This window comes from Alosa sapidissima, chromosome 12 (genome assembly GCF_018492685.1).
Source record: "Alosa sapidissima isolate fAloSap1 chromosome 12, fAloSap1.pri, whole genome shotgun sequence".
Lineage (NCBI taxonomy): Eukaryota > Metazoa > Chordata > Actinopteri > Clupeiformes > Clupeidae > Alosa > Alosa sapidissima.
In genome coordinates this window covers 18,412,788-18,473,735 of record NC_055968.1, presented here as the reverse complement: position 1 = coordinate 18,473,735, position 60,948 = coordinate 18,412,788, and the positions used below count along the sequence as shown (strand labels likewise).

Below are 60,948 nucleotides of genomic sequence, written 5' to 3'. Positions count from 1 at the left end.
TAACACTTGTGTTTTAATTGTATAAATGCTGTTTAAATTGAATAATACAATCACATAAGGAGTACTTTTGGCTTAGATAGACATTGGTCAATAGAATTATCACTAGGCTATTGTGTCATGTGTTTGTAAAGATAGGGAAATTAAATGTTTTTGCAGAGAATACTGCATAGAGCAGTGTTGTCATAGCAGAACTTAGTAACTTATTCCAATGTGAATGACTCATTGGTGTAATCAGCAGTAGCCTATTAGTGACCATTTGGTAATCCAAACAAATATGAACAATTATGTCCACTTCCTGTTTTGGTGTGTGGCGTCTCATGCCAATCAAATTCCTGCCATTTATGATCTTCTAAATATCCATGATTCCTTTCTAATTTATCATCACATATGTTTGAAGTTTATTCCATCCAAATGTCAAGGAAATCCAATGAACTCTCTAGGAGTTCAAAAGAATTTAAAAAAAAAGGCACAAATTCCAAAAGTGCTGACTTTTTATCATAATTTGTGAAAACATATTTGTCATACTCATGCCTAATTGAATTGATAAAGCAGCTGCATGCTGAAAATGATTAAACTGGTTTAATGTTGGGTCTCAGTGCAAACCAATTGGCCACCATTACGTCTTTTTTTCTTTTTATCAAAATGGACAATACAAATTGTCCATTAAAAATAAAAATGTGAAAACATTTTACATAAAATCGCAGCGAAATTCTTGGACATAGGGCTATAGAATGTATGGCTAATAATTATTACACTTGAAGAGCAGCCAAACCAGAAGCTCGTGTTGACCAACATATCCATGCTAGTTATTTTAACCTCATAACACTCAGTTTTATGAGGGTAAAATAACTAGCATGGGTATATGTTGGTCAACTTGAGCTTCTGGTTTGGCTCTTCAAATGGTCATATATTTTTCACACACTCAAAAGGACACACCTATAAAGAAACAGGAGTTTAGTGTAAATGTCACACTTACATTGCAACACTAGAATATGGTGTAAAAATTAAGTTTAAGTAATGTCTTTTTCTGATGTTAATGATATTGTGGTTCAGTGGTGATAAGTGAATTTAGTGTAATGATGTAAGTTGGTAATCTTAGTTTTTTGGTCCGGTTGGTTTTCAGTTTAATGCAGAAAGTCTGCCACTAGATGGAAGCATACTCTATGAAGTGGTCCTCAGTAGTCCAGGTTATCACTGTTAAAACTGATAGATGTGAAAGTCTAAAAACAAGCCATCTCAGGTTGCGTTAAATCTCCAAATCAGAAATACTGACTTCAGGTTTGCCATGGGAAAATAACATGTTGATCTTCTGAAAATTACAGCCATTTTCCAAATATCTAACAAGACCCATTATTTTCAGTGTGTGTTGAAATGTGAGGAATCTGAAGTTTTCATTGCCCCTGTGGGGGACAGATACAGAAAAGCAAGGTTGTCTTGTCTCTGGGGCATCGATCTGAATTCACAGTCTGCATTCCCCTTGCTGCTAAATAACGGCCCTTTCCTCAGAGCCGCACTAGTATAGAAATTCAAGGGGACTTGAGTCAGCACAAACAATTAATCTGGCCTACATGGCCAATGACACTTCAACTTTTAAACAGTGAAAACTGGGAACGCCGAGTGCCTTAGAAAGAGAGTTCTATTATCAGCTCTGAATAAGACTAATTTCAGATGCCCTGTTTGTTCCTCCCGTTTGTATCTCTCTGGTGTCCACTGTTTGGACCCTGTGGCCCCTTCTCTCTCCCTTTCTCTGTCTTCCTGCCACCGGATAGAGGGAGTTGCTGGTGCTCCCAGAAGGCTGGGCACAGCAGGGCGGAGTTTTCTCCTCACAAGCCTCCTTCCCAGTTTCCCTTTCCTCTTCCTGTGTGGGAAACGTGTCCCGTGTCCCCAGTTTCCCCAAGAGGGCCAGTCCGTCAGTGTTGCTATGGAGACTCCCTCTGAGACCTACCACCCCCCCCCCCCCAACCCTCCTTCCCCAATTGGGCCTGGTTGACCATTGCTGGCCCCTTAGGTACAGCCCACATATGAGGGTTATTTGACTTTGATTTGATTTGAGCAGTGGCTGCCAAGGCCTTACAAACACCTGGTGTTCAGTTTGGTGTGATTCCTAGTTGGCTGCACATGTTGCTGACTGGAATCGTGAGATGAAGTATGGTTGGAATAAACACCTAAGAGGAGGAGAGACCGTCTACGGGTGGCCTTTTAGCACACTATTTGAGCTCTGAGTAAATCAATGGACGAATAAATATTTAAGTCCCGACCAAATTTGCATGCTTAAGGCTTTAGCAGGGGTTACATTGCCGGGTGTGTACAGTGACTCATTTTTTTTCTATTAACAGTAAGAGAATGTAAGACGGCACATTTTCCAGGAGGGCATCCAACTGGTCTAAGGATGGTTCAATGTTTCTACAAATCATCCCATATCTGGTGTTAAGCAGTTCCCACCCACTTGCACTATGGTTTGGCCTCAACCATCCCACACTCACCTGTGCTACAAGACCAGTTCAGCAAGCTTTTGTCATTTTTATTGGGGCGGTTGTCTTTTGCTCAAGAGCAGTTAACAGGTGACCAAATCTTTTTGGAATGTGTCCAGACATTGCTATGAGCTGACTAGCAATTTGAGGGACCCTGTACGTGTGTAAGTGTATGAGGAAGGATGGAGGGGGGGTGTGCATTTCATGTGCATGCATGTTGTTCTCCCCTTTCTGTCCTTTTCAAACAGGGTACAGCAGAAGCGTGGGAGAAACCAACACTGACTCATTTGCCTTGCAAGTTCCCATCTGGTTTTTCAAGTTTGGCTGGTTGTACTTACCTTAACTGTCTCTGTATGTGTGTGTTCTCTGTTGTTAAAGCCAGCCATCGGAAAGGTGAGGTGAGTATCTCTCCCCCCCCGCCAATCTCTGCTCTCTGACCTTTAAGCTTAGACCTTTTACGTCTAATCCTGCCCTTCTAACATCTCCCTGATCCCACCTCTCGGTTCAGGCTTTCCCATTCAGGTGTGCTCATAAAAAAGTAAGTCCAATGAAAACAGGTTCTAAAACACAGGATCTCCATCCGTTTATTCAGCGCATACATTCCTCACAGAAGCTCCTTTGGAAGGGGTGGGGGGTGGTGTGTAGAGGAAAACGAGAGGTCGGGGTGGATGGGACGTAGACAAGACGACCAGGATCAAGCTGAAAGTTCTATTGAGTGTTTTTTTGGTGATCCACTGAGTGGAACCAGTTAGTGTGGTTCCCTTGGTTGTATGTGTGTGAGAGGGTGGGGGGCTACCTCAGACGTCCTCATAGTCCAGGCCCACCCAATGCACTGTGGGTCCACATGCCCTAGTCCAAGGAGGGGCAGGCAGCCAGCATCATTAAACAGTCTGCATCCCCAGGCCTCCATACTTCAATGCCCAAGTGCTACAATGTCACGGGACCAGGGAGGATAATGAGGTCAACATCCAAGTCTGCAAAAACGATGACCAGAGCCAGTCCCTCTTCACATGGCATCCCATAACGGACAGAGTTCAGGCGATATTTCAAAAGAGCCAGACTACAAAAGGTCCTTTAAAAAACACTATTTAAAATACAGCCTGTTTTGGCATACATGCATGCCAAACAAAAGAAAAAAAAATATACACTTTGTTTTCATTCTGATGAATATACATTTTTACATTCCGTTTTGAGAAGTTCAGAATCGCTCTCAAGTTCGAGCTGCCCTCTCCTTTTTTGATGTCCATACATCCATATATTAAAAACAAAAACAGATCATACCATACAGCAGATTCAAAATGCTATTACTCTAAAAATACAGTATAAAACTATAACTTACTTTTTTTGTAAGAGTACATGATTGTTAACAGGGATCTGGAAGAGTTTGGAAAAAAAAAAACATCAAATAGTTGAAAACCCAATGCATTTTTTTCCTTTATCACTGTGAAACAACTTCTTGAAGTTTTAAATGCACACATCCATTAACTTCACCATCTTGGCCAATGTCTTGTTGATTACCTAAAGACCTTGAGCGGGAGGAGTATTTGGCAGCTAGCTTTGGTAGTTTTCTTTTAGTACCTGACTATTATCGTTTTAGTAAGCCCTTCATCCATGAGAGAATTTAAGGCATTATGGGGTGAAGAAAAACAAGAGAATAAAAATAAAACATAAATATAAAAAAGGGGAAGATGTAGTGTTGTGAATGGGGAGACAGCCAATGATTGTCTTAGATGTGCACAGAGGTCTTTTTTCAGTCCATACTGTATGTGGAGAGAGGAAGCACTTAAACGGCCCCCCCCCCCACCAGGCTAGACTACAGTCCAATAACCGCTCAGATACACTCAGCCTCTTCCATTAACAGGCACATTTCTCTGACTTTGAGGCTGATGAAATATTAACATAGTGTTTTTTTTTACATGAACAAAAAAGGTGGAGGATTTGTTTTACATTAAGTGACAAAAAAAAAGTATTACTTTGACAAAGCTCAGCATACCAACAAGAGGGGGAAAATGACACAAAAGCATGAGTCATCCAGTTGAGATCTTATACAAAAGGAGTCCATTTTAAACAATCCCAGTGCTCCGACAAGACAAAATGGATACCATATAGGGCATACACCTATACATATACTCATATTTGTGGGTACAGATTTTTTTCGGTTGATTTTAGTTAAAAAATGTCCCTCCTTTAAAAAAACGAGTCCCTTCAATGGCACAGGGAAGAGGAGGAAAGGAAGAAAACGAGCAAATCCATAAAAATGTAGGATGGCGGTGGGTGGACGACCCTGACCGCTCGTTGCAATGGGCGAGTCTTGCTTGTTCAGTGAGTGGGGGTTCACAGTATTGAACATGACAACAGAGGGCGGGGCAGAGTTGACGTTTGGTTTGGTGTTTTTTTTTTTTCGTTTTGTAATTGAAGGGTGGATGGGAGTCGCTAACACCAGTCAGCGATGTAGTCGAAGTCACCAAACATCTCCTGCTCGTTGGAGGTGAGGATCCTGGGCTCACGGGGCGGCGTCAGGATGGGTGCCTCGGAGGTGAACTCGTCGTCGAAGTTGCTGACGTCCTCGGCTCCCTTGATGGTGGGGACGAAGGGCGGCCGGACCTTCTTAGTCAGGAGGCCATTCCAGTCTACGCTCTGTTGGAGACACCGCAAAGACAAGAGGCAGAAGCTCAGTCAATCACTTGCTAACATGTTGTTAGCAGTCTTGCTGACATGCTAACTCTAGCAGTAGTGCCATGGCCTTTGCTCAAAAGAGCAAAATAACTCAAATGCTGTACAGGTTAAGAGGTTGAACTAGACAACTACTGTATGTGGGATGCGGGAGCACGTACTCTAAAGAAAGGATGCCTCTTCACTTCCTCTGCATCTTTCTCCCCAGCTCCCAGACGCCTTTCCGGGTTTCGCCTCAACAACTGTGGACACAATATTCCACATTCAATTATAATGTATCAATGATGTTAACTTCTGTCAGAAAAGGAGCTTCAGGAATAACAGATCTGCATGGTTTAGTCAGCCTACATACCCTTCTCATGATAGAGATGGCTTCTGTGGAGAGGAATCGTGGGTAGCGAACTTCATCGTTGACAATGCTGTCAAACACCTCCTCTTCATCATCACCGGGGAATGGTGACTGAATGAAGACACACACACATACAAAATAGATAAGTCAACAGAACTGCTTGGCCTTATCAGACACCCTCTCTTAATGGGCCATCAGCACTGCTTAAAATACAGTTTGCTAACTCAACATTACTATGCTAACACTCTACATTCATTGCCACTCTGTTAATTAGCACCTCACCTCCCCGACGAGCATCTCGAAGATGAGTACACCCAGACCCCACCAGTCCACTGCCCGTGTGTACGACGTCTCTGTCAACACTTCCGGAGCCAGGAACTCGGGCGTGCCGCAGAACGTGCTGGTGCGGTCACGGAACCCCATGCCTGAGAACAAACCGGCCGAGCGAAACGGTCAAACCTCAAAAGGCACACCGATGACTCATAGTCCTGGGAGAACACCTCTCAGGGTGCTGAAGGGAGAAGGTACCTGACTAACTGAGTCATCAACATTTGCTTAGTGCTGCAGCTACACAGTTTGTGTGGGAGTTCAATGAATCACCTGCTCAGAGGCAGGTGATTTATTCTGTACCATTGTTTCTTTTTGTACAGCACTCAGAAATGTCATTTTGAAACATTAAGATTCTTTTGGAAACAATGAGTGTCCACATTCCTCTGGCCATTATATATGTCACATGCTCTTTTTGTTTCCCAAAACACAAAATACTTTTACAATAATAATAATAATAAAATAAATAAACAGCACATCTTGGCTTCACTTTTCATCTAGAATTGAGGGCCCCCCTTACCTTCTTTACACAAGCCAAAGTCAGCGATCTTCACATAGCCTTCTGTATCCAGCAAGAGATTATCCAACTTCAGGTCTCTAAAAGAGGACACACAAGCAGTATAAGCGCATGTCAAATATTTTTATGATAAAAAGCTTTGATGGAAGCTCGCTCTTAAAGGAGAATTCCGGTGTGATATTGACCTAAAGTGTGTTGAAACATGATACCGAGTGTGAACATGTCTCATAGCCCATCTCGGCTTGTCCCCTGCACTCCAAAATCTGGCGCTAGTTAGCCTATGCTACCAACAGCTTTTTCAATGGTGGCGCTTCGGCATCGGGCTAGCCATGCAAATAAATCACTGTTTTACACCATTTACGAGGCTCAATGTATCTCCACACTTCATTGGTAGACTTCCGAGGGCCCTGACATTTAAAACGAGACATTGAGAACTTTGAAAAAGCACTGGTAGTTTACTTACAAGACGATTTATGCAGACAGTATCTTCACAAAGTTTAGCGTTTGCAGCCATCTTGAATTTAGTCACGATAAGTTGAGCGACGAGTAAGAATGAACAGGTATGATAAGGGATCAGATTCTAAAAATAATTCAGTGGAAATGCATGGATTCCAGTTTCTTCCAGTAGCTATGAGACATACGTTCACACTCGGTATCATGTTTCAACACACTTTAGGTCAATATCACACTGGAATTCTCCTTTAAGTATTCAGCCAAGGAGATCAAATTAATCTCCATGATGATGACATTACCTGTAGACGATCTTATGATCATGAAGGAACTGCAATCCTAGGACCACACAAGCAGCATAGAAACTGGAGAAGAAAATGGTAAATGTTAAACCATTATTGCATTGTTAGTCAATAAGGCCCAAGAACCAGATTTTCACAAAAACAAAGAACACCAGCAGACAGGTCTCACAGATCTGACTTCAAGTGGAATCTACTTAAAAAAACTTGGAGCAACCCTGTTTATGAATGAAGAAATGAAAGTGTGTGTGCGTGTGTGTGTCCAGCAAAATGAATGCCAGAGAAATGGAATATGAGGAGGAGGGAGCTTTATTGGTGTGTGAAGTGGGGCACTTACACAGCGCGGGGTTCAGAGAAGACGTCAGCGTGGATGTGCATCATGAGGTCGCCTCCAGCAGCATACTCCATAACGAAGCACACATGCTCTCGGGTCTGGAAGCAGGCGAACAAGTTGACCAGGAACGGGTGCCGCACGCTGTTCACCGTCTCAAAGATGCGCTTCTCACACATAAGACTAAACAGGGAATGGTTGGGGGTGGGAGAAGGAGAAGAAGAAATGACCATCACATTTTACGGTGAACACAGATGCTTTTCAATCCTATTCATTTTGAATTTAAACAAATTACTAACAACAAATTACTAACAAAATGCACAAACACAAGTGTATCCAGCAATGACTCCAATTAGTAACAAATTACATATAGTATTGGTAATTTTTTAATACATTGTACATGACTTTAAATGACAGCTTTCAAATTATATCATAAGTCATAGACCATCATCTATCAATATTGTGTTGATGGTCAGTTAGTGACTGATGGTTAGTTAGTGTTACCTTTGCATGAACATATTTCATACCCAGAAAGTAAACTTCATGTGCAAAAGGCTACAGATTACAGGGCAGATTCTCAACCTGATACTTTCACTGTCCACTCTGATTACCTGTCCACCTCATCGCGAGCCACAATGTCACCTTTCTTCAGAGCCTTGATGGCAAACATTTCCCCCGTGCTCCTGTACTCAGCCAGTAAGACCTGGGTGAGAGGGAGGAGAAACCATGAGGTCTGAGCAGTGAGCAAAATTAAATTAAGCGTCACAAATGTGGTTTGCAGCTGATGGTGGTTACCTTCCCAAAGTGTCCACGGCCAAGGACTGCAACACATTTGAAGTCGTTGAGGCTGAACTGGAATTCCTCTTCTTCCCTAGAGACAGGACACACACACACACACACACACACACACACACAACATAAGAGCAAGAATATTTCACCATATTCCCATGCCCAGTGAATGGATCAAATTTCAAAAGACAGACAGGGACACACACTATGTACTGAGAACGTTGCTGTACATTTCCATAAAGATTCCCTTTCTCAACCCCCTCCTTTCTACCACTATTTCACACATTACCAGATGTACCAGAACTACATTCAATCTGTCTCATGTCATTTCAAGCATCCTTTATTCTTTAAAAACACAGACATGCATGTTGTGTGTTGCGGTGAGCTCCTGCTCAGTGGTGTGTTTGCGTACTTGATCTCTGCTTTGGGCTGGACGGCAGTGAGCTCGAGCTCCGGCTGCGGGGTCTGGTCCTCAACCAGACTGTCGTGGCCCGGGGGCCCCACCACCATGCTGCTCCGCCGGTCGTTCAGGAAGTCAAAGGTCGCCAGTGCATCCTGTGGGAAGGGGACAGCACGACTCTGTTAGGGTGATTGGGACACAGTGGAACGACAAGTTTACACAGGCCAGGAATGGACACATGGGCTTCTTTATTAGATTTACTGTAATGGAAGCTGACATTTACCTATGTAATTAAAGAAGCACAAACAAAAACAAAGAAAATGCAAAATACAGTTAATTTACTCTAATTAAGTTAAACTACCTGAAATGAATAATAATAATAATAATAATAATAACAAAAATAGTAACGTCCTTTAACTGCACATTTTTAAATACACTAAATCACTCTGCAATGCAAGGGTACACACAGACGTCAATTTCAGAATTATGCATAGACACATGAGACACTGTCTGTGTACCTGCACTGCTTTTCCATCCGGAAGCTTGCCCTCTGCCAGTGCCTCGGGCATGTCCACAGCAATCGAGTGACGCTTGTGTAGAGGGGTGTCCTCTTTGTCAAAGTCAAGTTTGGTCACTGTAGTGTTGCTGGAGATGAAACAGGTGGGTGATTACTTTTTAACTATTTGAACGCCAGCATACACTTTACAGCAGGACTGAATCCCTTCTATGCAAGTGCCTCTAATTACAAGTACTTGCAAATAGAACATTTAACAGAATTGAGAGTGTGAATCAGGGACCCTGTTGAGCTATACCTGTATGTGTGTGTGTGTGTGTGTGTGTGTGTGTGTGTACCTGGAGAGTGTGGGGGAGTCTGCGGGGCCGATAGGGGTGTTCTCGGGGCCCAGCTCTGACAGGTCGGGCACCTGGGGACTGTAGGAGTTGTTAACCGAGGGGATGGCCCTCCTGACCAGCCGACCCCATGTGGCAATGTTGATATTCATCTGTGGCGCGCGCAGGAACGTTTTCCCTGCAGCGTGGAAGGAGGGAAAAGTGAAAAGAAAGACAGAGGTTTGTGTGTGTTTTGACAATTTTCTTTTAATTTAGACTGATGTGGACATTCTGCAGGCCAGGAGCTTTTATTATCAGAACACAATACACCTGACAATATAACTCACCTTGCTGCTTGGAGAAGATTTTCTTTTGTCTTTGTAGTTTAGGTCTTCTCTCAATAACTGGGTTGAAAAAGGTAACCTAGCAAACAAGATCAAATGGAGGAGGCTTTATAGGCTAATCTCATAGACTCAAACAATGGTCTTCTCATGCTTGGAAATGAAAATGATGATTGGCACATGATGAACACGAGAGCTACTCCCGGGTACTGATCTAGGGTCAGCCTAGAGTGGATTGCTCACCTCAGCGAACAGTGTGCCCTGTGGCTCCAGGTACAGGCACATGCCATGGCGCTCGTTGTCCAGGAAGTCCTCCAGTCGCAAGAACTTGACAGCACACAGGGAGCGCCAGTCGCGCCAGTACACCGCAATCTCCAGCTCACGTGACTGTGGGCGCAATCGCAATCACAAACATGTAAGCACAAACAGCATCCAACAACAAGACATGCAACTATGCCTCTATTAATCATTTCACAAAAACAAAGAAGTCCACAACTGATGAAAACCACATGGTTCATGACCGACACACAAGAGGAAGTAGTTACACTACTACTGTTAGAAGGGATAATGACTTTTCAATATTACATTTGTATTGTACATTACTGACTTTCTGCATGACAATTGTTACCCCTGTCTGTTATGTGGTTTGTGTTCCAAAGGATCTTGTGCCTACCTGAATGTTATGATGCGATGTATGGAATGTGGACTGGTGATATGATGCATGTTATATGTTATATGTGGTGCTGTGCCCACTCTCTTTTGCTGTGAAACATGGAATGATGTGTGTATATGATTATCCCCAGGGGACATTATAGAATCTCTCTGTCTCTCAAAAAAAAAAAAAAAAAAAAAAAGTCTCATATACAGGTTCAGAGCCATTGTGAATTCAGCTGAAAAATCTCTTAGCTTTAAGTTTCACATGACCTCTTCTGACTTAATGAAATCAAATTACTATTCCCGCTCAGCTGTGGTCCACTCTCTTGATCACATGTGACACTAAATACAGAGAGCATAACCAATCCAAACTAGAAAAGCACTCCGTAGACAAAATACTGCCCCGAGGCCCAACAGTCCCCTTTAATGTTGCATCTAGTGGAGTTAGCGGAAGCTTAATCATATGCGTGTAGGCGCAACACGAGTCTTCCTTGGCCCACGCCACACCTTTCCACAAAGTTTCATGAAAGTAAGGCCAGTAAAGTGCAACACTGGTGACAAACCAACCCAACCAACAGACAGACAGACACAAGTCAAAATATCCTCCTTAACTAAAACGTTTAGAATGCTACAAGTTAATGGAAACTCCCATTATAATCACCTATAGCCATCAGGCAGTAATACACTTGTGCCAACATCCTTTGCAACTAGCCTTGATCATATTTCTGTCCTGTCCCCTATGCCAGCTGGTATTCTTCCTGGTCAACAGTTTTTGGACAACCATGTTCCCTCATGTCAGTAGAATAAGTTGCTGCTCAGGTTACCATAACACTGTTAACGTTGGCCAAGACGTCTTGCATCTGCAGCTAAAGGGATAGGTCAGTTTAGGTAACTTGTGAATGGATACAGCAAAAGCACCGTTGGCTCAGATTGACAGTTTGGCTCAGATTGCATGTTAGCCCTTGCCAAACAGATACAAAAGGAAAAGCAGCAGAAACGTCATCATGCAAAACACCACTCCTAAATCAGGTTTCCCTGCTCGCGTCACAACACTAGTCAACAGAACTCATGTTGGACTATTAGAATTATAAACTGCACTCCATTTGATACCACTTGCTGTAGTGTACAGCAAAGTACCAGGTTAGCAGATGTGTGGGGTTGTGGACCAAAATAACAACGTCTTAACACTTTGGCACTAGACCCATGACAGCTTGTGAGAGGACTAGGAGTCAGCCGTCCCAGACACCAGTCTCTCCTCATTACACAACTTCACTTAGCTTAAGGGCTAACACTAACAGAGCATATCCAGTATAAGTATATAGCTGATAAGAGCTAATCAGGGTAAATAAATTAGTAAGAACACACACACACTCTCGCTCACACGCGCACACAGGGGCTAGAAGAAGACCTGGATAGACACTCTGTGTGTGTTGGCAATTATCACACACACACACACACACACACACGGTGCAATGAGCTCATTCTATTGGAACAACTTCAAGGCAAACCCACTGAACTCATCCTTCACGTCTTTTCTCCCATCTAAAAGCCAGGACGTCATCTGACACCCCCACCCCCCGCCCATCCCCTCTCCAGGAGCAGACACCTTTATGGAAAATTACTATGCATTTTTCTCTCCATTATACCACCCAGTCCCCCATGCTTAAAACCCCTCACTCCTGCCTGTCTCCTGCCAGCTGATCAAAGCAGATACACCAGTGGGAGGTGGCCAATTGCATCTATTCTTCAACACGCGGTTTGCCTCAGGTCCAGGGAGTTTACTTTTACAGTCCTGCGCTCAGGTAACTCAAACTGTTGTCCAAGCCAGAGGATTTAAGAATGTCGGGAGGGTGCGAGGGTGCGGGGGCACGGGGGTGAGGATAGAGAACAAACAGATTAGGAGTGACGACGGCGGTACTCCTTTTTAAGTTGCCTTTAGAAGGTGGGATGTGAGAGGGGTGAGCCAAAGCCTGGATTAACACTGCCAAAGTTAATTGTGGAGAAGGGCCCGTGGTTGTTCCACTCACTGTGTGAGTTAAAGTGTTGGGAGTTTTGTGTAGTAGTGTGCTTTTCATGGGTCAGAGGAACAAAGGGAAAGAGTAGTGTGTGTATGTGTTTGTGAGAGTGAGTGAGTGAGTGAGAGAGTGAGAGAGTGAGAGAGTGAGAGAGTGAGAGAGAGAGAGAGAGAGAGAGAGAGAGAGAGAGAGAGAGAGAGAGAGAGAGAGAGAGAGAGAGAGAGAGATTGTATTGTAGTAAATCTTGTGCGTAATTATGTGTGTGCAGAAGAGTCAAGAGTGCTCAAGAGGGAGTGGGAGGGAGAGATAAAGTACAATGGAGTCAATATGCACAGCAGAATGAGTGTACGCATACCCTGTCCAGGTCGAGGGTAAACTTCTGGTCCCAGGCCTGGTTACTGACAGGCTTCCAGCTGGTCTGGCCCACCACGGTGTTATCCAACTTCAGCACAGCACTGATCTCATCTGGATGAGACACACACACAGTTTAGTTCAACCATCCCCAAAGCAGCAGAGGGTAGGATCAGTCTCTAAGAAAAGCCTGGGCTCACGCTGAGAGGACGCCAAAGCCCTCTACAGCTATGTGTACCTCAGGCCTTGCTGTCGTCACCACTTTCCCCAACACAAAATCCTTCCCACTGAGCACTTACAAAAATGATTTAAATCTATTTAAAAACCCAGTTACTAAGTAACGTTAAGATATCCTCTACGCTAGACATGCAGGAAAGACAGAATGATCTAAATGAATACTGTAGAGGGAAAGAGAGAAAGACGGGTGGTCACTCAACTGGTCAGCTCGTCGGACTTGGAGAGGTTACGACTGCTGCTGCCACGGTTTTTGTTACTGCGGCTCATAAAGGAGGAGCGGGCGTCGCTGGGGCTCCAGCCTGGCAGCGTCATCGTCCCTCCCTTGGCGCGGCCCGGAACGGTCTCCAGCAGGTCCTGACAGCCCATGAGCCTCACATCCAATGTACCTGTTGTGCAAACCCACACAGTATCCAATACTTAATGAAAGGACTCTGATTTATTGTGTTGCCTTACAGGTGTATGAATAACACATTATATACAGGTATTAACACTCTTTTTTTAGCAGGCCTGGTGGATTTGATTCCCAAACACACCATTGCTGTGTGTCTGTGAGTCTGTGTCGCTTTGGATAAAGGTGTCTGCTAAATACCAGTCAAGTTTGAACGTTTAACTCTTTAGCGTTTATATAACTCAATGAATAACTGGATCATAAGATAAAAACTAACAGGAAGTCTCCTTTCCACTCCCTGCCTTTCAAAAGGTGGATATAAAATGGCTAAGCTTAATTTGGCCATTCAAAACTCTGTGTGTGTGGTGCACGCGTGTGTGTTCTTCTGTGTGCTGCTGCACAGGTGAGAGGCGCCAGTTTTGGCTGTGTGACAGGATGTGCGTGTGTGTGCATGCCCACGGGCCCGTGCAGGTGGCTTGGCGTGTCGTGCAGGTGACTTGGCGTGTCGTACCAGTGAGCGCGGCCGGCTTGGCCACCGTGCTGTACTGGGTGTGTGTGGAGATGATGCTCTGGCGTGGGCTGAGCGGAGGCGACACCACCATGGCCAGCTCCTCCTTGACCTCGCTGATCTTGGGGTGGTTCTTGGGCAGCTCGCTCAGCCGCTGCTCCAGGGAGTACTTCAGCAGGTCCAGCTTCTGACTGGAGTCATTCAGCACCGCCTGGGCCTGAGGAGAGGACAGGACAGAAAGGAAAGGAAGAAAAAATGAAGAAAAACTTTGAATTTCAATGTTTGAAATACAATTGAATACAGAGAGAAAGAGAGATCCCCTGGGGATCAATAAAGTATCCATCTATCTATCTATCTATCTATCTATCTATCTATCTATCTATCTATCTCACTCCTAATACCCAACACTAATACAGTTATACTCATATACCTGCCATACCCAAGCGGTCAATTTTTCATACTGGCTACTTACAGTAAGTAAATCAGATTAGACAGATTAAGCACTAGGCAATGGCTAAAGGCAGCCTGTTTTATAGGCCTGCTGGCAAGCAAACACACCTACAGTCGTCTGTGGTCTGTCAAATGTTTTATCTCTTCAACCTACAGTGTGTATGAAGTGATGGTCAAAGGTCTAAAACTGCAACCACAGGCACCAACAGTAATGACCCCTCCCTCCAGGTCACACCTGGATCGACCAATACCATGAAAGCAGCCTACAAGGCCTGCATACAAAGCCTCATCTCACTGCAGTTACGATTCTGAAGGCACCCTCTGCACGTTGGCATGTGCAAACTCACACACACTGCACGGTCATTTGACTGCCCTGGCCGTTTGCACTGGGCAGCTGAGACCAAGATAGAGAACTGGCAGGCTGGGGTGAGCCTATGGGACACAGAGGGCTGCAGTATGCTGCACTCGCTCTAGAACATTCCATGGAGGCGTGCGACATCGACACCCACCTACACAAGCCTGACTGTAACATTTCACACGGCGTTGCGACCAAAGTCTGACCGGTGGCTTTACAGTGCAGCCGACTAAGGTGGGGAACAGTTTTTTTGTGACACACACATGCAATATTCATCTTCATTATCCTAAAAGGTCAAGGGAAGACCCAGCAATGGTAACGCCATAAAACAAAAATAAAACCTCCTACTTCTCATAAACATCAAGCACGAGAACGGTCACTTGGTATAATGTAGATACTGAAGCTACATATCTCCATGACATTTATTAGCTACCAGTCCCAAAATTAATTGGGGAAAACCTGGAGGAAAAGGATCTAAATTTTACAATTGACCTCTTGCATCACAAATTCTACCCAGCCTCAGCAAAGTCACCAGTCTCTGTCAATATTTTATAGACATCAATGCCCAACTGTTTCCTGAATATTTCCCTCTCTCTTTCTCTAGGATGGCCCCTTTTTCAGAAGTGCGGAGAACTGAGGCTGATCTAAACTGATTAGAGAACTGATTAAGGGCAGATCCAAATGACCTCTCACCTCAGAGTGTCCCTTCTTCTCGGCCACCTTGTCCAACAGCTTCATGACATTGCGGGCGCCCTCTGCCAAGGCCGACTCTATCCGGAAGTGATGTCGCAGCTCCTCCAGCCGCAGGTCCAGCGGACTGATGATGGGCTTGGTGCCAGGAACTGCACAGGGGTCACATGAAGAACTCACACAAAAGCACTCACAAACTTTTTCCTTTAGATTCTAGATTCTCCTTAGATTCCTTCTAGATTCTTTCTTTCAAGTAGATGAGGTTTTGAGAAACCACTGAGATTAAGACAGCAGTTAGGTTAATGTGTGTGTGTTTAAGCAATAAACCACAAGAGGCTGTAGCTTACAGTGACTTTAGAACAACTAAGGGGTGTTGCCAGGCACTACGCAATAGTATACATAGATAATTCATTCTAAATACAGGCTAGGGAAAGAGCCTGGGGCAGCGGTGACCGTGGCCTTGAGCAGAAGGTAGGTAGCCTGGGAATACCCATAAAAACTTTTGGCAAATTTGGGATTTGCTCTGCAGGTCCGTCTGGCCAAGAGGCCATTGAAGCCCATTTCAAATGTCCCTAAAACACGGGCACACAAATACAATCGCTAATCTGGCATGGACGTGTATTACCTTGGAACTGCGTAAACAACTGCTTTTAAAACCTTCGTTTACAAGATTGCTACACTTTTGAAACGATTTGGTAAGAGTTTAATGTACCAATTTAAGTTTAATTTCACTGCTAGTTATGCCCCTGCTGGAAGTCGTTAGTCAATGAACCTTTTCCAGACCCACACCCAATTGTACAATTGTGAAGGTCTGGGTGTTCCCAGGCTACAAGGTAGGCATACGAGTCTATTCTTTATCTGATAATGTCATAATACTATTGAATGTTTTACTGCATCAAGTGTTGAATTGTGCAGTATCACACATTATTAAATATTCTCAATACGGAAACAGTGGGATATTGGTTTTGCTGTAATTAAATAACTGGCTAATGCAATGTTCTTTTGTGAAATATGTTCTTGTTTCAAGAATGCATGCATTTCTGAAGAAAAAAAATTCTGAAAGAAAATTCAGAAATAATTCTGATAATCCCAACACAGTAATCATGATCAATTATCCTAATGAGTAAAGCATCAGAGTGTAGAAAGTCATTTCATATTTCAACAATTCTCTTGATCCCCGAGTTACAACAGGAAGCAAGAGGAATAATACGTACCATCATTACTCTCAAAGCCCATTTCACTAGCCTGGGTGGCTTTGAGGATTTGCATGCGGATGAATTCAATCTTCGTCTTGCTGTCTTGGAGCATCTGTTGGGCTGCAGCTAACAGCTTGCGATCCTAAGACAAAAGCGGGGACATTATTGCTTTAATTTCTGACAAAAGCACTTACTGAAAGATATTCCATTTTGTCAGCCATGCTAGTTTGACTATCTAATCTTATGTGCACACAACATTGAGCCTCAGTCAAATATTCTAGAAATGATAATTGCATGTGTCCATGAAATACTGAGTTGATACCAGACAGAGCAAAAAAACTTCAACTTCAAAGTTGATTTGAAAATAAAATTACTCAAAAAACAACATGGATTACTAAACAAGTGTCATACTAACTACTGCATGGGGCCTCACTGACAAGTTAATGTAGAAGCTGATAAATATAAGGGATTCATAATTTAACACTCCACTGTCAACTAATTTTGTGAATTCCTTAAATCTAAAATAGCACTGTCTACAAACTGTATGAATCCCTTATATCTAAAAGACCACTGTTTACTAACTTTAAGTACTGTTATGAGACAGATGACTCATCCAGTCATCTTAATTATGGCTAATCCACATAACGTTTAGTGCAGTGTTATGGTATCTAAGCAAACAAAACATCTTTGAGAAGTCACCATTTCAAAACAATGGCAATGCATGTCCCACGGTCCACAGATGGGAAAGACACTGCAAATGTGTCATTTGTCTGTTATTCACCAGTGCACTGAAATACCCGCTTCTGGGAACCAACCCATGACTAAGGTCAACATTCCAATCCGGGCACAGCATCGCTGAACAATGCCATTGAGCTTATGGAATTTAGTGGCAGAAGTGGCCGATTTCATGTCCGGCCCAATCCTCCAATCTCTGTTTTGACTGGGAGCTGAGCGGTCGGTGTCACAGAGTGGAGGAGAGCATGCCGGGGCAGGGGGGGGGGGGGGGGGGAGGGAGGTGAGTGGAGAACAAGCAACTGGGCCCTTTTCCTGAGGCTGGCGCGTTCGTCTGCTGACGCCAGCTGGGAGGCACTTCCTGCAGGACGCGCTGCAGGAACTCTCCGAGCATGTGACCGGCCTAACCTAGAATAGCCCGTGCAGCGGAGCAGTGAGAGAGAGAGAGAGAGAGAGGGGAAGAGCAGCCTGCATGTTCCCGCTCCCGCACCCACATCCTCACCCACAGCCTCCATTCAGAAACCCAAAACAGCAGGGCAATAATGGGGGGAAAAACACAGAGGAAAGATACTTGTGGCGAGTGAGGTGTGTTGTCAACAGCGTGGCGGTGCAACGGTGACTGAAGCGGCCACGGGTCACTTAGCTCGGGTCACAGTCAGGTAGGAAAGAGCTTCCTGTTGCCTCAGCCCTCTTCCTGGTGCTCAAGAGTCATGCATGACAGACATTCCTGACTTATATCACTTCCTCAACAAATGACGCTCTGTTGATAGCAGGCGAGACAGAGTGAAAAAGCCCTGACATGCCGAGCACAGAAAAACAGAAAGTGAGCTAATTTGAAAAAGAAACGACGACAAAACAAAAACACAACGAATGGGCTGCTTGACAGCCTACTGACCGACATTTCCTCATGTCATACGCAGCTAATCTGGCTTCCCTAACCCCGATCACAATCCTAATCCGTCATAAAGGATCCATGGACTGATCTGGTTCAATATCCCAGCCTGAGTGATCACTGCTTTGTTCTGGGACAGTGGCATCCACCCTAATCCCTGGTCATGCCTCACTGGCATCTTCGCTGGAGAAGCTCTGAGCCTCAGAGAGAAAGAGAAAGAGAAAGAGAAAGATAGATAGACAGAGAGAGAGAGAGAGAGAGAGAGAGAGAGAGAGAAAAGCTGGAGGGGAAAAACGAGTGTAAACAGATTTAACTGATCACCTGTCCTCTTCCACTTCCTCTGTCCTGAGTTCAAGCCGAGAGGCTAATTTTAGACCACTGTCTGGGCCTGTGGGCTTACTCTTGCTGCCTTTTCTCCATCTCTTTCTAACGCTGTAACAAAGCTCAGAGCAAGAGAGAGAGAGTGAGATGCAGTCAGAGGGGGTGGGGGTTGCTGTCGCAGTTACAGGAAGCAACAGGTCAAGGCTGGGTTTTACTCTGGGAAAATTCTTCACATATTATTTTTCTTGTCTCACAGTGGCCTCCCTTTACAGGACTAGAGCAAGTCATCATTCTGTAAACAACAACAAAAACAACAGTGACAGCAGCAACACCGGCTCCATGCACACTGAAAATAAAAATGAGGTAAATACTCATGATCCACTCGCTAAGACACGTACGAGGACATATAGGGTTCATCTCAGATTTCCTTTGCAAGAACCAGAGTACAACAGGGTTAATGAGACTTCTAATACGAGGAGACACTTTCAGCACAGCATTTCAGGCTCAGACTGATGACTTGCTATCTCTCCAACATATCCAGGTCCCTCCACCACTTCTCCAGGTTTATTGGATATTTTCTCTCCCATCTGTTTCCATTTCTTTGGGATGGAACTTAAACAATCTCCCCTTCACTTCAAAGGACTCATCTCCGTACAGACGGCTCCTGAGTTGGACTGAATTCTTCACATTTAAGGTTGCTATTTTAGATTTTCTTCCCCTCCCAGTGTCTGCTGTGTGTGTTTACAATTCTGCACTCAGAATGGCTTTCAAGTGCTGCTGATCCTTTTTATTCCCCGTAAAGACATTTTGCTCTATGTAAATCATGCTGCCTCTGCAGACGATCGTGGCCCTTTACCACTCATAACAGACATAAATACAGACATAAACATGTGAAAAATAAACGCACACAAATAACCTCACATGCATGGGCAGACACAAAGACGTAGATACACAAATTGAAGACACACATGCACACACACATATACAAAGTGAAAACACTCTGTCAAACATCACATACATAGACATACACAGAAACCCAGAGATACACAAAGCCAGGCAGTCTACCTTGGAGGAGCCGTTGGAGTACATCTGGATCATATTCTCAGCCCCCTGTTTGACTTTGAGCTCAATGTCATTCTGCCTCTTCAGGGCGGCCAGGCGGCTACTGTTGGTGCAGGTCCGGGCCTCACTGCTCAGGGTGTCGGGGGTCATGGGACATTCAGATACTACAAGGACAAAGACAAGAGCTCCGTTAGGAGTCAGAAGAAGAAAAAAAAAAAAAACTTTCTATGGTAAAAGCAGCATACTTTGACATTGATGAAAGCAGCACTTACTGCACACAGAAATAGCTAATGAAGATACACATGAAGCTGGAACGGCAACTACAACAAAGCTCTCGAAAATGAGGACAAATGGAACGGAGACTCAGCTGTGTAAAAAAAAAAACTGCCACCAAGGCAGTATATGATTCTCACAGATTGTTTATTTCACTTATTTGAACTAATTATCAATAAGGCTTTGTTTGACACTACAAAGCAACAAGGCCATTATACAGAGAACTAATCAAAACCAGAGATGCAAAAAGCAAATAGATGGGGACACACATTATATTATGATCAAATGTAATAAAGAAAACGCCCGGCATTATGAGCCGTCTTCTAACTAAGTCCAAACAAAAGTAAACACAGTCTAAACAAGGCATCCAACAAGGACCAGCAAGGAGGGAGGGAGGGGGGGAGAGAGAGAGAGAGAGAGAGACTCTTCACCAATAAAAATGAAGAAAACATTTCACAGTTAAGCTGAACAGTTAAGCTGCCAAAACACCACCAAACCACAGGGCCATTAAACGGTTAAACCCAGCGACTCCGTACTCCCTTTACTTCCAACAATTGCCTCCTGGGCCTCAGTAGATAGAAGAGGGCTTTCCTCAGGGCGACACCTCCATTGTTGTTTGAAGTAGAAAAACGGAGATTGCACAACAAAAACACAATACGTGACAGCTTTAATAAGCTGGTATTCAAGGGAGGGGAGGATGGGGTGATGCATGCGTATCTGTATATTGTGTATGTGTGTGTGCGCGCGTGTGTGTATGGTGGGTGGGGGAGGGTGTACGTGTGCAGGCAGGACCCGCGCGTGCGGCTTTGCAGGCGACAGCCAAAGCCGGTTTGTGAAAGGCGCTTTATGTGAACCGACAACCACCTTGGTCCTGGCCAGGGTGGAATGACTCGTGCGAGGGTTGGGTAAACAGTAACTTTCTCGAGCCAAACAAACTGCTGCGAACGCCACACAACGCTCATCGCAACGCAATACAACCCAACACTGCAGTGATGATGCAATGGGAGAAAATACACACCATGCCAACAAAATTCATATAATACAAGACATGCCTTTATATAATTCACACGAATACCCACAGCATAATCACAATAATTAACTTTTTATTAATAACAGTGGAACAGCAAAACTGAATTCTTATTAAACCAATGCGCTGACAATTGCTCCATGAAAAATCCCATTAAGCCACTGTGGTGTACTGTACTGTACTGAGCTCACGCAGATGGACAGAGAGTATTGAAGTCATAAATCAGGGAGTGAGTCCTGAGACACGGAAGGGACAGAGAGTCTTCAGGGAGACGAGAGGAGAGGGCGTTCGTGTGTGTGTGTGTGTGCTCTTTCGGCCCTCACGGGGCTTCCAGTGCACCTTCAGTCAGCAGCTTGTTCCGCAGGGGCCGCAGTACTGATGCATGAGATCATCTCCTCGTGTCAGGACAGGCACACCAGCACCAGCAAAACACTCACACACACACACATTTACACACCGTGTCATACGGGCAATGAATCATTCATTACCCGCAACCACAAAAATCACACAAAAAAGGATCAGACTTCAATTAGGTCCCCTGTTAAACTTGAACACGTCAGTGTCCCACTGCAGAGTTTCACATGGACAGGGAAATGGGAGTCACCCTTCTCTCTCATTTTTCGGCTACTCCCACACCACAGCCCAGGAGACCAAGTCGCCATGCCTAACTACGCAATGGAAATGGATCATCTCAAACCCGAAACAATCGCACGCAACAGCAACACAGGCAGTTTCGGCCTCTGTTTTAGCACGTTGCCCGTCGTCACCAGTAACCGTGTATGGACCCACGCCTTCCTTCCTTTCACACACTTAACCGCAATCACCGTCGGGAGATCGGAGTCAGATTTAGTGAACTATAAATGGAGCGGGACCCATCTTCGTTATCTCCGTGAGACCTCCCTGAAATCTAAACACTTCAGACCTTCTTCCTGTAATCTGGGCGACGATAACACATAAATGTAGGGCAAAAAGCTGGAGCCTACAGTTTAAGGCAATGGGGCTATATAGAGTTTGCTTGGCTGTTTTCTTGCGTGAAGGATGAGAGCTCCAGGCCAAGCCATCATTACGCCGGTTAATAATCCGTTTTCAGTGGGAAGGGACTGACCGCTTGTGATTTAACTGGAGGTTATAAAATGAAAGGCAGCCCGTGCTCAGAACGACAAACAACGGAGTGGAGAACGCATAGTATGTTGGGGTCAGAGACGTACTGTAAAAACAAAAAACATGCTTTAACACTGAAATAAGTAACCTTTGCTCCAGTAGTTTCTTTTTGTTGTTGTTTTGAGAACACGTGACAACTGAATGTTACAAATTAAGTCTGTGTCATCATTCACAAGAACAGCACATTCACAAAAACATTGTTAACAAGTTTGGATTTCTCTCAAGCTAAAGTGAATTTGGGCCATCTCCTCAGAGTGGCTCTGCACTGATGACACGGCTTCACACTTCCCCTGGGCGTGGGCTTGGGAAGTGTTCTGCCCGGCGACGAGGCTTTGGCTTTGTGTCTGCCAGCCTGTTAGGAGAAGTAAGTGCTACAAGTTCCCAATTAAGCGTGTGCTGTTCAAAGGGCAGGTGTGCCATAAAGTGGCCCTAATAAGTACCCTGTTTGCCCTGTGGTGGGCAGAGGGATTAACTACATCCAGACCACACCAATGCAGAAGCAGCTCGTCATACTACTGCAGCCTTTGAAAGAGAGCATACGTGTGCATGTGTGTCTGTGTCTGTGTGCGTGTGTTTAAAATTGGCATACGACACCAAGGATAGGATTTTACACTACTCTTTTGCAGTTTTTAAAGTTCAATTGTAAGTATAGACAAACTCACTGAAATCACTGCCTAGAGTAATTAAATCCATGATGTAAATGCAGCTGACTCTCCCCCACCTATAGCCAGCTCTCGCTTAATGGATCACAAACACACTCGGGGCATCTCTCTCTCTCTCTCCCTCTCTCTCTCAGTTCTTCAACAACAGCTCCAGCCCTTTCTCTGTCGAGACTCACCCAGTGACTTACTGGCCTTTGGCATAATGACATGAGCCTCTCCTCAGCCTCCTTTGTAGTAGCTATTCTAAGGGTCAGGAGTTATGCCATAACCATTTATCAAAAAGATTGGACGGTGATTGCGATCATAGCGTCATGACAGCCGACACATGAGTGGAAAGGAACAGTTTTGTTATTGTGCCTTTAAAGCTCCATTTGGCCAAGGTGAAAATGTTAAAAGAGAAATTAGTCAACTAGACACATGTTTTCGTATATCTGGCATAGGACTACAACTAACGATTATTTTCATAGCCAAATAATCTGTTGATTATTCTCTCGATTAATCGATGAGGTGAAAAAAAATTACATTCGTGCTTTCTGTCCACATGGAAAAGATATTTCACTTACTGTCAGTAAAGTGCAATCAGTGAATTTTTAAGTGTTTTTCTTAGAATGACAAACTGATAAATCGATTACCAAAATGACTGCTGATTAATTTAACAGTTGACAACTAAGCGATTAATTGTTGATGCCCCAATCTTGCACACTTCCCCTGGACCTTGCAAACCAAACTTGAGAAAAACCCACGGTGTAGTCATAATGTGAGATACTTCCACTTTCATAAGTGAAATATTTCAGTTTTCATACCTTTAAATATATTCAAAAAGTAACAACAAAACATACAGTTATTGACATCACTATGATCTTCAGACTTAGGCTACGTTTATACGGTGACGATAAAAAGAGAAGACGCAGAAGTGGCGTGTCGTCTTCATTTTTTTTTTTTTCGCGTTTAGACGAGCATTTTCAGGGGGAAATCTTTGTTTATATGAAGACGCAAGAGTATGTGATATTCGATTGGATATGCATTCCAGACCGCTGGGTGGTGGTGTGATAGAACCCCGGTACGTCACGCGCAGACTAATTTGATTCTAATTTGACAGTTTAACCAGAGAGGTGATCAAGGATCTTTGGTTTAGCCGTTTAGACGGAGACGCAACCCGGGTCGTCTTCAAAACTCTACACTCTGGAAGGAGTCTTCAGATTTTTGCGTCTTCAAGCCCCGATGGCGGGGTCGCCGTGTAAACGAAAGGCACTTATGATAAAATATTTTGTCATCTTCCTTCGCAATCGTTCTCGTATAAACGGCCCCTTAGTGGACACCCTGCAGAGCATGCTTAGTTGTGATTGGAAACCTGCAATCTGAACACATCAACCTGAACCATCAGCAGTGACGCAGCCCACAGCCTTACCTAGAAGCTCCTCGGGGTCCTTCACCACAATGTGGGCGTTGAGCTCCTGCAGCTCCTGGTGGAGCTCCTCCACCTTCTTGCTGGACTTCTTCAGCATGTTGTCCACGTAGGCCAGGCTCTTCTTGTCAGTGGTGACCTTACGCAGGTTCTCGGCACCCTCTTTGATCTTTAGCTCTTTGCGGATCTCGCGCTTGATCTGGTCTTTGATCTCGTCCAGCTTCTGCTGCACCATGGTGTCGGACAGGTCCAGGTTGTGGCCCAGGCCGAGGCGCTCGGACACTTGGTGACCCAATGTATCCCCCTGTGGATTATGAAATACAACAAGGTATATCAACTGAACAGCTACAGTATACGTAAACAAACCACAAGGAACTAATGATTTTTTTATGATGTACCAGTCAACCGTTTCAATCATTTGAAACAAGCAAAGAGGTATATAGCAACTGTGCTACGACTAAATGCGTCTTCATGAACATTTAATTTAATGTTGCCTTTCCAGAACATTGTATATAACTCCAAATACAGGCCAGAAAAAGCTTTTTAAAGTTTATATTAAGCTTTCACTTTCTGTCCACATGCAATCACTTTAAACTCACATTACACTGCACTGTCAACAGAGCCAAATGATGTACAAAACAACTAGCCTATAACCGCAACTGAAAATAAACCTGCAATGCTAAAAGCTGAAGTCCTTGGCCAGTGCATTTAGACTAGGCTTCTGATGTTAGAGAAACAAAACAAACAAAGTGGTAGCAAAAGTAGACACAAAAGTAGTATTTCAAGAAAAAAACAACATGAAGCCAGTGTACATTTAAATCTTTCACAAATGTTTGTGGCCATAGCAAAGTAATTCCCACCCAAACAGTAGTTCTGTTTGAGCTCATGAGTGGGCAACATGGCTGCCAGTCTATGCAGGTCTCTGGACCCCTTTAGAGGTTCTTGACGACTTTGCCCTTGACACGGCAGCCTTGTGTGCGTCTGGAGCCACGGAGCCATTATGTAATGGCACAAAGCTGGACAGCTAATCTGTGTGCTGGGAAGGCACAGGGGGGCCTCTGTCAGTGCCACAACGAGCTCTAGGCCGAGCACACAAACACACCGGGTGACCTTAACAAAAGCCAGCAGTGACCAGACAATGCCAAGGAATGCGGTCCCTCTCCACACGTCATGACCAAAGCACCCACACCACACACACAAACACGTAAGGTGTGCACCTAACAATAGTTTGGTTCAGTGTAATTCACCCTGGAACATCCCAACTAGGGTTGCAAAATTCCGGGAATTTTCAAAGTTGGAAACTTTCCATGGGAATTAACGGGAATATATGGGAATTAACAGGAATAAACAGGAATTAACGGGAATAAACTGGGAATTTTTAATATGGCCAGTTAGTCTATAACACGGAACTTAAATGTAGTGGACAAAACCCCATCTTGCAGTCTAATACTGGTTAAAACAACCTGATTTAATGCAATTTCAGTCAAATTTCTACCCTGCACATATGTCAATCACATGCACACAGCAATCGGCATAGGCTGCTAGACATAAAAGAAACCTATGGTGCGTTCATATTCATGGGGAAAAAATGTTCCAACCAATCGGATTTTGTTGTGGAGTGGTGTGGTGCATCTTGGGCAGTTCAGTGTTGCTAGTTTAACATTCTAGTAAACCATAGGCAGAGAATGGGATTCCCGCTAGCATGCTAGCTTGCTTTGTATGCTAAGCTAAGCAAAAATACGAACATACAAATCATATCGCTTATTACGAAACAAAATGTTAATGTTTGTATATAAAACAGTTTGTATGAATTACCCAAAATTCCCAGTAAATTCCCATTAATTCCCATAATTTCCTTTAATTCAATGAAAGTTTCCAATTTGGAATATTTCCAAAATTCCCCAGCTTAACTTTCCATGCTAAGTTTCCGGAAAATTTACCGGAAATGTTCCACCCTTTGCAACCCTAATCCCAACACATTTTCAGTTATTTCATTTCAAGACCTGTATGGAACAACTAAATGTAACAACTTGGTTTTGAAGACTTTAACTTTAAGAGCACTTAGGCACAACTGTATCTCTAGCTAGAACTCCTGTCAGTGCATTTGCTGGTCTGTAACCTTTCTCCTCCTGCCACTGCAGTTTGCACAAACATGTAGTTTCCTTGAACTGGGAGTGCACAGCCCACCTCCACAACACACAGAGAGCCCCCTTAAAGCAGCCAACTCTCTGCTTGATTTACAGGCATACGGCAAACACTCCACTTGGCATCCACCGCCTCTGCTATCAATAGGGTGCGGCACAGACAGGCTTCAGGCTTCTGACTCCAGGCGTAAAACACCAACTAGAAAACTTGACCCCGCACGACCACAGCACACTAAAAATAACAGGCAAATTTGCTATGTGTTCAAAAATAATAGGTGTTCAGACAACGCAGGCATGCGAAGTGTAGCATTTCAGACGCTCTGAATGCTGTAATTATGCATAAGATAGGGGATAAAAAGTTGGAAACCGTTCCATAAGTATTCTATACGCTTTCCAAATCTGACCAAGAGTTTTGGAACATACAAAAGCATACAATAGCGCACTTCCACTTCCAAGATCAAACTATTTTAAAACATAAACAATGGGCCCAGGGCAGCTCAGCAGAGCATGAACACAATGGCGTATACGTCAGATTGCTTACCAACACCTCCACTACTCCAGCTGCACAAACAGCGTCGCGCATTTTCAGTCGTTTTCCAAACCTTCTTTGAAACCGTCAACCGTCTCCTAGGCTTCCGCAAAGATCCGATTTTAGGATCACAATCTCACTATGAATCTGCAGAGTGTCCCATACAAACCACTATGTGCCAGACTAAGAGGGAAGACTTGCGCTGGGCTATCCTCACTGGCTGTTCCTTAGACATCAGAATGACCACATAACAGTTTAGAGAGCACAAATCCTCCTAAGCCTATGTTCTGGCCCGTGGCCTAGTTAAGGACATCAGTGACGAGAGAACCTGGAAAGTTAACACGGCTCTTAAAATAAAAACAGCCAAAGACCTCGGATGTATGGCAGTGCCTGGCTTCTATCGCCTTACCTGACGTAAACAAAGGTGTCTTTTGGCAAAGAGCCCACCTGATAGGTGACCCTCCTGTTCGGTGGGGGCTCTGGCTAGTGATTAGGGTGGAGCAGATTGAGATTCGAAGCTGCAAGTGCAGGGAATTTTCTAAAACAAGTATACTACATTGGGAGTTTCTGAAAGGCTGGCATATTTGAACATATGGAATATTTTGAACTCTTTAAGGTCTAGGAGACTTTTATATCTGTAACACACACTCACACAATGCAATTTCGTTTTTGAAAAAGAAAACAAAACAAAAAAACACGACACTCCCTTTGCAACCCTCGTCCTGCAGATGCCATGCTATTAGTGTCATAACAGCTGCATAGAGGAAATGGTACAGCACATTTGTGACCCCTCATGTGCATACTGACTGCGCAGTGTTTCCCACAGAATTGAATTCCATTTGTGGTGGTTGGTTTGCAGAATTAACTTGAATGCAACAGTTTTTAACAAATTACCAGAGTGTGGTTATTATGCTAATCAGATTTAAGCACAATTTAGTACAACCTGGAAATATCATTGTGTGGTGGTCAATGTTGATATTGTGGTGGGCCGCCACAAATAAGTCAATGTATGGGAAACACTGCTGCGTGTCCATGTGTCTGAACATCCTGTGTGCAATGTGTACGTCAAGCCCTCCAGGGCGTCTTAAGCTCTTTCCAGGCCTATCTTGATGTCAAGAATAGAAGGTGTACTGTATTGTGCACATAAACACACAGTGTGGGGGGTGCATGGAAAGCTTCCAAGGAAAGTGACACAAATTTTGAACCGTCAACAACTTTTAGATTGAACTCTTTGGCATTGATTGCCACTACTAAATAAATGCCAAGAGAACAATTTATATCTCCTGTGCAGACCAGTATTTGGCTAAAATGTCCATATAGTCTGGTTTACTAAAGCAAGTGGGAGAGTTCCACATTCAGAGGTATCCCTGGCTACCTGTTACACAGTACACAAAACATGGTCCTGCGGAAGTTTGGAACCTGAATGTAACTTTCAGCACCTTAAAGATAAGGTAAATCCCACTTAGACTAATTTGCATTTTACTTCCTTCATCCTGAATGTCACTCTTCCCCTAAGCCATACGTGACTCCACAGGTCCTGAGAGAAAAGGGGGGAAAACACAATGCCTACAAATGGGGCAATGCTGACACAATCCAAAATGAGACAAACTGACATTCTCTACCTCTGCAGCAGTTAGCTGGGGCTCTTAGAAAGGCTGAGACAACCATGACTCACACTCCTCTGTACCGAGTAGAGAGCAGAGCACAGATGAGGGGATGTGTGTGGGGGGGGGGGGGGCTGATGGTGTTAGCCAGGGCTTCCCTCCCAATCCAGAAACCCCAAAAGTCCTGTCGACTCCACCCAGCAACTCGGTCTGGCCAGCGCACAGATCCAGGAGCGGAGCGGACAGAGCAGGGATTGCATAACCGGCTAATTCCCACACAAGGGATAACAGGTGGCCACGTACTCGGACCATAAAGCCCACAGCCTGCCAGAGAACGGCTACGTTCAAGAGAGGACCTTCACCTTGGTTTGTAATTCTCCAGTGGCAAACTGAATGTGGCATGGTGACAAATGCCTGTGGTGACGGACAATCAGTCACATGGATAGTATACAGAGAGAGAGAGAGAGAGAGAGAGAGAGAGAGAGAGAGAGAGAGAGAGAGAGAGAGAGAGAGAGAGAGAGAGAGAGAGAGAGAGAGAGAGAGAGAGAGAGAGAGAGGTCATGTAGTTTGTGTGTATTGGGTGAAATAATGCATTAAAATTCATTTTAATGGCACATGATCAAAGACAGCTAAAAACACCTGTTGTTCTCTCTAGCTACTGAGGCTATTTATTGTGTAGTTTTGTGATCTGAGTAAGAGCAACTTTTCCAGCACTATGTTACCAAATATATTGCGCAAATACAGCTTTATCAACTTTACCAACTGGGTTGTTGTTGCCGTTTGTTTGACAACTCTTGTTTTTTGGCCAGGCTAGGTTTGGCCGAGTTGGTTTTTGACAAAACCTTACTGCAGCTTTAAGCAGCTGTTTCTGTTTCGTGACAACCCTGAACACTAGTGAAGTGAAACACCGTACACATGAGCTAATTACAGCAAAGAGCACAGCATGAATGAACTCAGGGAGTTTAAGCTCTACACACTCTTTACGACTTAAAAGACTCTTCCAATCAAAGAGGCTTACGCATTTCTGGCACTCTTCCTGACAAAAAAAGAGAAACCTTTTTTGTCATGATATACAGATAAAGGTACTGCTATAATTTTCATTACATGCTGTACAAAGTAGGCCCATCTTGCCCCAAAAGAGCATTGTGTGTACTGTGATGCCCTTATGCCAATGTTTCCCTAGCATGGAATTAAGAGGACTACACCAGCCATCTGGGGACAATCATTTCCCTCTCAGGATCACTATGTCACTGAACTGTAGTAGCCCATAAAAAGATGTAGCCATGTAGTTCTCAAAAATAGGGTCACGTTTTGGCAGCGACCTGTTGATCACCTTTCACCACCACATGACCAGTTGGAGTTCTCTTCTGCCATCTTGAAATGACCTCTGTTTTTTCTCTCTATGCCATCATAAGAAAAAGATGCAGATAAGAATCTCCACAAAAGGAAGTGTCAGACAGAAGTCAGCCTCCGCTTCAGGAAAAGCTGTTCTAAAATTATACAAAGTTTGTCACAAATGATACAATTACGCAGTGCTGTTTTACAAATTCTTTCAGCCAACATGCACCGAGCCATGTCAGTTCAACCACTGTTAAACATCTGCTTCACGAAACTCCACAACAAATCCAGCAACAACAGCCAGACTGAAAACGTACACCTTCCCATGTCAGTGACTGGCCAATGTAATTTCTAAGAGGCTAACAAGCCATTTCCTTGTCCTTGAACTTCTACTGCCTACACCCGCCTGCTTCCCACCCTCAGGGTCTGGCCATCTTAAGTCAATGAACCGCAGTCTTTAGGTAACCCAGGTGATCGCCACCACAGATAAGGACCACTACTGAAGAGAGCTCCAGAGGGCAGAAAGCACACATTCACTGTGAGAAAACCTACGCCAAGAGTATCAGCTAATGTGTTGGGGTATGGAATATGCCCAACATGGCAATGCAATTAGAATGATTGTCCACCAGTGTCCACCAGTCAATGAGATGACAAGCTTTTGAATTCGTTGCTGTATAGAGCCATTTCATGGTGTTCGCTAATGACTGGTTCTGTTGCTATTTTGGATGGAGTTAACCAGTTGCTAAAAGGAGAGGATGTTTTTGTGCCTCTATAGGTGCCCCCTTGCACCAACTGTTTGATCTACACCATAAACCAAACACAAAATACCAGAAATTAGTTGTGAATGAAGAGGGGAAGCCCACGATTTGACAATGTCAAGCTGTACAGCACTGTGATTTGTTGAGCAGAAATCAAATCAACCCATAATAGCTACAGGACAACAAACAAGTTAACTGATACTAAAAAAGGGTGAGTCAGTGTTGAAGTACAGTACAAAATGTAAATACGCCAGGCAGAAACATCACTACCAAGTGAGTAATACATAATTGTAATGGGACCATAAAAGCTTCACAAGGCGAGCCCTGTTCTATTTAGGTCCCAGTCAACACTTGCATCTCTGACATGATGGGTGTCTGAATAGCAGTGGACTTTATCTGAATCAGTGTTTACAACTCCAGCACAGGTGCAGAGGTAGACCTTTTTATACCAGACTTGGGCCTGTTTAAGACTACACCACATGGTTCTAAAGGAAGGTGTACACTGGGGAAAAAATGAAAATAATTGCTTGCCTAATACTTTCAATGTCGTTTGAAGATGCCTGTTCTACTAAAATGAGAAATTATGCCATTTCATGATGACATCAGCAATATTATGATATAACGCATGGTGTTGTGATGCATTTGTCTTTCATAAAACTTAAAAACTGGGCTAATTCTAGAGCAATACAGTAGGCTATACATGCAGGGGACTGCTAGCCAATTCCAGCAGCAGTATACCCTCGCAAAGGAAGGGAAACGCCACTTGACCATCGATTTCCTCTCACCAAGGTCGAAGTATTCATACACAACTAAGCGTGACTGAACATATCTCCGACCTGAATTTCTATAAGCAACTTTATTGCTATTTCGAACGCATGTTGCAATGCAGACTAACATATTGATCCGTTGACAGAGGGTAAAAATATACCAACGCCCAGTTGCTCTACAACAGAGCAGGGCAACATAGGCCTATGCATTTGAACAATATTTTGAAGAAGTTTCCGACAACCACAAACAATTTCCTTTGAAATGTTTCGCTGCGCGATACTTTTCCTCTGCATGAGCAAGAAAGGGAAAACAATCTCAGCTAGTAACAAAGTATCGCCTCGTTCATGAAACGTGGTGCCATGACAGCCCTGTCAAAAACAACCCGATAAGTAAACTGGACATGGTCATTTTTTAACTAACACCCAAAAAAAATAGTTTATTTGCAACACAACAAGTAGCCTAACCAAAACTACCAGAAATACCATTAAGTCATAAACATTACGTTATAGCCTACGCTTTACGTTATGTTTCTGTAACATCGGGTGAGCTAACCAACCTAAATGTCTGTTGAGCGTATCTAAAACAAACAGTAGGCCCTAACATATCTTCAAGAGCAGAATAATAAACGATTTACTTTGTCTACATATGTAATTGTAGTCTATAGGCCCTATATTCTTCCGCCTGTTCGAGTGAACGCGGTGAAGCAACAGTTGTTCGCTGTTTGATTATTTCCTAGGCCCAAGTAGATATCCCCCCGTCCCAGTTAACCCTTCACAACTGCGCGCTGGAAGTATCGGTTAGCCCGTCTCTAAAATAGCGCACAAATAGGAACAAAACCTCTTACGCGACCGTCAGTTAAAGTTCATATAACTTCCGTGTGCACATATTCGCGTGGTTAAACGTGTAAAACTCTGTTTATAGAAATAAATTTGTTTTCTTACCTGCACGGAATCGGCCGCCATCTTGCCTTCTAACTTTGAATCAAACTCGGGATAGTGGATGGGAGGTGAGTCACAAAGGAGAGTAGCAGCTTTGCAACTTCTCTCCAACTAGTCCTTTCGGCTCCTCTTTTAATGATAAAAACGGGACCATCAGCTTTCCCGCGACGTGTCCATGGTTCAGCTGAGAATCCTGAGATCTTCCATGACAATACCTTCACAGTAATCCCTTTTATAAAAGTAATGTAAACAGGTAAAACAATAAAGAATAAACACTCGTTAAAATAAAAAGTTATTTTCCAAACAGTCCACAAGTAAGGTTTTGGGAAGGAGTGCTGGTGATATAAATGTCTTCGCGGGGAACTCCACCCGAGACACGCAGCGCCCAGCTCTGGAAAGCTTTTTTCTCTCAGCTAGAGTCAATTCATCCACTTTTAGTCATGTGATCATAAACCCTATGCAAGCATGCGGCAGACACTTTCCCAGGAGGAGCAGTTCGCGTATGGTGCCAAATATAGTGCTCATGTGTTTATTCAGTTCATATCGTGCAGTAAAAAAAGTTTAGATGTAGACCCATGGAAACAGGAAAAGAGGATCCACATGTAGGCATTATAATAATAATAATAATAATAATAATAATAATAGCAAAAATAATCTGCTTTAAATATGTTGTAAATATGTTTTTACGCTATAAGTCAATGTGTGTCTAAGGGGAAGGCATTTATTAAATGGTTGGGGTGTAATATAATACATAGGCCTATACTATACCATGATATAAAATCATGTTTGCATTTGTAAGTTTTTTGCCAATATATATATATATATATAGTAACACTGTCGACATTCATGTCAAAAGGAAATGTATTGTGGGACTTTTTCTTACCTTTGTGTTGTAGTAGAGCAATCTCCTGGACCACCAAGGGGGGCTTGACCCCACTCATGAATTGCTTAGGGAAATTTGATACTTTGTGTAAATCAAACCCCACTTTTAACCATCTCTAAAGGCTGGCCATCCATGTGGCTAATGAATGATTTAGAGACGCTGTTGACCTATTTGACACAGTTATTTGATTTGAATGGGCATTTGTTTTCCTTTCCACTAGCACAATGAAGCCCATTCATCTTAACAGTTGATATTTAAAATTGGATGTATATAATACACTACTCTGAGATATTTGGTGGAGCTCGTGCTCAGCTGCAGTTTAATACACCACACTGGCAGTGTTACCTAACAGAAAGACAAAAATGCCTTCCGATCCCGAGATCAGAATAATTTTAGCCACAACGAGGCTGACATTGTGCTGTGTCTAGTTTGCATGATCTCCTTCCCTGTGGTGGAGTATGAGGAAATCAGCCAGTGACTCAAAGTAGACAGGGCCCCTCTCTTAATGAGCTATCAGTAGACCGTGGCTCTCTGTCCACTCCCGAGGGTGTTTATTTTTGGAGGCTTAAGCAGGCCGGCTGGTCATTGCTGGAAACGTGAGTCAGACATTGATAAGGCTCCGTTCTGTTGTTGAAGATTAAGGACAAGTCAGACGCTCCACATTGTCTCAAGCCTTAGAACAAATGAGATGTCTTGGTCCATGGGTTTTTAGCTTGACATGCACTTCAAGGGAGAGGGCATCATCACAATATCGTTTTCTCAATTCCCTTTATAAAACATTGAGGGCGAGTCAAATGTGTCATAATATGCTTTTTGTTCAGCTGCATAGAATTCCCAGCTATGTTTTTAGTTCATATGGTCGAATATTACTTTAGTAATGCCTAGCTTTGTACCTCTAGTTGTGTTGTGATTATTGAGTGAATACATAGAGCTGTGGGCCCAGAGTTAGAGTGAACATGTGGCTGTTTGGATCTGAGTGGATGTTGCTGTGGCCTTTGTGGTCCCGTGTTTGCATTCTGTAACAAAGCCTTTTTACTTAAAGGTCAGTGTACTTCAGGTCAGCGGCTCGCCTCAGTTCCCTCTTGACACGACAGGCCTTTTTCCCCCCAAACAGGTCACACCATTACCATAGTCACTTTTGCCTGTTTACTTTCCCCCTAATGTTCACACAGACTTCAGCATGGTTAAGCTTCAAACAATGCTAAAGTCATTGATGAACTGAAGAGGTAAGAAATGGTTAACTGCTAGAGAGAACTGTCTAAATGTTTGGACCACAAACGGTTGGAATTTGAACATGGAATGTGCGTTCACCAAAACTGATCAGTCTGAGTGAGGGATTTTGGTGAACCCTGTGGCAGTGAAAACCTCTTTGTGTGAAACCACGGTAACCACCATTGTTGGTTTTCTCCACCACAACACACAGCACTCAGCAGCCATAGTCACACACTTCCTGTGGTAACAATCGAGCTTCCTGTGCTAGACTGCGTGTTGTTGTATCAGAGGTGATAATCTCCCAAGGCTTTTTCATTTGGTAGGTTACACAAACCTAGATTTCTAAATAACATGATATTGACGTTCTGTCTGAAAGGCCATCAGTGTCTTTTATGAAACAAGCACCGCATTGCCATATTTGGTATATGACCACATTCCTGCTCTCTTTAGGAAAGGTCAGAGAGTAAGCAACATTCACAAAGGAAAAATGGGAAGACTTTTCAAGTCCCGCTACAATCTCTTGCGGGTATCGTTGTAGTTTTGATTAAGGTGTAGCATCAAGGTTATGCATCAAGGTCACGCATCAAGGTCTTAAGATCATGCGTGCATAATCAACAGGAATTTTCAACATCTACAGCTGTGGTACTGTCATGTCCTCCCCCTAAGGAAACAATTCCATGGATAAGTGCAGCATAATCAGAGAGAGAGAGAGAAGTAAAGAAAGAGAAACACCATCACCCACACTGGCTCTATCCACAGCATCTGCTTGTGGTATTGGCCATCAGACCCTCCTATTCATAGTTGCCAGTAGTGACGTAGAGACCCTGGGGGGAAGCCTGGCTGCCTGACTCATCCCTTCAGAATGTCTGCCCAAGGGGAGACTGTCTCACACTACCCCACACACCTGTAGCTAGCGCACTAACTCACCTGCTCAGCAGCCAATGGCTAACTACAGCTTTTAGGCACTCTTTGGAAAGCTAATAATTAGCCAGCTGTATATATTTTTTTTTCAGCACTGACCCCGGGTGATGGGATGGGGTCTAGGGGCCCATGCCATTTATGGGCTTGAAGTGACAGTAATTGATGGGGTATTGATGTTTCTCACAAGCAGCCTGAGCTGCAGTGTTTGCTTTTAGAGTTCAGAAAGGTAGGCCTTCATGTGGGATCTACATCCTGTTTGAAGTGGGGAGAACAAAGGACTTTTCTGTTGGAGAAAAACTCCTACGTTTTAATGTATGATGGCACCACCTGCTGGTGGCAGAGCAAAAGTACATCAAATGTCAAACAAACAAGTAATTACATAGAATAACAATTAAGACAAATGCTTATTTGTCTATAACAAATGAATTATGAAAGATTACCTGCAACAGAAACAGTAGTGAAGTCAAGTCAAGTCAAGTCAAGTCAAGTTTATTTATATAGCGCATTTCATATACAGAGGTCATTCAATGTGCTTTACATAAACAAAACCAAACAATAATAACAAATACAACAATGAACAGCTGTACTTGGATCAGGTTGATGAAGTGGCACAGTGGTGTCAATCTAACAGCTTGACACTGAATATCAATAAAACCAAGGAAATGGTAGTGGATTACAGAAGGCAGCAGCAGAACTACAGTTACACCCCACTAATGATCAGCGGGCAACCTGTAGAGAGAGTCACAAGTTTTAAATACCTTGGTGTCCACATTACTGAAGACTTAACATGGACTGTTAACACTCAATATGTTCTGAAAAAGTCCAGACAACGACTCTACTTCCTTCGTCAGCTAAGGAAATTCAAAGTTTCTACATCCATCATGAAGGCCTTCTACACTTCAGCGGTTGAGAGTGTTCTAACTGGTAGCATCATCACCTGGTATGGGGACTCCACAGTTAGAGATTGTAGTACTCTGCAGAGAGTAGTGCGCTCAGCTGAACGTACTAGAAGAACTCAACTCCCTGCTCTACAAGATATCTATTCCAGAAGAGTACTCCTAAGAGCCCAAAAGATTATGAAGGACTCTTCTCATCCTAACAATGGATTATTCCTACCGCTGAAATCAAGAAGACGCCTATGTAGTCACAAAGCCAGAACTGAGAGACTCAGGAGAAGTTTTTATCCCCAGGCCATCCGAACTCTGAACTCACACTATACTGACTTTGCACACATTCACTCCTCAGCACTCTCAAACATTTCCCAACTCTGAACTCACACTATACTGACTTTGCACTCATTCCCTACTCAGCACTCATGACCCCCCCCCCCCCACACACACACACACCTACAAGACTTTTAGCACTTTTACATCCCTCTCCCTATGCTACAGACCTTTTATTTATTTTCTTATTTCATCACACGTCAAAACACACACACACACACACACACATATCTGACTTTCTCCAACTTTTGCACATCTCCATAGAACTTTTTATTTATTATTTTTGATTTCTCCTCCATCTACCCATGTCCTTGATTGCCTAGCCTTTCTGCCTCCCCCCCCCCCCCCCACCCCCAACACACACTTACATCATCACTGTCATCACTTCACATACATACAACACACTGCTTGCTACAGTAAGCCTCCTCTACATACTTGCTGCCCCCCCCCCCTTACATACACAGCACATTGTCTACAGGATCTTCTCCAACACACATCCTCTACATACTTACAGCACACTGCCCCCACCTACACACTACACACACACACACACACAGTCACTGCTCCACTCCCCTCCCGCCCACACACACATCTTCACTGTCATCACTCACATACATCATACATACAGTACTCTGCTTGCAATAGTAAGTCCCTGCCCCCCCCCACATACACAGCACATTATTTCATCAGGAAGCTTCTCCAACACACATCCCCAACATACTTACAGCACACTGCCCCCCCCCCCCCCCCCCCCCCACACTGCAGTCTCCCCACATACACAGCACACTATCCCATCTCCCCTGTCATCCCCCCAACACACACACCAAGACCCCTGGCAGTTGGGTTAGCCCCTTGAGCCGTGGATCTGCCCAAGGTTTCTTCCTTGGTAAGGGAGTTTTTCCTTGCCCCTGTTGCTCTTGGGTGCTCCCTCTTGGGTGCTCCTTGTTGGTGCCCCCCACCCAATCCCAATCCTCCCCCACCTTTTTTATGCAGCCCTTGCCACTTAATCTACTAAACCCCTCTTCTACTGCACTCTTTACCCCCCCCCCCCCCCCCCCATTAATGCACAAATAGGCTGACACCAGACATAATTTCACTGCATTTCTTACTTCCAGTAACTATATGCATGTGACAATAAACTTCCTTGTATCCTTGTATCCTTGTAAAAGCATAGAAAGGCAATATAGTCAAAGAATAGTTACAAGGTAAAGATCATAATAAAAAGAAAACATAAAACACAAGGTAAAATCGTTTAAAAATAAAGAATAATTAGTAAGCAAAAACAAAGGCAAAAGTAGTAAAAAAGTAATAAAAGACAAGGTAGAATAATTACCATGGCAGATTCAGAATTTGTAACTCGGCACAGTTAGCAGAAAGCATCTGAGAACAGTTTGGTCTTACATGTAAGTCTAGATTTAAAACTGGCTACAGTTGGGGCCTTTTTGATGTCATCCGAAAGTTGGTTCCACAGCTGAGCAGCATAGCAGATAAAAGCTGCTTCACCATGTTTAGTTCTAACAGTAGGTTTTACTAGCAGGTTTTTCACCTGGGACCTGAGAGGACGAGAAGGTGTGTACTGCTGAAGCATGTCTGACAGGTATTTAGGTCCTGCTCCATTTACTGATTTATAAACAAGCAATAGTGCTTTAAAGTCAATTCTGTGACTTACTGGAAGCCAGTGCAAGGACTTAAGAATTGGAGTAATGTGGTCAGTTTTTTTAGTTTTTGTTAGAATCCTAGCTGCTGCATTTTGTATCACCTGAAGCTGTTTAATAGTCTTTTTAGGAAGGCCTGTGTACAGTCCATTGCAGTAATCAACCCTGCTGGAGATAAATGCATGAATGAGTTTTTCTAAGTCATGTTTTGACATCAGCCCTCTGAGTTTGGCAATATTTTTGAGGTGGTAAAAAGCAGATTTAGTTATCGCTTTCATGTGGCTGTTGAAATTTAGATCACTGTCAATTAATACACCAAGATTTTTAACTGTATCCTTTGCATTCAACCCTTTTGTGTCAAGGAGAGTGTTTCTCTTTCCTCCTTTTTACCAAATATAATTACTTCAGTTTTTCCTTTGTTCAGCTGAAGAACATTTTGAGACATCCAGGTGTTGATTTGTTCTATACACTGACACATGGATTCAAGAGGACCATAGTCGTTTGGACAGAGCTAAGTAAATTTGTGTGTCATCTGCATAGCTATGATTAAATTATTTTGGATGATTTGTCCAAGTGGGAGCATATAGAGGTTGAATAATAGTGGTCCCAAGATCGACTCCTGGGTAACACCACAGGTCAAGGACGTTGGTGTTGAGGTACAGTTTCCGATGGCAACAAAGAAGCTCCTTTCTTGTAGATATGATTTTAGCCAGCTGATAACTATGCCTGTAAATCCAACCCAGTGGTCTGTGTAGTAAAATATTGTGATCAACAGTGTCAAATGCTGCACTAAGGTCCAGTAGCACTAGGACTGATTTACCTGAATCTGTAAGCGCTTTCAGACATACGTGTAAGACCGGAGGTTCTGCCGATGTTAAACGGTGGGGCCGTATATCTGAACGACATAACCGGTCATATGGAAGTCCGAATTTACCCGGTGTTTATACTACTCCCCCCTCTAGTATTTCCTCCGGACATTATGTAAATTTGCTGTGTCTGAACGAGGAGTAGAACATGCGGTTAAAATTCACACCTAGTGAGAGGGTGTGTTGGGTGACGTTTCTTTCATGCGTCCATGTGGTTAGATCTGACTTAAATGCAGTGTTATGATGGAGTGGCATGCTGTCCAGAAAATCTCCGACCTGGAAAGATGCAGACATCACTGAGCTACTGTCCATGAGGGCATTCAACATTTTGATAGAACACCTGAAGGGAACGTTAGAGACACGTTAGCCTACAACTGCATGGCAAGGACAAACGAATTCAGAAGACTGAATCATCATAAGCAGAAGGCGCTGAAAAGGCAGTAGCCTACAGCGACGTCGTTGACGACAATAACAGGAGTATTTAAAGGTCTCATCTCATCGTTTTTTCATTAATTTTGCAGTGGTCTGTAGTATTGATGAATGCCCTGTGAGCCGGTTTTGGTGAAAAAAATGCTGTCCTGCGTCTGTTTCATGCTGTTCTAGTTTGGTGGGGAAGGTGGGCGGGGAGGAACGACTGGATTTCGCCTCTAGTCATGAATATTAATGACATGCTAATGAATTCACCTCTGATTGGCTAACAGTACTGTGACGCTTCCTCCAGTGCGTCCTCATCCGATTCTGCCTGTGCTATGCTCCATATTCAACTTTACAGTGCTAAAACCTGGCTAAAACTCGAGTCAAAACTGTTGCACAAAATGTCTTCGGAGATACAACTTCATGTGTTTGATCCTAGTGTTCGAGTAGGAAGAAGAACCGCTTCCTGATCGTTTGTCGGTGAACGTTGGTTTAATAGAATGGTAACAATTGCCTGTCAGCTTAAAATTTCTCCTAAAAGAGGTAAACGTTTGTGACAATCGTCATCTTGCTTTCAAGTAATAAACAGTTGGAAACGTTTTAAAATAAAGACCTATTTCTTTACACAGTCAAAAGTCTTTGCAATCTTCCTAGTAGATATTTTACTTCACAACACAGGTAAGCACCCTAAATGCAGTTCAGCCACTGACCTAGCCTGCTAATGTTATCGGAATAGCTAGATAGTTATGGTTTGAATTCCATGATACTATCATTGAAAGACCACTTGGTCATAGCCAAATATATATATAGATCTAAATGCAAACACGCCTACCTAGCTATATTTTGCTGGAATTGTACCAGAATGCCTACAGAAGCAGAGAATGTGTGCTGCAAGACTTCTCCGGTAATGAGAACTATGATAGCCTGACATTGGCAGAGGTTAGCCTACTCAAGTTGTTTTCTGTCACGTATGACAGAAAAAGTAGCCTACTATAGGAATCTTATAGTATTTTGGGACTAAATATTACAGTAATCTTATAGGAATACTATAGTATTTGGACATACTATAGGTACTATAAGACTACTATAGAAAAACTATAGTGGTTACAGGATATTATAGTTATTAGTAGTACTTCTACAGTATGTCCCAATTATTCCTATAAGATTACTATAATATTTTACCCCAAATACTATAAGATTCCTATACTACTTTTTCGTAAGGGGATTGCTCATGTGGTTAGAAAAATGGGCAACACCAGTACCCCTGTTGTCTGTATGACCCTGTACCCAGGATTAGAACCAGTCTGCCTTAGCATAATGTACTCCCTTCAAAATGCACTAAACATTCGACTATGACGACTATGGCCCTCTGTGAGACAGAAGATATGAAAGGTAAGATAAACCTTTAGCTTAAAAGGGACAAAAACTGATGAAACTTCTAAAACAAATATACAAAACAGGTCAATTTTCTATAAACAACTTTATTATATTTACATACAGCAGTGGTACTCAAAGTGTGGTCCACAAGCTATCTCAAGTGTTCCACAAGTAGATGTGGTAAAATATAATAGATGAGTTGTTTGCAATATTGAACCAACTTGTATGTAAATCCAAACAGTTCTGCAACACTGATGTAACCTATGCCAGTTTAAATCATATGAATCCTCTGACACCATAAGCAAGTTGCAAAGACAATAAGCAAGGTGGTTCAGTAAGAAGGCCTATTGTGTAATATACTGTTGAAGTAGGTCTACTGTTTTTTTTGCTAGGTGGTCCGTGAAACACTGACAAATAGTAATATTGCAGTCCTCTTTTTGCCAGACGATGCAGACATCTGGCCTACAGATCCTTTGTAAAATGGTGCTGGGATTATTTAGGGAAAAGTTTGTCTGAGTTGGTCTGAGTTGTTGTTTCGGCTTGTATTGTCCTGGGGATCTGAAGGGACAACACACAAAACACATTCGTTGGCTGTGATGATTTTATTACATTGCTCTTTAATTGCGCTGGGCCATAGGTGGAGCCATCAGGTGTTATTGTGGAGATGTCGCTTTCATCCTCCTCCTCCTCTTGATCAACCCGAGGTCTTCTAGCTGGCCTTGGATGAACAGGCTTGATGGCAGTAGAGGTAGCAGGCCCCCATGCCCATGGTGTATCCGAAGTGCTTGTATCAATACTCATACTTTTCATGAAGTATTCTGTTTGGGTAGCTAAAGTAAATAAATGTGTATTACTGTCAAGTTACAAGATACTAATAGTACACAGGACATTCACTATCTCACAAAACTGTACTGGCACAATGGAAACAAAAATATTTTAGTGACTGTGGTAAGGTGTATGATGTACTAAGTAGCATACCCACAAGAAGACATTCGGTAATATCAATTCTATCTGTTATGCAATTCATGGGTTTCATCAGGTCCATTTACACAGGTGTATTAATCAAGCACCATGCAGTCTGCATTCATAATCGAGGTGCTTGATTTTATACACCTGTGGAAAGTGACCTGAAGAAACCCATGAATTGACTTTCCAAAACATTGACGAGCACATAAGAACCTGTATTAGCCTACTAGAAAAAGACTTCTAGAAACTAACTAGCACAACAATAAAAGTTAGATCACAAACCTTTGCTTCTAACGTGATGACCTAATGTAGGCTAGAAAGCTGTGTAGCCTGACATGAGGATGTGCTCTGGAAGACATACAAAACACTAAGTAAACAGCAAGTAATCAAACAAAACATCATTGTATGTCAATGTAATAATGGCAAGAAGACAAATTAGACTGAAGTGTAAATACCTGAGCTCTAGTGATAGCAACTTAGCCTAATAGTGCAGGGGTATTGTGTTTTTGATTTTCCCTGTTTAGACTAGAACAATACCCGTACTTAGTTGAGCATAAAATATTGTTGCTAATATTATTATTTGTGGTTTAACGTTTAGGTTAGAAGATTATAGGTTCAACAAGCTAAATCTCTGGGTAGTGTGGTCAGTTTCTTATGAGTGTAGCTACACCAGGCACGTAACTGAAGCCTTCCGTTCGCGTTATGTACTGCAACAATTAGCTTCCAATAGGCCTAATCAATGGAAGTAGCTACACCTGGCGTGTTAGTGGCCTGTAGGCTACGTTCGGGAAAATAGACCATTCCTCTAATGGATTTTACCAGAGCCCTTCCTATTAGGCATTCTCTGATTTTACACGTCGCGAACAGAACACTTCAGTTACGTGCCTGGTGTAGCTTCCTGTAATATAGGCTAGCCTAAGCCTAGCTTGTACCCTTTTCATGCATGCTAACGTGAAGAATATGTAACAGATGTTAGGTGGAAAAGTTTGTTTGTACTTACAGCCTGTGAGCTGGTGGTCCATCTTCATGACGGTACAGAACCAGGTTTTCAGAACATCGATGTAAAACCACTTTCTAAGGCAGTGAGTGTTGTTGAAATGATTGGAACACAGAACTAATGTTGCACTACTTCGGTGGTGGTGTTCCAACGATAAATCCAAACCATTTCTTCCTCAACTCATGTTTCTAAGGCAAGACATGCAACATTGATGTGTTATTGCCAGAAATAAAACAGGCACGATTTTTTTTCTGCCATGTTGGCAACTTGCTGTTAGCTCCTACTAGCTGCAGAGAGACAATCCCCTAGCAGCAAAATCTTCCAGTCTTCCTGTAGGCGGTCACAAGCCAAGGTGGGCGAGGCCATGAATAGTCAGTTTCCCTTCGGCGTCACAGGGAAGGGCTCTTTCTGATTCGCTTGTTTTTCCGTGTATTTTCTTTTATTGGCTAATGCGGGCAATGGGGGTAGAAGATCATTTTCACGTGCAGCATGCATATGCAACTTGGAGTGAGCTATAGTATTTCGAAAGTAACAAGTATTAAACGGTTTGTCAGTGAATGTGACCTTTAATAAATTGTTAGCCAACACGGTTTTCTGTTCATTGATAGCCTTCATGACCTGCTGAGCTCGCTGATATTTGCTGAGCATATATGCCTAGAGAAAATGAAAACGAAGTAAACCCAACTTTGTTCCAAGCTCCTTACGTAAATGCGAATGCATGGGGAGAGGATGCTTTTGGAAAAAATAAACCATGAAAAAATGAACAACTTCACTGTTATTGATGTTAGTATTTTGTTTGTTGCTTAAAAACGTTGTATGATCTTGAAGTCTTGAGTTAGCCTACTGAATTGGCTGGTAGCCTACCATAAAGTTTGTGCATGCTCTCTCTCTCCAACGCAAACCAGATTTGGGGTTCTATAGCTAATTCTGGTACATAACGTTGAAAACAGATAAATGTGTTTATTTGAAGCACACATACAAATACTGTAGGCTAGGTCAATTTCAAGTGCGCACTTACGTGACTAGCCTACTTCAAGTATTAGCCTATGCACAATAGATTTCTCTTCTTTAGCCTACATAATGCATAGGCTACACTTTGTAAATAAAAAGCAGCTGTGACAGGCAGCGGCCGCATATATTCTGCGTCATATCTCGCATCTTGTGAACTCTACAAGCCCCCACCCCTCACTCGACAACCACACAGAGATTCTGTAATGTGCGTGTATGTCGTTCACACGTCCGTATAAGGTCAGTATTAGGTCCGCAGGTTAGCATCATATCTGAATCATCCGAAGGGTAGGACCTCCGTTTGACAAACCTCCTCATATACTCCGGAGGTTATATCTGAAAGCGCTTTGTGTTGAGGCGTATGTCATTGGAAACTTTGATGAGAGCTGTTTCAGTGCTGTGATTTGCCCAAAAACCAGACTGAAAGTAATCAAAATACCCATTTGATGTTAGGAAGGTAATAAAAGGTAGATTGGATATGGGCCTGTAATTGTTTAGCATGGAGGCATCCAGGTTATTCTTTTTGAGAAGTGGCTTTACAACAGCTGTTTTCAGTGACTTAGGAAAAGTGCCAGACAGCAGTGATACATTTACAATTTGAAGGACATCCGCCGCTGTGAGGTGGTTTTGGGCAGAGTGTCTAAGACACATGTGGAAGAGCTGAGATTCTGTACCGTTTTTTCAAGTGTTTCGTAGTCTATCAAGCTGAACTCTGACATCAAGTTTAGTTTCCCTCTGTTTGTTGCTGGAAGTTCAGGTTGTTGAATTTGTAATTGAGCAGATATGTTGAGTCTGATTTTGTCAATTTCACCTTTAAAAAAAGATGAAAACTCATTGCATTTATTAGTTGAGAGAAGTTCAGGTGCTAATTGTGAAGGGGGATTTGTTAACTTAACAGTTGAAAATATAATACGAGTGTTATTTAAACTTCTATTGATAATGTTAGAAAAGAAAGACTGTCTTGCTTTGCATATTTCGGAGTTATATGTGCGGAGCATCTCTTTATGGATTTCATAGTGGATCTGAAGTTTGTATTTACGCCATTTTCTTTCAGTCTTCCTACACTCTCTTAGAAGTTTAACTGCTGGATTTTGCCTCCATGGTGCTTTCTGTTTGTCCTTAACTTTCTTGATTTGTAATGGAGCAATGTCATCCATAATGTTTGCCATTTTTGCATTAAAGTGCATCAAATAAGTGTTCTACAGAGTCTGGCAGTTGACTTGACTTTAGTGAAAGTGCTTGCTCAAAGAGAGCACTTGTCTGATCATTTATGATTCTCATTTTTACCATCATAGCTGTGTTTTGAGTGTGTGGGGACATAGACACATCAAAGAACACGCAGAAATGATCAGATAAGGCCAGGTCTTTAACAGCTGTAGAGACATCGAGACCCTTTGTGATAACAAGGTCGATGGTATGGCCGAGAGTGTGTTGGCCCCTGTACATGCTGTGTTAGGAAGAAAGTATTGATTAGTGCAATGAATTCCTTGGCATAATTGTTTTCAGGATTATCCACATGCAAGTTTAGATCCCCTGATATAAGAAGACAGTCAAACTGCAATGCAAACGACTGATAGCAGTTCACCTAGCTCTTGCAGGGAACATCATGTCAAGTCAAGTCAAGTCAGATTTATTTTTAAAGCGCATTTAACATGCACATAGTGCAACCCAAAGCGCTCCACAAACAAGACACATAACAACAAGACAAACGATGCCGGATGGAGCGGCGTAGTCGCCAGCGTACCCATGATATCAAGACATGACAAATACATTTAAAAAATAACAAATACAAAAAATTCCGGACGGAGCAGCGTAATCGCCAGCATACCCGTGACACCAATACAGACAACAAAACAAATAAACAAATAAAAAAAGAAAATATATTTAAAAAGGGGGAAGAGTGATGTTAAAATTAGTCCAATTTCCAAACCAGCTGAAAATGTCCAAGGGCAATGATGATCCGTGAAAACTGCGCACAGAGCTGTGTCTTCACAACCGATGCAATGCCAACAAAGTTCTTTAGCAACTGACCAACCCGGTGAATTCACTGGCAGTCTGGAGATAACGTTAACGTTAGAAGCTAGGCCTTGTAGACCGCAGTCTGGAGATGACTGGAAGCACAGTCCAAAGTACTGGGCGATCGCGTAGATCCGCAATTCGGTGGACTTAACAGCGACCGTTTGTTGCTCCGTGAGATTTCAGCTCTTCACCGTTAATGTTAGTCTGCAGTAGGCAAGGCAGCTCGCAGGTCAGCAACAGCTCGGCGGCCGCGGCAGATCTTTCGCAGAGTAGCCTAGTTTCAGCTGTCCCGAGAGATCCACTCGACCAGACAGTGAAGTGCTGCACCGCTCACGGATATATAGAAGGATGTCCGATGCCAAGCTAAGGCAAAAGCTAGCCATAGCAAGCTCCCAATGGACAAATGTCAACGACATCAGCTGACTTAGAAGCAGTAAAAAGGACTAAGAATAACACGAAAACTATCAAAAATAGCGTAAATAAATAGGGAAAACATTTAACTAGACAAACCAATACAAAAAATAAACATGACATTACATAAAATTACGAACATTACATAAAAACAAACAAAAACATGATGCCAGACGGAGCGGCGTGTCTCGCCAGCGTCCCCGTAACCTAGCAACCTCCTGTTGTGCTTGGGTGGGGATGGTGATGGGTATTCAGGGGATCCTGTGGAGTTTGAGTGGGTGGTAGGATGACGGGGTAAGTGACCTGAAAGTTTATGTGCCATGTAATTTCTGTGTGCACTGGGGAATACTCACAGAAATTACAGGGCACATTCTACATGTTCAAAAATGTTGAAAAAATGTTTAGACATTTTATGAAATGCAGATAAAATATTTAGACATTTTATGAAATGTAGATAACTTGTGTACATAATTAGTAGATACCTAACTTTTGAAGATACAGCGTAAAAAAAACAACAAAATGGGGGCAGCCTGACCTCCAAACAAAAACAAAACCCTGTGTTGAATTTCTCTAGGAATACTGAAGGTAAGGGTGAGCTATCTGGCTAGCATGTTTTGTTTGGTCTTTGGTTAAAATATCCTACAATGTACTATTTTTTGCACAAAAGTGCCTGCTAATAAATGTAAATATAAACATTCCTGTGAAATCCATAAAACGGTCTATCAAACCACATTACGAGTTCACCCAAGGGTAGGCTACTTACAATTTCAACAGCAACAAAGCCAAATCGGCGTCCGTTTTGCAGTCTTCAGAGTCTCTCCTAGCGTTCATGGGCTTCGGAAAAACCTTTCTCCGAGTGAAAACATCATCATTCTGCGTCATTCACGTCACTTAATGTGTGAGTCAGAGGTCGGAAACTGGGGCTAGATTTTGCTAACAGAGTTGCCCAGTTAGGGGCTCGTCATCACTTTTGTCGTCACGTTGTAGTTCGTTTGTAGTCCATGTGGCCTTTCATGCCCAACAGTTTTAATGTGAACTTGGGAATTTGCCGTTTTTGTCACTTGAAAGCTGCATATCTTTCTTTCACGAGCATCTTACACTATATTTTAAGCAAATACAGTTATTTGTTTAGGATTAGTGAGTGTATGTTTTAACCTTTGTTGTGGCATCTGTGTTTGTCACACATTCCAATGGCAAAGCACATGAACACTTGCTGTCGGAAAAACAAAGTAGCCATGGGGACGGTCCTTGTCATTCCGAGGTGCTCTGAATGCACCAGCTCACTTGACGCCATTCCTCAAAAGCTCGCCCTATGTTCACTCGTGTCTGGTCTCTTTTTTTGTCAAACTCCCTTTTCTTCTTCTGTTCCTCTGACAGTCGCTTCTTGGTCTCTTATTTGTCGGTTGATCCATGATGAATGCAACAATTGCCTTGCAACTGGCTGTTTATATCTACAGTAGCCGGTCCCATGTTTGGGGGTGTGTCTGCCATAAAGCATTTTCGAAACTACAATCTGACTACATTTTCGAGGCGCTGTCACTCCCCGATGTTAGTCGCTACCGGATGTGAGTCGCGCATGCGTCACTTTACTTTGCGACTACCAGTGCTGTTAGCCACAGAATAATGACATTAGCCTACACAGCAGTAATGTATTATTTAGCATAAGGCATCACATTTTCACGGCATGATCTCTAATGTCAGTTCTAGATTAGAGGCTGAAGTAGCCTGCTAGCGAGAGACTTCTGTAATATCAATAAAAATTGACCTATAACGAAGTTTGTTCACTGCTGGCAAGTAAGTAAGCAATCAAGCACAACAAAGGCTGTCACTTGAATGGCGTTTGCTAACGTTATCAATCAAACAATCTTAGATAGTTAAAACGTTTTTGAAACAGAAAAGTTAATTATTTTATGGATTTCAGTCGGATCCCTTGGCGTTATGCCGTAAAACCTATCAATTTGAGCATGCGTGACTCACATCGGGGAGTGACAGCGCGATTGACCGTGCTTTCTATTTGTCTCGTAAATCCGCCGCCTGAGTTGGAAAGTGTAAATTACCCAGCTTTCTTGCGGTATTTTGGGCAGGCACGCCCACTTTACCTCGGAGTACTTGAGGGCATAGATATAATATACATAGACGCCGCATCGACCGCTGCTCCCTACTAGCGCTGACGAGATTTGGAGCCGCCATCTTGGACCGGTCATCCACTCCACTCAGTGTAATCTGTTTGGACGGTGCAATGAGCTGTCAGCACACTTAATTAATCATATCTCACTGAATACCGAACAGATTTTCACGCGTTTTTTTTTGCTGCAAAGGTCATACATGTAGCTATGATACAGGCCACATTGTTCGAAAATACAAAATACAACCAATAGTACGGTAATGTTAAATCTTACTTGTGAAAAGTAAATCCCCCCGAGTATGGTCCGCCGATTTGAGCAGGAACATGCTGCACAGTGCTGTCATCTTGTGTTTTCTGCTGCAACACAATGAGGAGTATGACAGGTCCAAGATGGCGGCCGCATTTCTTGTTTCCAGCAGCCAATGCGGCGTCTATGTATATTATGTCTATGCTTGAGGGTACCCTGAGGTGGACGTACGACCTTACAACAAACATGGCTGCGCCCATAGTTGAGATGAGATGACATGTATTTTTTTTGCATATGTACTGTGTTGGTCATGTTAATGTTGATGTAATGCTCTTACACACTAGATTACATTGCTGCTTCAATCCGGTCGCCAATTCATGCATTGCACGGTTTTGCTGTGCCTGCAATACAATGTAACAATTTGTTTTCCGAAAAGAAGCTAGAAGCTACATGTAGCACAAAACAATAACAATGACTAGCCTCCTGCTAATGCCCCTCGTGGCTCGAGAGAAACGCGTTCCTATAGCCACTCATTCGTACATGTTGTACGAGTGGGTGTACGATGATTTACAAGACAAATAGAAAGCACCATGAATTCATACTTTGCAGTCACGTGATTACCATGGATACGTGGCGGGCAAGAAACGCTAACAAAATGGCGACGAACAGTGGCCAGCCAGGGGAATTGCAGATTTCCAATACTACAATCAATTAACTATTTAGACCATATGTCACCAAATGTTCAAATAGATATCAAGAAAAGATTAACATACTCGGAACGTGTGATCCATAACGTTACACAGCACCCGCTGATGTTTTCATTGCTTTGAAGCTGGCAAAGTCTCTACCAGACTTGGAGTTTGGAGATATTTACATATGTTATAAAGAATCCGTCACCTTACACGCACAAAAAATGAAAGCCTACAAAAGTACAAATAGCTATCTTTTTATCAAGAGTGGATGGGTTAACAACGCTGTCGTATGGGAGGTGAAAAACAGGAATATCTTCATAAAAGGTGAGTGTTACTAGTTAGCTAGCTGACGTTACCCGTTTGCTAATGTTTGCAGCTATAAGTTACACAAAGTGACATCTGTTCCATCGTGTGATGAAGTCTTCATCTGAATATCATAGACTGCTGAATAATAAGTAAGTAGTTTAAAAAAAAAAAACGTATGCCAACTATCATATATGGCTAGCAGGATGTCAACATTGTAGCCTACCTGCTTATCCACTCCACATAGCATTAGACAACAGACAAGAGCAGTTGGGGCAGCGAAATGCGTATAATCCTGTTAGGTTGTAATGTAGTAGTAATAAGTGTACGATAGTCTGCATGCAAAGTAACTGTAAGTAATAAATAGACGCAGTACAACAGTAACGTGTCATTCATTCACCATGTACTCTTCTTCTCATATCATATCATATCATATCAAATCACGTACAGATGATAACGCGTTCTCGCCACCTACTGGCTAACGTGTAAGCACGTTTAGTTAAGATTACACGATTGACATGAAACATAACTTCAGCGAATCATAAATCTGAAATTATCCATTATGTCAACTGTCTCTATGACAGGAGACTTCATGACCGTCACTTAGAAGTGAAACCCAGCTGGACGCACAGCTTGCAGTTCGTCTGATTTGTCTACCCACGTGATGCCACATGTAAACATATATGGTAACCTAATTTAAAAAATATCTGTTGTAGGCTAACGTTACTGTGCTTGTGAATGATATACTTTATCTAACTAAAACCTTTTTCTATGTTAGGTACATCATTCCTACAGCTTGAATGAATAGCCTCTGACAACTTGGGTTGCTGTAGAAAAGGAGGGACTGATTTGATTTGGCCACTGCACCTGTATGGCCGGGTTAGGTGCAGTGTGCTCACATGTAGTGTACATCAGGAATCTGTAAGAGACTATACATGCACAGAAGTTGTTTGCAGACTACTGATCTTAGTGTTTTGAATTGGAGGTGCAGTGTCTGCAAACAGGAATTGGCAAAAACGCAAGCGTGCACAAAGAAAACAAAATTAATGAAAAGTGCTAAATTTTGAATTGCACTGTTAGACAGACAATTACAGATTTATTCAATAAATAAATAAAATGCACATACGTAGATAAATAAAACAGATGAATACAAATAAATACAATGCACAAAGGTATTTAAAGTGAAAATGTAATACATGTATTATTGTAATATATAAAATGTCATATTCATTATTATTATTATTTACAGTGTATGTTTGTATAAATAAATCATTGCATATATACATTGTATTATTTAACCAGAAGGAATGATTGAGGGTGCCACATTTGTAAGGGCACAACACACATGGACTACTTTGTCTAAAACTGTTGTTCGGCCTCCCCATCTCTTAGATATGAATATGACTGTTCCTTGTGGGGATATGCCTATTAGGCATTTCATGGTGTGATGATGTTTATAGGTTGAATATGTTTGTGCTCTTGCTTCTAAGTCTTTGGGTTTTTCTATACAAAATTCGAAACAATCAATTATGCAGGCACATCTAGGGTAAGTTTGTCTAAATATCATGTCTAAATATCATGGGCATTGACAGCCGAAGCTCTTCTCTCTGTGGCCAAAATAAAAATGATGGGACAAGCTTTCCATGTCTTTCTCCCTTTTCCTCCTTTTGGTGGCAGGGGTGTGAGAGAAGACAGACGGAACCCAATCAGGGGACAGCGGGTCATCAGATTTGGCACCTGAAATAATAAAATAAGATAATATAATAGATAAAACGTTACTGCCACACAAGGTTTGGGGTATTTTCAACATTGAGTCCTGTAACGTTAGTTACAGGTCTTTCTAGTAACTATCAAGTCTGTTAGCAAGCTACCTGCATTAGGGACTAGGATTAACTAGCTGAAGCAGACAAGTTATTATTTTTTTTTTTTAATAATCGAGCAGTAATAATTCCTCCGTAAATTATCTAGCTCTACTGTTGGGTCATCTCGTTCTCATTGAAAACCATAGATATCACAAACCTCAAAACAACCTATCACACAACTTTTGTTGTTGTTCGCAAAAGACGACAGCTGTTAGCCTAGCTTAGACTCGCGGAACCAGCTGGTGGTGTTGATTGACGAAACTACAGGGTAACTTAAGACACGATTAATTACATGATCATACACCCATTGTATTCAAACAAATGTTAAAATTACCTTTGATGAAATGATCACTGCACAGACGTGTAGGGCCTATACTGTGAAGGTTGCCAGGTCCCATTTAACGATTTCACGTAGCCTGTATCCATAGTTGTCTTCTCACTGAATTCTCCTTATCAGATCCGGTGTTACATGGCAACTGGCTCCCATGTTAACTGGCTGCGTTGATGACGTTTCATGATTGATGACGAGTCTTTGTCACTTTCTGATATACTAGAGACGCACACGACATGTTTAAAAGTCAAAATTGTATGTAGTACTACATGCATTGGACCATAAATATACCACCAAAAAACAAACACCTAAATTAACTCCAGGTGGGTATCGAACCACGAATAAATTGACCTGTTTTCTTGGCGTCTGCGCCACGAACCAGCTGACGGTACTCACAGAAATTGACTTCAGTTGTATGATTAAAAGAAGTCAGCTAACGTTATTATAATTGTAACAAGTTCATGCTATCTGGCTACCATGTTATCATGCTACCGTTGCCCAAGCCATTTAGTAGGCCTTCAAAGTATCATGGTTAAGTTTTACAAACGTTTCACTGAGGTTAGGCTGTGGCCGCCCCTACCTGAAGTGTCTGTAGAGCCACATGAACAGCAAATAAATTAAATTAAAATGTGTTGCCTTATTGTGTATCCTTTTAAAAGTTGTCCAGCCTATTCTTTTAAGAATTCAGTTCATGAAACACAGGCATTGAAACGCACATTGCAATGGGCAGGAGAAGTCTATAACGTGTCCATATTTTACACAAACTTTGAGCACAGGGAGAGTCAAAACTCTTAGGCTTATAGGCTATTAACGTTAATGTTGCTGACATGTAAACGTGGGTTTGATGTTTTTTTGATACTTTATTTCCCAAATAACAAGTTGGTGCTTCTCCTGTGGCGCTATAGGTTAATGCCTTTATATCGCTTTTTCACGCAGTCGCAGTCCTCATCACACGTTTTTTTTATTATTATTTATTACCGCCGCTAGCGAAGCGGTCATATAGGGATTGTCATTGTAGCCCCCCCCCCCCCCCCCCCCCCACTGATGTTGAAGTAACTGTGTTATGGTGTCAGAGAAATCTACAAAAGCAGCATGAATGTCCATTTTAGGGTTGTTATTGAGAGCATCATGCCAGCATTGTAGGATCTGAATCAGAATAGTGGCAATGGATCTCTTAGCCATGAAACAATCTTGTAATGGGGCAATTTTAGAGATGGTGTCTTCCAGAAGAGCATCCCTTAGTATCCCTTCAAACACTTTGCCAACACAACTGACCAATAGTAACCAAGTAACTTTGTGTTGTCTGGCTAGGCCAAAAATCACTCTCACCAGCAGCCACCCTTGCTATCTTGTGCTCCAGGTGATGGTAATTTTGATACCATAGATTTAATAGAGACCCAGTCAGACCAATAATATGAAAAATCAGGAACAGAGTTTATTTACAATGATGCGCATCAAGGGAGAGACAGCATGACTTCACCTAAAGATCCATCAGCTGCTCTCACTAGACAAGGAAATATTTAGGGTTTAAGTATCCTTCCAGGCTGACGGGAGATGGCGCTGGTCATCCCATCTCACGTGGACTACACTGAATCAGACTCTGATTAGTGGCAACCTGGCAATCCGGAGCAGATAGCTACTGACGCAGCCATGCAGAACAGTGAAACACTGCAAAGTCATAATATTCCCGCTTATCTCTAAATACAGTCACACAGAGATATACACAGGGACAGTAGAGATATCATACAGTCTACATAGAATCATACTTTTAGTATCAAAGTGACCCACTAATGAGAAATGTAGAACATTAAACCATATATTGGAATATTGGATATAATGCTCTATTCCACTTTCTCTCAGTCCCCCTTTTTCAGCCTTTATGGCTGGAACATTTCATCAAATACTGCCACTATATAAAATATAAATGATTATACAATTGTTTCATTAAAGTTAGTCAGATCCAAATAAGCAGGTACATGACTAGATTTAACTAATTTCTTCATAAATTATGAAAAATAGCTACATATGATTGGTGTACAATAACAACCACAGTAAATCAAAAAGAATATATTTGGTCAATCCCCCTGAACTATTCAGAAACTCGTCTATATCATTTCTATATCAGGTATCAGGTAACTGAAAGTATTGCAGTAACTGTGTCTCTACCATGTGTATAATACTTAGGCAAAGCTGAATATAAAACCAATACACATAAGAAATGTCTCTCAACAATGCTCAAATAGAATAGAACCCAATAAAGGAAATTAATCAAATGAAACAACATGGTTGCATGTATAAAAGTGGCCCTGACTGTCCTGATTTCTCACAAGGTGTGAAAAAAAAAAGTTTACAGACCACAGAGTAATAACCAAACAGTTCAAGGGCAGGGGAAAAACAATAGACAAAAGAAAAAGGAGTAGAGTCTGTAAGACTCCCCCTTTTGACCACTGATTGCACCTGAAACAAAACACAGACAGATATATATATATATATATATATATATATATATATATAGATATATATATATATATATATATATATATATATATATATATCTGGGCCCAAGGCCCCAGTAGTGCTTCCTAAGTTTCAGCTAACATTATTAAAAAGATTTCAATTGCGATACTACTATGACCAGTCACCAAATTAGTAATTAGCAATGAAATATAAATTCACATGGTCATGATCTTCATGGATACTCTTTTTGTGTGCCTCATATCAAGAATTGTTTATCATACAGCAAAGCTAAATGAACTTTTTTCGACATTGTTTAAAGCAGGCATAAAGGCATGTTTTAATGAACTTGGTTAGCACTTTATTCTGAACATATTCTCGAACATATTATAACGTCTGAAACAAATGTAAAGTTGCATTTTATTTTATTTTTGCTGTACCCAAAATAATTGTAAACAATATGGTCTAGTATGTTTGTCATCATACCACATTATCATATTTACACTGGTTTGCATAGCTGTAAAACAGTTGTAAAACCTTTTCCATGTCAATGAAGAGAAACAAAACATAATTCCAATACAACAACTGCAGTGGGTGTGTTGTTAATAAACATATGAACCTATTAGGGGTGTAACGGTTCATGCACTCGTATTGAACCGAAACGGTACGGGCGTCACGGTTCGGTGCATGAATTTACACGGAGAATACACGGTACATAAAACTCGTGTGCGGATTAATTAATGTCATGCGCAATTACTGTTAAGTAGCGACAGTTACGGTAGTTCTTTAGCGACACCTAACTCTAATCTGTAGCCTCGCTTTAGCTCTGAAGCTCTGATTGGCGCCTATGTTCTTTTTTTGTCAGGTCGTCGGTCAAGTCAGTCAGTCAGTCAGAGATAGCAGCACTAAGCGAGTGGTGGCGACCCACAAGAGTTAGAGGATCCGCTGGTCTCTTTAAGATCGCAAGTTTAGAACTTCAGTTACAGTAACGTTAGTACAGGCGAAAGAGTGGTGGATAAGATGAAACTGTGTCGGCGTTGTTCAGCAGTTGTTGGGTATGTGAGTGGAAAAAATGCTACACATATTTTAAGCCATCACCCAGATGATGTAGGCTACCAGGCTCACTGAAAGGAGGGGTACAAAACTTTGCGCTTCAGCAGCCTTTGGATACATATACAAATAGGGCCAAAACCTATGGCTTAAATTAAACGATTTCGTAATGACAGAAAGCTATGTAAATTGCGTGGTAATTACCTGTTGGGGTAACTTGTAACTTCTCACATGAGGAGCTGGTAGTGTTAAGTGCATAGACAGTAAAGTGACAACGCTAACCAGGCTAATAAACAAACCATGCTACGGTGAGTTAACGTCAAAGGGCAAAGTCACGTGACTTCTAGTTGTAGTCTGTTTATGAAATGAAAGGAGCAATTTCGTTTTTTAAAAAAAGACAAAATAGTGTGATATTTTCACAGTTAGTAGGCTAGATTATTACTTTACACACAATGAAAAATATTGAGGCAAATTGTAGACCCTTCCATATGCAACTTAACACAGATGTTTAAGGTCTTGCTTAAGTGGATTTAAAAAAAATATTTTTCTATGTAATTTCAGAAATAAGAGATGCTGTAGGCCTATTTTCAGTTTTATAGCTGATTGTTTTATTTTGTTTACAAGTTACAGATGGAGTCTGGGTACTTATTGTACTGTTTAGCCTACATCTTACACACTTCAGGCTGTTGCAGATAGCTCAGGGAAGAGACTGTATGACACTAGGTGGTACAGCCTGAGAAATGTACAAAACAAAATGCTTTCTGCATTTTTGTTTTGCTTTTCCCTCCACTGTACCGAACTCGTACCGAACCGTGATGTCCGAACCGAGGTATGAACCGAACCGTGACTTCTGTGTACCGTTACACCCCTAGAACCTATTAGTTCAATATTAGTTTAGTGCAGTGAAGTCAACATCAACAACCTTTCATCCTCCATGAAAGAAAAAGCTATCTTTATTAATAACTTGATACACTGCAAGAGCTAGCTGTCTATGTTATCAGACTAGTCTTAATCAGACTCCCCCTTATGATCTGCAGCAAGGCTGCAAGATTATCCCCTTAGCTAAAATGTTGTCGCCTATAACACTGTGTCCTATTAAGAGCTATGTGCGTCATAGCATCAACAATTTGATAAATTCACTGCTGTTGGTAAGATTACAACTTTGCTAAACTGGCCCCCAAGTATGAATTTAACTGATATGCTGCAACTCTTGTCAGTGTTGTCACTGCCAGAAGCACGAGATTGTGGAGCAATGCTTAATACATATGTCCAAGCTACAAGTTCTGCCACTTGTGCCCCTCTCCAGAACCTTCTCTGCCCTCAGAACCTGTCTGTCTTCCACTGTCGCCCATTCAGCCAGTCGCTCACCATAGTGTATGGTGGCCTCAAAGCAGGACCTGGCAGGGCTCAAGGCCTACACACCTAGCCAATCAACAGTCAGAACACATCTGTGTCTACCTTGAAGCAGGAACATAGCGTCCGCATGGCTTCCAGTGTTTGCGGCCTACACGTAGCATGGGGAGCAGGAAGCTTGGAGAAACAATTAGCCTGTATGTAAGCAAAATGGTCATACTTCCTATGGGGCTTTTATTACCTTTACAAATGGAAAATCTAAACTAAATCTGGAATATGTAATCTAATATAATTCACATACACATCATCTCGCCTATGTGCTCCTGTGACCTGTAGTGGATTGGGGAGAGCAAGGATGGCCTCCAGGCATCCAACACTCTTTATAGCACAGCACACAGCATGCCATTTTCCCTGCAAAGCTTCACTAAATTTAGTTAAAACAGATATTCCTAGGTGGAGATATCAGATATCAAAATGTATATAAAACACTGGAGGATGATGTAGGAGGTTGTGACCCTATGACATTTTAGTCATTGATTAAAACAATGCAATTTGAGGCTAACCATGTAAATATACACTTTAGATCATCACAAATAACATGCAAAATTGTTATTTCCCTCACCAATGAGCACTATGTAGAGATCCTTATAAATGTCAAAAGGATCTAGGTTTTTCTATTTAGGATGAATCACCCCTGAGCCTCTTCGCTTTGGGTTTCTTTTCATCTCAGGACTACTGCTACCAAATAGCCCTCCTAGTAGTTTTTCTATTTAGGATGAGTCAACCCTGAGCCTGCTCACTCTGGTTTTCTTTTCATCCAAAGACTACTACTACAAAATAGCCTTGACTCCCTATGGAGGAAAATTTTATTTATTTATTTTTTATTTTACTCACCGAACGTTCACCTTTCACACGGTTCTCGCTCCGACGTCTTAGGAGAATTCCCTTTCAATAGGATCCCGTCACCGGGGGTCAGAAGATCAGCCATCTCGCCTTGCTGTCTCAGACAACCAAGGGCTTTCAGGATTCCAAATACAAGGTACTAGACCTCACTGTGTACGGTTTTTCAGGAAGCTGGTTCTGACCCCAGATGTTGGGATCCCGGGACCTCTCGCAATTCTATTAGGTAAATCAATTCGGAATCAAGAAGATGAGACAGGAGCCAGTGATCAAAATTATCCAATTATATTGAATCTTTGCAAACCAGCACAACTGGTTGAAACAAAGAGTTTTACATTCTAAGAGTGCTTATATACTTCAGTGGCTACATAAGTCAAGCGTAACTACACCCATAGTCATACAACTCAAGCATGACTACTCATAATACTGTAGGTAGTCACTTAATCAAATGTTGGTGGTTTGTTACCTTACTTGTGAGCAAGGTTGTCTAGTGATCTTGCCGACAGATCTCTCATATTTTAGAATCTCAGGCTTCTCTGAGTATATCTTATTCTAGGGCTAGGGCCTGAATCACCAGGGGAAAAAAAGATAAGATGGGCTTAAGCAACCTAACAGCCCTGGTCTGCCTGTAGGTCTCTGGTTTACCCGTTGCTGCGTGTTCAGCTCCCTTACGGGTGTTTCCAGAGGCCCAACCCCAGAACCAGGACTGAAAGATCACCCCCCTCCATTTTGTTCCAGAGGAAAAACAAAACACTTAGGACTGTAAAAATGATTAAATGACAACTGTAATTCAATGGCACATAATTTTACAAAACTGGCAAATCTAAAAAGAATATCAAACAATGACATGTCTCTTTTAGCATTGACAGGAAAACAAACAAAATAAAATAAGTAAGGCATGTTAACCAAACACAAAACAAAACATGTTGACACTCTTGACTAAATTAATATGGTATGCTATCAATATCTAAACGGCTTTAAAAAAAAAAGAAGAATTTAAGACTCCTCTGACAAGCAACACCTTCAAATTGGTCGAACTTAGGTATAAAATAACTTTAACTTCATAATTCAAGTGTAATAAATGTCTTTTCTCTTCACCACTCTCTCTCTCTCTCTTTACACTGGCTCCCTGACCTTCAAGTGCAGAGATAACAACAACTTACACACACACACACACACAGCTAAGTCAGAGAAGATCCGTACCTCATGGTTAAGTGTGTTAGTGTTTTCTGTACCAGCAAGAGTACCCTCAATGGTGAGTGACCACAGAATATCCTTTACCTTTGTGAAAAGGAAAAACTCAACAGGAGAGAAGGAATTAGACTTCAAACACTTAACAAAATCTTGGCTTCAGTTTAGTAAATCAAACAAGTTTGAATCCCAAGCAAAAACTAAAAAATAATCCTCTTATTGAGAAAAAAAAAACAATTCAATACAATTAACAGTCAGATGCATCTTTCTTATGTGTATTGTCTGTACAGTCTGTAACAGATATGTGACCTTCATGCATATCAGCTGGCCAACACACACACACACACTCTCACTCAGGCCTCATGTCGACTGACAGGAGGGAAGACAAAGACAAAACGGACTTACAGTACTTTTTAGTTGCAATATGGTTCATCCACTTTCTCTCACAGGTCAGGAACCTTATAAACAGAATTTGCATCATATATGGTCCAAGGCTAGCTAGCTTTTGTCAGATCCAAGTGTGTTGTTTATGTTTTTTTTAAGGCAAGTCAGGATCATTTGAAATGGTGATTGTGAAAAATGAAAATAAGTGTTTTTGATTATCTTCTGAGAGCCACAATGAGCAGCAGTGTGAAACTTTGATGTCAATAAATGTTTGACATTGGATTCCGCTAAATCATGAAACACTTCACTGACACAATCACACCATTCTGCATTAGTAAACTGGCAAAGTTAAATGTCTTGAACAAATAACTTGCAATCATCTTAAACAGGTGCTTAAACATGGGCTTTTACAGAAAAATTGTTTATATTTGCAGGAAAAGATAACAGAAAAGACGGAAGATGAAGACATTCTGAAAGCTTTGTTTTTGTCTTACAGATGTTTGCAAGTGTGTGGATTTCTCTTTTACTCATATTTGCTTATTTTTCCTGCACTCTTCAATCTACCTCTACTGCAGAAACTTGCCTCTGGCCCCAATATGTGCTTGGCCAGAAAAAAAAAATAATTGATAGTCTCACAGAGGATATAGAGGAACCTGCACACCTTGATAAGTTATAGGTTACTGCAGGTGCAGCTATTTTGCAAAGTACTTAAGAGCAAGAAAAAGAAAGGCGTAATACTGCTTACTCAACGGATCAATCAATTCAAGGTCTGACTGATAGAAACATCAGCTCATCAATAAATGGATGATCCGTTGAGTAAGCAGTGTTGCACTTTTGTTTTTATTGCTCTTAAATTGATGTAGGCCTAAGTCTGAAAGAGCTTCAATGCCAGTGTGCTGTTAGTAGTCTCTGCCATAAGAGGGAGACAGAGCTTGTCTTGTATACTTCATTTTAAGAATTGAATTGCATTCACTCTTTTCACAGACATTAGGAAATACTGACAAGTTACAAGTATAAAGACACTTGTTTGGGATGTTTGTTTGGGTTGCTTTGGTAAAGATGTATACTGGGAATCAATAGAGAGTTATGGTCAGCTATAGCTAAAATCTACATTGGTAAATTGCCAAGTTTAACAGGATACAAACAGTACAAGTAACCATGAAATGGTAACTGTATGATGACCTTAGCTGGTCTTATTTTTCATTCTTCAAGTGTACAGTTAGTGTGGGAGAGAAGAGGGCTGTGGCCACAATGTATTTCATGCAATTGCATGCAGAAAAGAAAAGGCATATTACCCCTTGACTGAAATTTGAAATGTGTAACAATTTAACAGTTTAACAATTCTAGAATTTAACAGTTTAAGAATTCTGAACTTTTAATGTTGTGAAATGATTCACATTCCCTTTGTAGCAATGCTCCCGGCTTTAAGCGGTGTAGTCGACCATTCCCACTCTACATTCTCAAGTCTTCAGCACTGCACTGCACATCATCAACACTGTGTGGCAGATGAACTCTTTTGTGTTCAGCACAGTGCCTCACTGGGCAAGGACTTAAGAGTGGTTTTAAACTATATTGCCTTCACCTGAGACCTAAATATAATGCAAGACCAAAATGAATGCCTATGTGGGAATATCCCAAACAGATGTCTTTCTGACATTTCAGCTGAGCCTCTCTTTGGGAAGCGTCTGTTCTCAGGCCTAATATAGCAGACAGAGGACATTTAGGCCAAAACATGGCCATTAGTAATCAGATGACTGAGATATTGCTTTCTTTCTTTTAATCAGCTTACTCTTGGTCAATTGTCTAATTTGTAAAGCTGTAACAATATAATATGTAACGTCTAAAACATGTAACATTTTATGGCATGTGTG

At 42.2% G+C, this 60,948-nt stretch overlaps 1 protein-coding gene across 1 annotated transcript; it reads right to left on the bottom strand.

The window, feature by feature from the left end:
* Positions 1 to 3,029: 3,029 nt before the first annotated feature.
* On the bottom strand, positions 3,030 to 32,647 carry pkn2b (protein kinase N2b). Its single transcript, XM_042057625.1, has 22 exons — positions 32,237 to 32,647; positions 24,158 to 24,458; positions 19,630 to 19,790; positions 16,638 to 16,761; positions 15,427 to 15,575; positions 13,932 to 14,145; positions 13,233 to 13,418; positions 12,800 to 12,909; positions 10,019 to 10,162; positions 9,782 to 9,857; positions 9,459 to 9,633; positions 9,125 to 9,251; positions 8,619 to 8,761; positions 8,213 to 8,288; positions 8,029 to 8,120; positions 7,424 to 7,600; positions 7,090 to 7,152; positions 6,341 to 6,417; positions 5,776 to 5,918; positions 5,497 to 5,604; positions 5,306 to 5,386; positions 3,030 to 5,108 (listed from the first exon to the last, which is right to left on the bottom strand). The coding sequence occupies exons 1-22, from the start codon at positions 32,255 to 32,257 to the stop codon at positions 4,905 to 4,907; spliced, it is 2,952 nt and encodes a 983-aa protein (XP_041913559.1). The 5' UTR covers positions 32,258 to 32,647; the 3' UTR covers positions 3,030 to 4,904.
* Positions 32,648 to 60,948: the final 28,301 nt, after the last annotated feature.

Coding starts and splice junctions, on each gene's coding strand:
- pkn2b (XM_042057625.1), bottom strand. CDS start 32,257: ATGGCGGCCGATTCCGTGCAG. Junction 10,163..12,799: donor TTACCCTCGACCTGGACAGG/GTATGCGTACAC, acceptor TTGCGCCCACAG/TCACGTGAGCTGGAGATTGC. Junction 6,418..7,089: donor GATCATAAGATCGTCTACAG/GTAATGTCATCA, acceptor GTCCTCTTTTAG/AGACCTGAAGTTGGATAATC.